The sequence below is a fragment of the Ostrinia furnacalis genome, unplaced genomic scaffold (assembly GCF_004193835.3).
Source record: "Ostrinia furnacalis isolate ACB-3 unplaced genomic scaffold, ASM419383v2 OfSCF7613, whole genome shotgun sequence".
NCBI classification, from domain to species: domain Eukaryota; kingdom Metazoa; phylum Arthropoda; class Insecta; order Lepidoptera; family Crambidae; genus Ostrinia; species Ostrinia furnacalis.
Genome location: NW_021137852.1, coordinates 353,498 through 425,586, shown reverse-complemented (window position 1 = coordinate 425,586; position 72,089 = coordinate 353,498). Strand labels below are relative to the sequence as shown.

Below are 72,089 nucleotides of genomic sequence, written 5' to 3'. Positions count from 1 at the left end.
GGTTCAGACAGAAATCTTATTCCGGAAAAGCAAAGCGTGAAAGGTACCTTATTGGAATCGAATGCATTCCGAGAAGTGCCACGCTGAGTCGAGAATCGAATCTTCCATGACCTCCTGGAATTTTCGACTGTAACTTTATTAGATCAAAACGTTTTGGGTATTCGTTTGAAACATGCTCGTCTTCCTTCTGTTGTTTTTATACTGTGCATAAGTAAATTTGATTTAAAATCTACTATCAACAACATTGGCGTTATAAAATTATAAACAAAGTTAACAGATTTATCGTTATAAAAGTTTTTGTTGCAAAAATCCCGTGAGAGTGATAATTTTACAGGAAAAAATGCAGCATAATAGTTTAAAAAATATTAAACATTGGTATTGCTGGTGGTTATCTCTAAAGGGCTTCCTTATACGTAATACGGGATCTAGCTAAATCTAAATATTTCACAAAAAAATATAGAATGCAAACAGTACTAGCAAACATCAAAAGGTGAATACAGAAAATATTTGTTTTTATTTATTTTTATAACGTATTTTCAAATTACAACCTTCAGCCATCACGATAACCCGCATTCGGCGGTTACACTCCACTTTGCATGCAGCATTGATTAATGATGCGAAGAAAAACAATAAAAAACAAAAGAAAACGAATAAGTATTGCAAGAAGGCCCACATGCACCATCACATTACCCGTCACGCGACCACGCGATCAGCTCGGCCGAAACAAAGCACGAACCAATCGGCTAATGTGCTGGAATATAGGTCACCTGTCCACCTTCGACGTGAGAAACAAAAGAGGGTGGCTAAAAAATCCGGAGAAAGCTGAAAATTCCTGCTTATTTCGGCTACGTAATGAGGAGTAGAACATGGAAATTGCTAGTGATCTGGTCTAATACTCATAAGCATATTTCCCTTTCAACTCATTTCATTTCGTTTAAATCAGCTAATCATAGCACTTTCTTCTCTCTACAATTAATATCATGTACCTAGTTACCTACCCTTGCGTAATAGCCGCAAGAAACTGCAGTGGCTATTTGCGGTAATTACCAAATCACATCGCGGCTCACAGCATGTGGGAGACAATCAAACAAATTGGTATAAGCAAAAATGATGAGTACTTTTTGCTTGGTGCAAGTAGTTATTTGCAAACTTAGTTTTCATTTAGGTAAGCGCAGTGTCTTGCAACTCGGGCTGTCAATCGTCATGAAGCCTACGAACCAAGTACGGAAGTCGCTTTTTTATTTCAAATTGTTGTAGGTCCATTTTCGCTTAATTTGTGCAGTTGAATACCCGCAGGCTCATCACTATACCAGCCTCTCTCCCAACAATAATCATTTAGCATTGCACAATCACAAGACTTCACAAGAGACAGGAGCGGCCATTTGCCGCGGCTATTTGCGGTAATTACCGAATCACATCGCGGCTCGCAGCGTGCGAGAGTATAAATAAAAATGCATAGTTTTTCCAGTATATTTTGTTTCCTAAAGATAAGTCAGGTACTTTTGAAGATTAGAATTCAAATTCAAATTCAAATTATTTATTATATTTAGAAGAGTTTCTAACTGATCCTTTTTCTTTGCATTCCAGTGTATTTCAAATTATTGTACACTTTAGCTTTCTACACAATTCGTGTAGTTGAATCCCCGCAGGCTAATCACTATACCAGCCTCTCTCCCAACAATAATCATTTAGCATTGCACAATCACAAGACTACACAAGAGACAGGAGCGGCCATTTGCCGCGGCTATTTGCGGTAATTACCGAATCACATCGCGGCTCGCAGCGTGCGAGAGACGGAGCAGCGTCAATCAAGAGATTGAAATCTATCTACTTATAAATAAAAATGCATAGATTTTCTAGTATGTTTTGTTTCATAAAGATAAATCTAAGATATGGTACTTTTGAACATTATAAGATTTTCTAACCGACCCTTTTTCTTTGCGGTCCAGTGTATTTCGAATTATTTTACACTTTAGCTTTCGACACAATTCGTGTAGTTGAATCCCCGCAGGCTAATCACTGTACCATCCTCTCTCCCAACAATAATCATTTAGCATTGCACAATCACAAGACTTCACAAGAGACAGGAGCGGCCATTTGCCGCGGCTATTTGCGGTAATTACCGAATCACATCGCGGCTCACAGCGTACGAGAGACGGAGCAGCGGCAATCAAGAGATTGAAATCTATATCTTGTTTGTTCGCAATGCTCCAGTACAATTAGTATGGACGTGGGAACTATATCGAGTTGATCTTACCCATGCGCCCATATTCACAAACGATGCTTGCTAAGTGAATCAGAAAATCGAACGCACGGCGTTGAATAGAGCTCTGTGATTAGTTCGTGTGTCGACCACTGTGAGACCTCATAGTTAGCACTTGCCCCACAATGGACATCGCACACGACAATAATGGCAATGTTCAAATAGGTTAAGAGTTTGGTTTCAATAGTTTGTTTGGTTTTAACCGTTCTGAAGCATTAAGGTATGATTGAAAGTGATCGTTTAATTGCAGGCGGGCCCTTCAAGAACCAGCGAACCGAGACATAACAGAAATCAATTGTTACCGCGGTCTCATGTGACCACTGCTTAGGGATCCAAGAAGAAACGTCTTAAGTGAATATAGTTCTGTTGTTAAGAGTTGATTTTTATGCGAATATTTTTTGGTACCTACTTTTGGATTGAAATTTTGCAAACGTTTATCGGCACTTACTGCGATCTGCGGTCATTTCAACTTGCACTAGTACAATAACTATATGTTTTACTATACTATGTATTCTAAGGCATAATAGGAGTAGATATAACCTAATTCATCCAGGAACAAATACTAGCTAGAAGTTTTACACTATGTCTACCTGTGATATAACTAAATAAGTAGACAAGTTGATAAAATAGCGCATGCTTAAATCAAACCTGGTAATTTTACTCTAGTAGTGTTAAGATAAATCTCTCATCCCTAACATTATCCTGGCATAACGAACTGGTTTTATCATCTCCATATTTATAAATTCATCACTAGGCAAATGCTCCACAGGCAATCAAGATATGTTAATGGCGCTCTTTGATATTCAAAGTCGTGTGCAGACTCCTTTACGACCTCGTCAGTTTATCTTGACCAGCTCGGCAATTAGCGGCGATCTTCGGATGGTACCTTTCAATTAAACAAAGATTACCAATTTGCACTTGCTAAACGTGTTAAGTTACACACGTATATGTATACAAACGATGCTCGCTTATGTGACGCAGTAAATCGAACTCACAGCGTTGAATAGACCTCTGTGATTGGTTAGTGTGTGACCCTGTGCGTCCACGCGCACTGTGAGACCTCATAGTAATGTTTGTGAATACGGGCGTTAGTGTTAAGAGCGCGTTAGACGGGGTTATTGTCCATTACTTAGACACAAAGCTGATTCGTAACTGTTGTAAGTTTAAAAGTAAACTCGTTAAAAACGGATACAAAATAATACTTCGATTTATGAGCAATATTTTAATATTCGTACCTATAATACACGCCTAAATGATTTTATTCATGCACCTACTCGTATACTGCGTTTTCCAAAAAATATCTTTATTATTAATTACCTACTTTATTTATTAACGTAAGACGTTTTCTTCTTTAACCCTAAGTGCTCGCATGAGACCGCGGTAACAATTTTCTCTTGAACTAAAATAGAGAAACACGGGTCTTAACGCGACATTTTTTATACAATACAATAATATTATTAACTCATACAAAAAATGTTGCGTTGAGACCCGTGTTTCTCTTTATCTTGACCCTTTATCACTTTCATCTGATACCTAAAATGGTCGTTACATTCCCTCTAATATGGTCGAGTGAAGCGATGGCTAGTTCACTCGTCATGTCTGTGAACAGGCGCTGCTTTCGGGGACTGGACAATCCAAGTTATTCAAATTTATGTATGCGAGTCATTTCTACTAGTATCTTAATATGTAAGTCTAGATATTAGCACGTCACTACCTTGTTTAATATACCACGCAATCTTATATACCCATTCTTATAAGATACACCATACACGAATGCATGGTACGAGTAAATTCACTACTAAGTATTTCTATTTATTTATATTAACCGGCAGACAGTGGTGACTGAGTTTGTTGCGGCGCTTCTTCTCAGCACTTGCCAAAATTAAATGTTGGTCTCGAAGCGCTGGTAGGGTAAAAAGATTATGGGACATGTAGACTAATGTAGAGCCTCCTTAAGAGCAAAATGGCGATTTGTAAGAACTATTTATTAGTCTAAACAAATAAAGAAATTTTGACTTTTGACTTTGACTACCGTAATGCTTCAGAATAGTTAAAACCAAACAAACCATTGAAACCAAACTCTTAACCCATTTGAACATAGCCATTATTGTCGTGTGCGATGTCCATTGTGGGGCAAGTGCTATTATTGCATATTGTGTGCGCCGGCCATTGTTTTGGACATTGATTAGAGACCGAGTAATTAGCACTCCACTGGATTCATATTCAGCAATAGCTACTTGAGTTTAATTGGCTTTGTACTAATTATTATTATTAGGATACTTAGTGCTTAATAGCTGGTTAAGGTGGGCTAATGCAATGCCTATATTAGGGTTAATTATTATTATTTCTATACGTATAGTCCTTTGTGTAATTTGCTGTCAACTTTACGTACGAGTAGGTCAGTAAGTAGGTAGAATTTTCTGATTCAATAAAAATAGTACCATTATCTTTTAACGTCTGTCGTATTAATAACTCTATCTTTTATCAATAGTATCTACGTACAACAAAGATAGACACTATTATGTTTTCTGTAAATATCCGCTTTTGATGTAAAAAGCTTTCCTGTATTTTTATGGCTGCTTATTGCCTTAAATCTATACTAATATTATAAAGCTGAAGTGTTTGTTTGTTTGTTTGATTGTTTGTTTGTTTACTTGAACGCGCTAATCTCCGGAACTACTGGTCCGATTTTTTAGTTAGGATTGTTTAGTTAGGTTAGATAGCCCATTTATCAAGAAAGGCTATACAACATCACGCTACGATCAATAGGAGCAGAGCAACAATGAAAAATGTTGCGGAAACGGGTTTTCACGCGTACGAAGTCGCGGGCACAGCTAGTTAATAAATAAAAACAGTCAGTACTTATAATCAGATTGAATATGTAAACATACGTCCTTTTTATTACGCAACAACAATCATTGAAAGTGTTGAACTCAGAATATAAAATATACGCAAGACACCAGACCCATGTATTGAGAAAAATTGAAGCTGCACAGAGCTCGATCCAGACACAAAGGGGCGTGCAAATTGAAAGCTGAGAATAGGAAATATCGAAGAAGATACATCCACAATAAAGTTAAGTCAGTAAGATCGTTAAAACCAAACTATTTTGACACAAGACAATTAAACCAACACAGGCTGAGTTGCACGTAACTTTGACCGTAACTTTCACGATAACCGGTGATTTTTATATGGAGTTTGACAGATTTTTACGTTTGTCAAAGTTAAAGAAGATGGTGCAACCCAGCCTAAAAGCAAGACAGAGAAGCTAATTTAAAGCTAGAGATTTTGGTTTTTTAGGCCATCAGATTGTCGTATCAAATATTATCTTTGTAAATATCATCCATTGACATCCTTAATCTCATAAAATGTTGCCTGCTCTATTAAAAAATATCGGTTTATATAAACATAGCGTCATTTTAGGAGTAGTGCGCAGTATGCTTTGTGCAAATGCGTTCGATGTACTTATTTTATGTTAAGACATTTAAAACGACATTCCCAACCTACCAACCAATGAGGTTTTTCTACTACTTTATGGTCCTACCAACAAATTGGCGCAAGGTGTCAATAATAAGTACATCTGTTTGCTGTTTGGACCTACTCAAACATGTTACACTGTGATATATCGAACGATATAATCCAGGATGGAGGTGTGGGACATGGATACGGTATGGCATGAATTGGTAAGAAATAGACGTCAGAGACTGGAATAAAGCATCAAAGCAATACTTCTGAAACCTACGCGTTGCTTTTTAAATAAAAATCATACTTTTGTACCTATTTATTGAGCAGTTTTTGTTATAGATACAAAAAGCTGTGTACTTAGCTGAAGATTTGATTATCAAAAATGAATTAAAATTTTGGGAACTGATTGCAGATTGCAGTTATGGTGCATTTGCAAGAATGAAATAAACATACAAACATAGGTACGTAATTGGTAAACTTGGTCCTATCAACAGCTTTTAGGTAGTGAACCAAAATGCAGCAACCCAAAGGATATCCACCTTCATCACAGGAGTACTGTTACCGTTACACTACGGCCTGCGGATAGTTGGCTTTGAAAGTAATTCCATTCAACTCTGCGAGGAGGTCTGCAGTAACAAAATTGATGCTTGTATCTTCAACGTATCTAGTAAATATACCTACCTAATCCAAATATTAGAAGTTATATCACGTAACTTTATCGATAGTTATTAACTCACAATTTGATAGCCCAATTTGGAGCTTTATCAGGCAATTAACGAGTCTGCGTAGTTCAGTCAGCCACAAATTTCCTAATACCAATTACCTAACTCTATTGTTTAAGTTTACAACGTAAAGCTCATAATATGAATTATTTCTGATAAATTGGAAATTACTGTTGTCATGTACACGTTGTCATGGTCCATTGGTATTCTTTGGTGACTAATATTTTAAACATTAACAATCCAACATTGCACTGGTAGTAAAGAAATAATAGGCTATAGTGGTAATAGGCTAAGAGTTGCATCACAATCAATGGTAGGTCATTTCTAAGGACACCTATTTAGTAGAAAAAGTTTAATATCTCTACAACTATGAAAAATAAAGGAAATTAAGATTAAATTATATGTATTTATAAAAGAATCGATCGCATAAAGTAAAGATGTTTCAATGTAACAAATCTCTAAAACATAATCGGATAAAGTGCGAAAACCATGGGATACCTTTTACACTCCTTTTACACTCATTCAATTGAGTATTGAGTCTATTCACAACTTGGAAAATCTGCCATGAAATGGCTTCGCTCAACCCTATGAATCTAAATGGAAACCAGCTTTCAAAACGTTATGAATGGACATGTTGAGGCAAGTGTGATTGTATAGTGACAGAAAAAAGATAGAAAATTATGTCAGAATCTCTTTAATAAGATTAGCGAAGCCTAAATTCTTCTTAAAGCTGATTTTTTAATCGTCAGATAAGTATATTTTAAACTTGACATTTTAACATCATTTGGACATATTTCCCATACTGAAACTATCAATGTGTCTTTGTTCTTCTGTTAAAAGTTATCCAACGATTGAAAAATAAGCTCTTATAGTTACGTAAAATCATTAAGACAATCAAGCAGTTTGTAGACGTCCAATAATTAAAGAGCAGTAAAAACGCTACACCGAAACGATAGGTAATTGTTGTAATTAAATTTTAAAATAAAACTGAGGTACTCGTATTTATACCAAAGGTACCTACATAAGCTTAGCCAGTCGTCACCCAACTGTAACTTCAGTTTACCTGTGTTCATGGCGCTCCGAAACGTTCTTGCAAGTGTTCTGAAATATCGGAGGCTTCCAATAGAAGAAAAAATTTCCGTGCTTTTAAGCGATTTTGTGAAAAATATTATTGGCAGGTATTGTTAATTGCTCATAAGATAGGCCCCTTTAATTGATATTTATTATCCGTGGTGCATAATCTTTTCTTAAAGGTTTTAAACCTTTGTTTGTCACCTGTCATCCGCTTTGCAATGGAGGGAAGTCGAACCTTAATTTCGAACTCCTCCTATGTTCTTCTGATTAATTTCGTTGCGAATTCCATGGTATCTACCATAATATTATTTACTTCAATCATGTTAACTCCCATTAACCACATATTATTATTACCACAGAAAACATAATAGTAGTAGATCGAGCGTGTATATGTCACGTGTACACACAGGCGCGTGGCGGCCGCCCCTACTTATTTGCAACTCGGAGTTGTCGCGCGCTGTAGGTACTTATTGTATCGCGGCAGGCATAGACGAGTGACGGAGGCCTGGTATTACCAAGCAATACGCCTGTAAAAAGGTTTGTATCCGAGCCGTAATAAATAACTCGCAATTTTAAATAACAAAAGAGACGGTGATTAACAAAAGCCCTCGCCCAAAAGGAATTAGAAAGTTAACATCCAAATCGAGGCGGCCTCCTTTAACTGAATCTAACCCAAGTGATGTTTTAATTATACACCCTGTTACACATCTCACAGAGAATACGTTTTATTTCTCCTTGTTTCGCATTAATTACGGAGCTTCCCTCACAAGGTAGGGTCCTATACTCGTGCCATGATATGTTTGCAGGCATTTGTAGAGATAAGGAATTTAGGGGAAAACTGGATGCCGCGTTTGTAATATATGTTATTGCTGGTTTATTTGCAAGGCATTTCGTTTGTATAGTTCTAGTGAATTCCCTAGGCTCATTTATTCTAAACCTGACGCATCAAGATGAATAGTATTTAAATAAATGTAGGTACATTTATTTATTTATTTCGCATTTATAATATTAGTAGGATTTCAATCTTATATGCACATAAAAACACTGTACATTTCTGGTTTGAAAAAGTGTAACAATGTACTTGCCCCTCTGAAGACTAAACTCGTTTTAAAAAATCACGAACCACGAAGACGTCCTCCAACATTCGTTTGTTTTAACTATTGCTGGACATAGACGGGAAGCCAAGGATTTCCACGAAGATTGGTCATGCGCTGCCCGCATCCAGATATTTCCTGCGACCTTTACCAGCTCGTCCAACAATGCCTTCCAATAAATAAACCTAATTAGTCCAGAACAGCAATTACCTTTGTTACCTTATACCTTGCTTGCCAATTAAGTGACTGTTCCCTTAGAAAATCTTTCAACTAATAACAACGGAGAAAAATAAATCCTTCCTCATAAAAGAGACAAGGAAGATTATTAAATGATAACTATGGTGGATAACGGTTATAACTCAATAAATAACAGTTAATTTGTATCGTCCTGTCGACCTTATTATCGACTCACTCCAGTGTGCTTACCATGAGTTTACGTTAGGTGTGCTCGCTAGCGACTGCGTAAAAAAATGACATTAATTGTATGACATATTGTGCAGCGCCCCTAGCGGCTACTTTCAAGAAACAAAATCTTCATAGAGATTTTTGACGTACTCGCTAGCGAGCACACCTAACGTAAACTCATGGTAGGTACACTGTTACTATCTTGACAGAACATTCGTTAATCAATATAAACAAAACAACATCAGTGTGCTTGCTTACCATGAGTTTACATTAGGTGTGCTCGATAGCGAGTACGTAAAAAAAATGTATGGCAGATTGTACAACGCCCCTAGTGACTACTTTCTAGAACTAAAATCTTCATAGATTTTTGTGACGTACTCGCTAGCGAACACACCTTACGTAATGCACATTGCACAGTGCACACATGTCTAGAATTGTACAATGAATAAAGGGGGATATCGAGCTTTGTAATGTTCCTTGAAGGTCTAAGTCCTATGACGGACTGCCATAGGCTGAATAATGGTACTAAATCCATAGGTAATTGCGCATTTAGAATACGCAAATGTTAGAACACACTAAAAAGGACTATCTATACTAAGGCTGACAAAGGTGACTGAGTTTCTTCCGCCACTTCTTCTCAGCACCAGCCCATAATATGTGGGACGTGTATAAGTGCCCTAAAAAGGGCCTATGTACTGAATAAACTATTTGAATTTGAATGGATTGGTGGTTTATGATACTAGAACTCCTAGCAACATCATATCGCTTACTAGCGCCCGTTTATTCGATTCCCAGTTCGAGCGCGTTCAATTTCACCGCGCCGATGATGCGGTATTTTCGCCGATACGCAAATGTTCAATATGCCGTAAGTATACGTGTGTCACAGAAATATTAGAAAAGCGTATTTGTTTTCATTTTAGGACAAAAACATTTCCTGAAAAGATGGGGTTAGGTACAAAAAAATCACACAGTAACTAAAGTTTTGGTAAAAATGTTTTGTCACTTATTGACAAAAGAAGTTTGTGATAAAGAGATACAAAATAGTGTAGGTATAGTGAAAACTAAATTATCAGATACAGTGGATATGAATATTCATAGTTCTGACAACATAAAGTAGATAAATATAAACCGCGAGATGTCACCAAGAACATAAAACAATATTGTCCTTAGCTATACAATGTCTAGGCTTTAGCAGCCGGATTTTTCCAGTTTCCCGCGACAGCTACGCGGCTTACGGAGGAATGTAATAACATAGATAGGGGCGTTCCGTGAGTATAATGCCTACAATTTGAAATCGCAAATGCCTCCGCGAGCAATTCGCGAGATATTCCGCGTAGGGCTGCGAGTGAGGTGTAGGCGAAGTGAAATGACGTGCTCAAGCAGACGAGAATAGCCGCTATTTCCCTCATCAGGCATATACGTTTTACGTATGCTTATAAAAACGGTCATTCCATGTAACTATGTACCTATGCTACGTAATTGCACTACTTTGCACAGTGGCTCCACATTAGGCTACACATAATGATAGTAATTTGAAAAATTATAAAGTTTGGCTGTTCATAACTTGGTAGGTAGCTACATTTCGTTATTACCTACTATGATTATTGGAAAGTACCAGATCCACTACGTCAATACGCTATGGCTGGTTCGAAACTGGTAAATTTTTCCAGTATTCCGCGACGCGACGCCGATACCTACGTAACGTGGCTTTATATTTTAGTTTTGAGCATCAAAACTTGCTCGATAATCTATTCATCAGATCCATAATTGATGTATTTACAATTAACAGTGCTCTTTGAGATCCTACTTACAGAAAATAATGAATTTTATGATTTTTTTACACGATACTACTAAACCATACTTTTACTTGCCAGCCCTACACAACCGCACCGTTCGCGAAATATAACGGATTTTTTATTATCTCAAGACGTCTTTAGTAATCGCAAAGTCTTCTAGACCCAGTCGCTTTGCTTCAAAGATCCAGACGATTCTTGTTATTTCTGCGTAACTTTTATGGGCCTACAAATACCTATTTAGTATTCGCTCCTTTGACTCACAGAATAGTCTTGAATGTTGCGAAGGAATGGAATAAAATAAAACGTTTTTTATCGGTGAAACTCCTTTTGGTAAGTTTGTTGCTATCTGCATATAAGGCGGAGGTTTGTAAAAGCTTTGTTTTTATAAGCTTGTGCTTAGAGGTAAGGACAGCAGCTTCACATCAACCTAGGATCTTCTGTACTTGTAATAGTTGCGATTTTTCAATAAAATGTGACTAGACTGAATTGCTGTGGACTGTTCGTAATCGAATGGCAAATACCTACGTTTCTGTACTTGGTAATTACCGAAATCGAGTCGAGTACGACGTAGTAGACTAAATGAGACATTTACCGAAATAACAACCGTCTTTCTAAGGCTGAGTTTCACCAACTAACTTTGACCATAACTTTAACGATAACCGGTGTTTTTTGTATGAAGTTTGACAGATTTTTGACGTTTTTCAAAGTTAAAATAAGATGGTGCAACCCAGCCTAAGCTTTTCAAGTGGGTGCTAAACTTATCACAATAGCTCTTATTTCAAAAACGGAAACAACACTTAACTACCTATCTAACTGCAAACGCAAGGCTGGAGAATTCAAATAATAATATTATGCAGGTTTGTATGGTTTGGTGGCTACGGCTAGCTTGCATTTTATGCAAACAAGAGGGTCGAAAAACCACTAAAAATGATTTTATGTAGATAGAAATTGCAGCTGCAAAAAACCTCAAAGTTAACAGAATGAATTTCATTTTGTATACGTAAACAAAACTTCAATTAAATCGACTAAATTGGATTCCCGGCGAAATGCAGGGCCGACGGGCGACAGGCCTAAATGAAATAGAAAGGTTGGGCTCTAATAGACGCCTCCATATATCTAAGGTGTGACGTCACGGGAAGCCGCAGAGATGCAGTCCAAAAAGGTGGGTAACAACAAATTAATTACGCTCTCAAAGCTGTAAAGATTTATTATAGCTAAGATGTATGAGAGAACTTCTCATAATTTACAGGAAATTCACTGAGAGATTCAAACAACAGATTCAGAAGTACAAACAGATTTTGGTTTGGACCATATTGCGAATCTTTTGAGTTAGCTAAAACAATTAGGCAAGGGTAGCCATGAAGCAAATACTCTATCATGACGGTAAAAGTCTAATAATATAATTAACAACATCTGGATGAGAGGCCTTGGATTGGAGACACCCACAGCAGAGGAAGACCGCCGAAAAGATGGATAAATGACATCTGGCAACAAGCTGGAATAGACTGGATGCAAGTGACCAGAGGCAGAAGTCGGGGGAAGGTTAAAGAGGAGACCTGTATTCGAAGACACACCCAAAGGCTGATCTAGATACTAGTAGATAGATGTATTTATTGGCTTATGTAAATGTTAAATAGGTAGAACAGCTGTTGGCAACGTTCCATCCCAATCTAGTTTTAAATTTTAAGGCTGAGTTGCACCACCTAACTTTGACAGTAGTAACTATAGCGATATCCGGCGTTTTTTGTATGGAATTTGACAGATTTTTGACGTTTGTCAAAGTTAAAGTAAGATGATGCAACCCAGCCTTAGTCATCTATGATCACGTACGAAGCTTGCTAAGTTTCCTAAATGTGACGTGCAGCTGTTCTTTCTAGGCTGTGACGTCACCTATCAATATTCGATGAGCCGTGGAATTGTTTTCTTTCTGAAAACCGCAATAAATACTGAGTCAGCTGAAGGTTGCAAGATTAAAAACATTAATCGGCTGAACTCAATGAGATTTGTAAAATCCTCGTGTTCACGAGAGATTTCATACGTCTTCTTATCAGGTTATGTCATGGGTATAAATTTTTGGCGGGGTTCCTCGATAGTTTGGTAGAATAAGAGCAATCCAAATTAAATTCAAAAATAAATTCAAAATCAAGCGACTGAATACTTCTAGGTTTATCCATCACTACTCGTAAGCTCTACATTATATGACTCTATCGCAAGCAAGACAGTGCGTGGTAAGATGAATATTAATTCTGGCTCTTAATGATTTCATCACAATATCACTTTGTAAGGAAAGACTTTACTAATATTATAAAGAGGAAAGATTTTATTGAAGCTCCGAAACTACTGGACCAATTTGAAAAAATATTTCAGAATTAGAATCCTACATTATGTTTGACTAACCTATATGGTACGATATTCGCGCTGAGGCGGCTAGTGAACGATAAAAAGGTAGTCTCTGACTGATATAACTTAGTATATTCAAAGTATGAATAAGTATTCCACCGCCACCCTGGATAGTAAAATTGAAACGATTTAAATGAATAACCCACTTCTGCGCTTCAGAATACAGAAGGCTGTGTGTAACAATGCTCAAAATCTACAAAATTATTCATACATTTTATTCAAGAGCAATACAAATTTGCAAAATTCGCATCCAAAGTATACTCGGCGTAATAAAATTTAGCTTCGCACACGTATTGACGTAGACGAACATTTTATGGGCACAATAAAATTTCACTCTGCCTGTTTTATTTCCGTACAATATGAAAATTTGATTGTGCAAAATATTGGATCGAATGATTTCGGCAAAGGTACAGTTTCGTGTTACCCTTTTGTCGCGGTATAATTCAATTGGAAAGTAATTTATTGTGTTTTTCGCTTCTATTATAACCGTATTTCACGGCTTTTAATGCTCCATTTGCTGATTCATGAGATGAGAGATACTTTATAAATCGTAGTTACCTTCTTTAAGGTGCGGAGAATAAGAGCTATTATAAGATTTAAAACTTTCGCGTTCCTTTTAGACTTAAATAGAAGTTAAGACCCGTGTCTATCTATTTAAATAAGAGCTACTTATTTTACAGAAAAAAATTGTCATTGTTTCTGATATATGACTGTTAGTTCGTTTATTATTTCTCAGATACTTAATTAGAACTAATTATAATTGTGTCCCACGTTCAACAACTCACTCGCATTGATATCCAGAGTGAGTTATTATTACCAATATAGTTATATTGGTAATAATAACTCACTCTGGATATCAATGCGAGTGAGTTATTATTACCAATATAGTTATATTACCAATATAGTTATATTGGTAATAATAACTCACTCTGGATATCAATGCGAGTGAGTTGTTGAACGTGGGACACAATTATAATTATCAGGCGAACACATCTATTAGATTATTTCCGTGTTAGTTAACCTTTTTGCTTTCAATAAAGACCTAATTATACAACATTATTTTAAATAATATTAATAAATTAGTTAGTACACACTTTACAGCAGCTGTCACCATTAATATTAATCGCATAATTAAGTGCTGAACATAAAACTTCCTAACATGATACAGCTCGATTAAACTTACAATACAGTCATAAAATATTACCAGAACTCAAAGTGTACAGTTACAGGGTTGTCATTATTTTGAATGTTTTTCCGTATTCAAAAAAACTAAAAAAAAATTTTTTTGTTTTAAGGTACTATCTATTAATAGGCCTTAATATTTCTTTTATTTTTGGTTGCGATAGTTGTAATGATAACTATACCATCAGCTTGACAAAGACTACGAAAATGTTTGTCTCGGTTTAACAAACTTACGATCGTTTTATTTGAAAAAAAAAACCCAAGTACTTATTGAAAAGCCGTGTGGTGACGGCAGAGTAGAATACATTTGTCACCAACCCCTACTCTTCCCGCGGGTGTCGTAAGAGGCGACTTAGGGACTACACATCAAACAGAGAATGGGCAGCAGCGCTTTCTGAAAAACATCAATCTTTTAAACTGCGATCTCCAACCCGCCTGCCAAGCGTGGAGATTATGGCAAAACCCTCCACTATAGTGGAGGAGGCTCATAGTCCAGCAGTGGACTGTAAAGGGCTGTTGATGATGATGACTTATTGAAAATCGAAGAATAAGGAAATTGATAGCAGTTTTCCAGAGTTTTTCCAGTCATTATAAAAAAAATCCACCTTCGGCCTGATCATCACTTAACATCAGGTGAGATACAGGTCAAGAGCTTCCTCGTTGTGGATATTTTTTTTTAATATTAGGCATATTGTTATAATAACGTAGGAAAAATTCCTATGCCGCCAACCCTTGTCCCCAACAGGCGAAGTTAGCTCATAAATCGGTTTGCTCGCGACGGACACTTTTCGCCAACGCATCTGCGGCACAACTTTTAACTACCGAGCTAAGTAATTTTTATGAGCCCCCCCAAACTTCGCTAATATATTCATAGAGAAATACATCAAAGTTAAGAACCTAAATGAACATGTTACGGAGTTTCTGTCATAAGAACTGGGGAACAAAGCTGCAAGTTTGTAACGAGTGGGATCTATTAATTTTGTTTCGTTCTTTCTTGCCGTGATAGGTAAGTTCTTTTACTAGGTAAAGCTACATGTTCTGTCTTTTATCCCCATGATCGTGAAATCATTCATTTTGCACATCATCATGCGCCGAAATAAAGACGCTTAGGTGGACAGGGGTGTAACTAGGCTGGATCATCCTACCAGTCCTACTAATATTATAACAGCGAAAGTTTGTATAGAGTTTAGATGTCTGGATGTTAACATATTTTGTAACTCTTTCACGCAAAAACTACTCAACGGATTTTGATGAAACTTTACGGTATTATTGTTTACAACCCAAAACATACAGGCTATAATTTATGACGATATGACAAATAAGAGGATAAAATTATCACTTCACGGGATTTATTGCAACAATATCTATTTTAACGGTAAATAATATTTACCCTCCCGACGTTTCGGCTCGGTTGCACGAGTCATGGTCGCGGGCAGACTGAAGAGATGCGGCGTCGTCTGCTCCGGCGCGATGAGTTTTCTTCACCCACCCGCATTTGCACAATATTTTCGTCAGTGGTACAGTCAGTCCGACAAACTACACTAACAGTGTCCGGGCAGGCCTGGCTCACTCCGCGCGGTACATCCGATAATTACCTACAGCGAAGCGCTCCGCCGGCGGGTATTATATCAGTCGAGTGTCACGCGCGCGCCCGTCAGGACGCTGGCGTGCGTTGTAGTATGATTATAATTCTATGATCGAGGTATTATTTAAAAATGGACATAAAGAGAAAGAAATATTGTGCGGCGTTCGGGTGTTTAAATTCGAAAAGAAATCTACCGGATTTATCTTTTTTTTTCGCTTCCCAAAGATGCTGAAAGGTATGTTGGCCATGTAGGTAATCAATAATTCTTAGGATAGTATAGGAACCTAACCTACTATGACTACTGCTCAGAATGCATTCGTTCGTTTCAGCCAAATGACGTCCACTGCTGGACAATGGCCTCTCCCAAGGTTTTCCATAATGAATGCATACATACGTACCTCATTACAAATAATAAGTAGATTAATTATTTTTTTCACTAAACAGCAACCCTAACAGCGTAAGAAGAGTTCAGAGGCACGCGATAGAAAGAGACAAAACTTGTAGGTGAATAAAATTGTAGGTACGTAGTACTGTGCGAGCTGAATTCCACTGTATCGCGTCGTAGCAAGACTCGCATTTATTTAAATCGTCTTGCGGAGTAATCCTTCTGTACCTGTACTATTACTTATTCTGTGGTCCGGGTTTCTCTGAGACGGCCTAGAACGCGATTTGTACTTCGTTATCACCGGATTCCACGCTGATGATAGGTTAAATCCATCTTCTCGATTGAAATTCTTATGCTTTTTAATTTCAATGGCTTCACGTATCAACCTAACAAAATAGATATTGTTGCAATAAATCCCGTGAAGTGATAATTTTATAGTAAAAAATGCAACATAATAGTTTAAAATTATTAAATAAGAGGATATTCAAAGTGAGACCTATCCCAGATAAACTGCAGGAGAGCCGTCTGCGGTGGTACGGACACGTTACGAGGCGACCATCAAATGACCAGAAAAGTGCTAGACATCGAAACTAAACCCCGAGGACAAGGAAGACCCCGAATCACATGGATGTCCATACTAAATAAGGACCTCAGAGTCAAGTCAACGAAGAGACGACTCAGGACTGAGCTGCCTGATACAGAGAGCCGACCCCAAATAAAATGTTAAAGAGCCAAGCAAAGAAGATCGTGAAATCAGTTTAAAGTACTTACAACTTTGTAGCGGAACCAGAGCGGCTGCGACGACTAGAGTTACAAAGATTTCTAAGAATCCAGCTACATATAATATTTAATGTCACAAACATTGTTTGACGTCTTTGTCATAAAATAATTACTATTTATGGGTGAATATCAACAAACTCGTTTTTTGCCTAATTCCGGTGGCGAATTTTAATTTCCACTTTCCAAAACTTTTTTGTGGCAGAAATAATAGTAAATAACTTGTATTATTCAATGATATGGTAGAGATCAAAATATTATTAATACTTCTCGAGACATGTCCATTTGAAATTATCAANCCAGTTCCGTGGTCATTTAGAGGGTAAGGCTAAATTAGCCTCGAAGAAGCTTGGTGTGCTCAATAGATCGAGACGGTATTTCACTCCAGCCCATCGTCTGCAACTTTACAAGGCGCAGGTTCGGCCTCATATGGAATACTGTTCTCATCTTTGGGCAGGTGCGCCCCAGTACCAGCTTCTCCCTCTGGACCGCATTGAACGGAGAGCAGCTCGAATCGTTGACTGCCAGGACATTTCGGATCGGCTTGACCCCTTGGCGCTGCGTAGAGATGTATCCTCACTGTGCATATTCTATCGCATGTATCACGGGGAGTGCTCCGAAGAATTATCCGGACTTATTCCTGCCGCCACTTTTCGCCACCGATCTACCCGACAGCACTTCCACCCCCATCACTTAGATGGTTGGCAGTCCACAACAGTACGTTTCTCTAGAAACTTTCTGCCCCGTACAACCAAACTGTGGAATGGACTGTCGTCTGCGGTGTTTCCGGACGGATACGACCTGCAAGCTTTCAAGAGGAGAGCGTATCTTTACCTTAAAGGCCGGCAACGCACCTGTAACGCCCCTGGGTCTGCGGGTGTCTATGGGCGACGGTAATCACTTACCATCAGGTGATCCGTTTGCTCGTTTGCCTCCTATCACATAAAAAAAAAAAAAAAAAAAAAAAAAACTTGTTCTAATACGCCTAATGACAATGTACCTACCTACCTACATAACATATCAATTGAAGGGTAGATAGATTAGTATTTAATAATGATGTTGGTAGTAATAACAAAACACTAACGACAATCAATTAAATCTTACTGGCGTTGTTGTTGTAAAAACTCTTCGAGCTGATAAATTAAAAATCTTTAAACCTACTAAACTATTGTCAAAATAGATATCAGTTTATAATGCCATGTTTGTGTACCTAGTCAGTCAGCCAGGAATTTTATTCATTAAATGCATTTTAAATGTTTCAATGTTCTCTACAATTTTGAAAAGCTCATATACCTAAATAGGTTTGAATCGCATAATAAATATTTTAACCTCATAGTAATTTGGTACTTATTGCCATTTTAATTGTGTCCAGGACAGGTCAGTATCCCCTGTACTCTTCTGTCGACCTCCGATCGCGCGCTGGACGCTTGCATTGCATTGTCGCACCGACGGGCATCGCGCTGCGTGCTTCGAATCAAAGCTCTACAATTAGCTCAATGCACTATTGCAATGGCGCCGCATTTTATTGCGAAACAGGCTTCATTAAACCGCTCGACTAAACGTTACATCATTAAAGAAATAGGCTTTGTCATTGAATCAAATTAAACTCGGTGCACAACCGCATGCCTTTACAATGTTAGTTTTATCAACTTATTATTCAATTTGCCAATTAATTAACTTAATCAACATTAAAAATATCAAATAAAATTTCCAGTAATCCAGATTTGTTTGGTGCGCTATTTGCCCACCCAATTTCAATGGAAGCATTATCTGTGGGAATACCGTGCATCGGTGGTTGTGTCGAGTGAATGATGACAAGTGGTCTGCAAATCAGGTTATCGATTCGTAATGTTAGCGACACAGGCCGGGCGTCGACCCTCCGAGCCTCGGTGCACCGGGCGACCGGAGCTCATCGTTGACCCTTTGGGAACCGGTGCAACTCAGGTAGGGCACTGCCACTAGAAGTCTACACGTTTTGTTGGCTCTTCGATAGTGAATATGGAGCTTAAGCTTTGTTAGTGAATTTAATAGTAATAATTATTACCTCCTAACTAAAGAACAAAAGCGTAGAGTGAGGATATTAATTTTAAATTAAAATTATTGGACGTAACTTTGACAGTTCTTTTGGGTAATTAATTATAACGATATAATCTGTTGCTTAATTATCTAGGTATCCTATTAATAATTTTACATTCCTATCAAAAAATTTAAAGTTCACTAAGCTCTACTTAAAGCTATTTTCGATACATTCTGGTAGCAATGATTTTCTATTTGCGCGAGTTAGCGCCCTGATCCTGTTCCCATTTAACATATTTTAACGATCGCACATCCAGCATCTTAGTTATTACTTTGTAGCCTAACTTTCCTTTCGTGACTCTTGGAGAGGGAAACCAGAACATTTTAATCAGCGACTTAGAGCCGTTCTATTGTTATTTAAACCTGCAATATGATATTTTCTAAAACGTATTGGATTCTGTAAAATTCAGTAGCAATGTTGAATCTGCTCTGAAACTTAGGAACATGGCACTTGTATTGAGCTCATCGTTGGTATTATTTTAAATATTATTTTAAAAACATCGCTGTCATCAGAAAGAAATAACTGAGGACAATATTTTAATTTTATTTATTTTTATTGTACGATAAACTAAAGCATTTTTGCAAACAATAAAGCATCAATTGCTCTCTAAGAGCAATATTTTTTGTGCATTGAGCTTTTAAAAAGCTTAACTTGAATATAACAGTTTTGTATGGTTGTTTATTTTGTAACTACTTTAGAAAATGCTTTCACTCCGTCAACCACGTGTTGAATGCTAGCTGGGACACTTTTCACCTGGGATGTGATACTATGATAGCGCTTATCTAACATTGTTATATGCGAGCCGATTAGATCCGCGAGCTGAGGTCACAGAGGGTAGAGAGGGGAGGGCTGGGTCACGAATTTACGGGTACGGGTGTTCTCGTCCCCAACTCGGTTGGAGTAAGTGTGCCACCGATGTATGTAGGTTAACATCGGACTGCGCTCGATACGCCACCGCTGCCGCCGATGTCGACCACCTAACCTAGATCAGGGTGTAGAGAGATCGCTTATGAAATCTGGCGCACGCTGACTGCATAAATGAAATGCCTTTTATATGCCCATGTTTGAAAGTATTTGAACCGATTTCGAATCTCCTCTCGGTCCCTTAATTGCATGAGATCTCACGCATTTGCGAGTTCATTCCAAATACCTGCTCTATGCTGTGTATGAAAGCAATAAATGAATATCTGTTTGAACCAACTTCCAGCTGGGCGATATTTTGTCACAGACCACAGTCACAGCACTCACAGCTGAAACTAAAGAGAGATTCTAACTAAAGAGCTTGTAAAATTTATTAATTATTTAAATCAGAAGACCAATACCTCTTCTAATATCTGAATTCTAATTATGAATATATTTAAAAAGCAGTCGTGTTTTCATTCAAGGAGTAGTGGAACAAAGAATGTAAGTCATCATCAACATACAACGACCACGCGGCTCCGTTGCCGTCGCATGAATGGTACGTCATAAGTGGTTAACAAAGAACGGCTGCTTGACCGCGTGTCATGCGAGTGGTGTTCTTTCAAAACCACAGATCTAGCGAAATTATGTCACATTCACCGTGTAGTGGTTAATGTAATACAAATTGCAACAACAGTGATGTTTCGCGCACTTCTTATTCAGGTTAACAGAAAATTTTAACTACGAGAGAGAGTCGCTTACAACAAAAGCTGTATAACGGATCTGAAATTGCAAATTCGAAAAGTTTGTTGAGGCAATACTGAATTGGGGCGCTTTGTCGTTGTTGATATGGCTTTAACATTTTCTTTGGAATAACGACTGCTTACAAATCATACAAAGGGGTGACGAAAAAGAAACTAAATTGAATGAAAAGAAAATCTTTTCAAGTTGTTACGTCATGAAAGAGGGTCAGGAAGCTCTACATTATAAAGTGGACGGTCGTGATAGTCTACTAGAAACGACAGCATTCATTGATTGCTAATATGATATGAACTGATGATGATACGTTGTATAATGTTCAATTAGTGCTTCAATACTTGGTATTTCTACACAAACGTTTGTTACGAAACGTAAAAGGCCTTAAGATAGAGCGAAAGATTGTGAATCTATGGAACTGACTTCCTGGAAGCTAATGGATGTTTTGCTTTACGATGCCTCGCTAGTTCCTCGATGATGTGGTTATCTAGACATCCGTTTAGCGTCGCGAAGGCAAGTCACTGAGAATCTAGATTATGCTTTAAGTTCCGCAGTTAAGTCTGTTTGCATTATTTCAGTCAAATTGACATACCTAGTTATGTAATATTTCTGTAGCATTTTGTTATACCTTTTATTTCAAGTAACTTTACGGATTTTTCAACATCCCTGTGAAATCTCCACGGATATGACTTCTTTCTAAAACCGTCTGAATGGTGAAACGTGAAACTTTTCAACGTGAAATTTTTGTTTTGTTTTCTTTACTGTTTCGAAATAGAGTAATTATAAAGTAAGATGAATAAATAATAAATCCAACTCACAATACTGAATCTTCAAATTGTTGCGTTGAATTTATTCGCACTACTTTTCAGTCTAGTAATTCATCTAAGAAAAGATTATTTTTCAAATGTGAATGCTCTTTGCATATTATATTACCTACATAATAAAGTATGATATGGTGTCGGCTATCACGTGAAGTAACAATTTCTGGCCTTCGAAATAATGCGATGAAAACGTAAGGCCGTAGAAGGGATCAACTTTCATGGGCTTTGAAAGTAACCGGGGCGTAATTAGCTTATACACACAGCGGATTTAGGCTGGCGGTAGGTGTTGTTCCGTCCAGAAGTGTATCGCCAGCAAGTCGAGTGGCTGCTTTAGAAACGCTGGAATGCGTTCCGCTACTGTTCGACTGCAGCTGGTTCGCTTCTGCCCCGATACGGCCAATTGTGCGCGCCGATTTCAAAACGAAAGTACCGCGCATCTAGGACGGTGAACGTATTTCTCGCTGAGATCTCTTGCAATTTACCAGCCAGTACTTTGTTAGAGAATGTGGCATAGTCAGATTGTTAGATATTCATAACTTGCAACAGCCAGTTTTGCAAGTTTCTAATGTTGTGGATTTATGTATTTATCCCTACCGCGTATCGCGATACTGTCACTCAGAGATCTAACTTGTGATTATGTTAAAATACTCGTGTGTCACTTTTCCAAAGGTTTCTATTGAAAAGTTCTCGATTTTCTTTTAATTTTATGGATAATCGATATCAGTTTTTCTGCGTATTAACTTTTACCTGTAAGCTTTTTTATCGAGATGTTGAGCTTTCAAGTTTTTTCCACATCATTAATTAATATTAAAATCCTCAAACTTTACAGCTTCATGCACTCATTTTGTTTAGAATTAATCCAAATATTGTTTATAAAATATTTTGACAAAGAAGACCTAAATGACAAAATTGGGGCCATGGCTCCTGAACCGTTTACTGGCTTAATTTCTTTACGCAATATTGTTTGTATGGTTGACAACTTGACAGTACGCAATATGGGCCGCGTAATAATTTGTTTTGGGATCCTATAAATAAACAAAACTCTTTTGAGTCCCTCAAACAGTTGAGTTAATTTAGAAGATTGTTTCGAAACATCGAATGAGGCATAAAATTGGACCGCTACAGTCGGACGCGATTTATATTGCATCGAGCGGCGCCCGCGGCTGTTATATCACACGAGATATCGTAACTTTTGCTCGTTACTTTTGTTCACTGTTCTAATAGAAAGTGCACCAACCACTCGCCTTTCTTAAACCGTTTATTACACGGTGAATCCGTTAAAAGGAGTGCCTCTACCATTTCCTTTTTCGTTATTCACCAAATTAACATTATTTTGAATTAAGGCATTGAATTTGAATCTATTCTGAGAATTTAATAAATATAAATTGTGTATGAATTTGGAATGTTCAATTTAAGTATTTGATTTAAATTGAGATTACTTCAATCTACAATTAAACTCAAACGCGACTATCGCATTGATTGCAAATTAAATACATGGCTAGTAAAAATAATTACTTTAATAAAATGAGATCAATACTAAATTAATGCACCCGTGTTGCACTCGATATTTAGTTTCCCTAGTGACGCAATGTTTATCAACAACATAAAAATTATCGATACAAGCGCAGTCACGGAGCTAACATTCTTCGGAGTCAGCATCTCACGTCGATGAGTTAATGAATCTTTGTGATATACGGGTCTATCTAGACGTGCGTTCTCTCAACCTACTTCTTGAATGCCGTAGCGCTTGTGAACAAAAATCAACGCTAACTGCAAATACTTAAAGATTAAATCGTTACTTATTCGCGGCCGTTCTCAATCTGACAATTAGGAACCACTTTTGTTGTACCACGGCATAATGCGCCTTAACGTTGTGGAAAACGGCATAGATTAAAACATAACGAAATGTTTGAACACTGTACATGTTCCATTCAACCATGAACTCCTTCGAGGAGCGTCCCGCGTTGAGACCTCAATTTTTTAAACTCTCTCACTTATTGGTCAATCGGCGTGACATTTGTATGGTAAACGTTATATTGTTATAATGCGCTCATTGCGAAAGCGCGTAACGTAATTATAATCCGTAATTTCTAAACTTATTAGCAAACATACATTAAAAAACATTAACAAATATTTAATTTTATGAATGCACCAAGTGAATATAAATTAAATTGATACATAATCCGTCTTCTTCATATTGTTATCATTGGGCCACATTTTATAAATACATCTGTCGGCCTGTAAAAGCAAACAGTGTCAAGGCAGCTTATATTGATTTCAAGTTGTAATGAGTACGAATGGATACACAATTGATTTTAATGTTAAATGGCATTCGGATTATTTATATTGTTGTTCTGGTACAATATTTTATGAATGAGAATTTTGGTGTGTTTTGCGTTAACTCACTCTACATTTATAATAAGTAATGACTAACCATACATTTTATTTATTCAATTTTGATTAAAATTTAATTTGCATAACATTTGAAAATCTAAACTTAGTTTTTGTTGTTGCAGGCATTTCCACCGGTTTTTCGAGCGTTACAAAAGTGTAAGTACCACAGTATTAATAAAATAGAAAGTCATTGCATGCAAGTGGTCGTTGATTCCCACGGCTGTAGCCATGGGTCCCGCGACAGCCGCATCGGTTGTGTAAGCGCAGCACCAGCGTCATTGCTCAATCAGATGCATCTCGCGCCGTGTCGCCGTGCGTGAGAGTCCAATTTCCTAATAGGAGACAAGTCGAGCGCTTACCGCCGCGGTTTCCCAATAGAAAGTCCTTTGATGCAGGAAGCGCAGTGGTTGCACCGCACGTGCACGGAGGGGCGGCGGCCGATGCACTTTCGTGCCGGTGACGTCACGTACCTTTCGTCAGCGTCAGCCCGTAAGAGCTGTTACGCAATGAACGCGCGCCGCTCAACTTTCCAATTTCGACAACGCGCTATTGTGTAGCGCTTTCAAATTTTACTATACCTTCGCCAGTCCGCGCTTTCTTACGTTTCTCCCTCTCTCCTCACGACTGAAAAATACTCTGAATGCGATGCGCAAGCGCAACGCGGAGATGCACTTTCACTATAAAGTTTCGCCACTCGGTTCGCGAGAAAAAATAAAAACACTCGTTACACAAGATTTGGACAAAAACTATAGATTAAGATTTTCACATTTTAAAAAGTTGACGAGGTTTCTTTCTAAACTTTCAAAAATTCGATATCGGAATCCACGTCTTTTAGAAGGTTTATTTTTTGTGCCTACACCGTTTCTAGAAAATTAAATAAGAGCTATATTAAAATGGAAGGTTCTTACTTCCGTCCTATAATTTATAATCAGATACTGGAAAATTAAGTTACAAAAAATTACTTTTAACAAACAAGGTAATAATTTATTGTTATACTAGTGCCGTTAATTAATTATCTCTACTAGTATAAAATGTTTTGACACTAAATTGTAAAACTAATTTGATGAAGATAAGTCACCACTTACCACCATCAAAGAAGTTAAATTGTGTTTGGTTTCTCTAATAAAATAGATATAGCTGTCGATATTTACTTCACCAAACCGTCTAAACGGGCAATAATAATTTCTGAGTGAGAGAAAACCCTTAAACCGTCAATACCGTCATGGTTTTATAGATATTAGATACTAAAAGTTATCATATAAAATCTCATAGAAATGTATTAAAATGTCCAAGTAGTTTTCTATCAAGTCCCTTAGTAGATGTTAATATCTAAAACATGTGCGTTCGCACCGACCCCGTAGGGTTTCACCGATCTCTACGTCTGGTTGCGAGCTTTCTCAGTCTCTCTAGCTGGGAGCTGAGAACTAGTGATGCCCAACTATCGATACTTTTGTTATCGATAGTTGAACTTCGAATAGGATACCGATAGGAGTATCGATAATGTAATATAAATTAAGTAGGTATACTACAGAAACTAAACCACTGATAATAGTCTGAAACTTTCCATCGCACCGAGAGTATTCGATAGTTGCTTTGCTTTTCAGGAAAGAAAATAATATCGATCGAAGTGGCTATCGTTACTCGACATTATGGGTGTCGATACTATTGTAAGATTTGCAAGTCATCAATAGTCTTAATAAAATTTTGCGCTATTTATAGTATTGAAAGTTCAATCGATAAACATAGAATCCTTGGCTAATCGACTATCAATAAAGAATCCTATCGATAGTAAACTATGAAACGGGCATCTCTATCGAGAGTAGCGTGTGCTCAACCCAGAGTTCACTTGCGGTCGAAAATCATAAAAGAAAGCCACAAGTGTCACGCATACACAATTAAATATTCAAACTATCTACAATCTATCTGTCATCTTGCACGTTACTGTATCACGATTTTGTTGCGAAAGAAATTAAGACTAATTTAATACGTAAATTAAAAGTCTCAATTAGAGCCTCATTTTATATAATTAATTGCAATAAATATCAATATAATAACGTGTAATAATTATTGCGTATAATATTATTAAGAGTCTGATTAATAAAGTTGGAAGAAAAGAAATCAAAATTCTCTGGCTGAAATAAACTTTCAATAAAATTATGTTATCATATTCTATCAATATTTCCATGGAATTTGTTTTTTACAAGTTTAAAAAAACTTATGTACTTACTTGTATTTTTATATTTTATGATATGTAAATATCATTATTAAAAATCGTATTATGTAATTCTATGATTTTTTTTATTTAAAAAAGATAAAAGAAATGAAATTTTAGTCGAAGGTGATTAGGTACTGTATTTGGAGATTATGTAAGTATCAGAAGACTTGAAAACAACATCCAAAATCCAAACAATTAATGGGAATACCTACTAGGTTACAGGATTATTGAGCTCTTGAATCTGTTGGAAAATTTCGTTAATTTTATTGGCAAACAGCTAATACGTCGATTTACCATCTTCGTTTTGTCCACAAACAAATTTTGAATACGAATGGACTGTGGTATAATGACGTCAGCGATCCTGCGGTCTGTGCCGTTTTCCTGTACGTTTGTGGAACAAAAAGGCAAACCACGAAAGACACTCCTTCGAAGACCTTCAAAATGCAAACGTGCAGCGAATCAAAATACGCGATTATTGGATACAACCCGGATTTACATGAATAACTGCAAACAGAAAACCAACGTATTTTCATAAAGGTGCCTTATGGAAATACGCATTTCAAATAATGATAAGGCTAATTTCAGTGACATTTGGGGCATTTCACGCGAAGCGGACAGCGAAAATCAAGTCAGGTTTTGGATTTTGTTCATATTTAGATTAAATGTATTGCTATATGACCTGAATGGATGTGCATCATTATAATTTTTTTATGAAGCTTAGGTATTTTTTATGAGCGTTCAAAAAATTGGTAAAATTTTAGGAACAGATTTTTCAGAAGCTATTACTGCTATTATTACATTTGATTAAAAATAATCTAAATATTGGGCTTTTGACAATAAATAACTGTGTTTGTTACTATTTACTACAAATTTGAAATTTCTTTTTTGTTCACATAGAAAACCGGAAGTAAAGTTTTAAAATCGAATTTTACAAAACTTCGGGATGTAAAATATTTTTTGTTCAACCAGTAACCTAACAGTAATCCACTAGTAACACATTTATAGTAATTAACCAAAAAAGGTAAATTGATGAAACACAAACGTTTTACGTTACTTGGTATGAAACTCAACGCTGTTAACTGAATTAATGAGTTATTTGTAACGTTTATTAGCGGTCGTGTTTAGTTGTTCCTACATACTGAAATTTCCATACCTACCAAAGTAACCCACAAAAACCCGATAAGACAAAACAGGGAAATTCAAATGTGTACTCAATTTCAGCTTTGGTAGGTAACGTTATCATAATCACTCAGAGTATTGATATCGTTTACATTAATTACAATAATAAGTCGTATTAAGGCAATATAGGGTCGATAATCAAGTGGCCTCAAAAGTTTCAGTTTCAAGTGTCATGAATTTGAATTGTCAATTGACCCTTTCGAAGTGAGCGCCATAGAAAGGAAAGGTCAACTCGAATTGTAAATGAGAAAGTTAATCGTGGAAAGTGCGCGCGAGCGGATCTGAAGCACTTGTTGCAGTTTCTAAAAAATAAATATGCTGATGATGGACATTCGTTATGTGGTTATTCTCATAAACATAATTCGAATTTTTCGTCGGGTTCTCACTTCACTTCTAACTTTTATTACTTTATTGATGAGTAACAAACAAACGTTTTATTGCTTTAGAAACCGAGGTTGGCCTGACTTGGATTTGACAGACAGAAATAATTGGATTACTGGTTTTTGTTTGCAAGTGTCAAGTTAATTAATTTTCTATTAAAGTTATGAAACTCCTAGCATCTGCGCCATTTATCATACAAAATGTATTTGATACATTTTTTATTATTCTATCTGAATTCCAAGGTCATGAAATTATTTAATTTAATTATTACATGTCGAGTTCTTTTCGATGTGAAACGCACATTTAATAAATAAATTCGCATTGTATTATTTAAAAAAATGTTCAAACAATGTTTTGAATGAGGAGAACCACAATATACGGTGTAAACAACACTGCGGTGATACGAAAAACGCGGTCGTCAGGTACGCTTACCTGAGTGATTATAAAAAGTCGCCCCGTGACTGTTTCAAACAAAAGCCAATTATAATAATAACGAAACATTGAGGTGTGTTGGGGTGTTGTGTAAATGGGGTGAGGGATGATCCGGCCCGGTGCCCTTGATGCAAGGATCCAGGTCATAGCGCAGCAGCGATGATGGCACGGGACCGCGCCCACGCGTCAACTCCGCCTAACACGAGTCAACTGCAAACAAACTAATGCAAATTGCATACTCGTGCGTGAAACACTTGTGTTCAGAATGCTCTGCACATAACTCCGCTGTGCAATTAAATTTTGCTCACACTGTAATATGTTTACGAGTTCAGAAGCTTCAGTTTACTACGTTAAAGCTCCCGTGGCTTGTAACATTGTAACATGAACTATTGATTTCGATTTGACTCAGTCGCAGACATCTATGTTTTGTACCGAATTTAGGGATGAAGCAATATCAAAACAGACAACAGGAGTCGTTAACCAAAAAACATTATGTTGAGTTCTGTTCTTCTTAAATTCTTTTAGAATCTTAGTATTTAATTAGATATCAATTAATGATCAAACAGTTTTGGTAAAAGTAGGTGTTAATTCGTTACTTTATTAGTGCGAATTTGACTTGAACATTACGTACAATTTGTACAGTGGATGTTCCAACGCAAACTCGAAAAGTATCTACGTAAAGTTAAAAACAAAAATGAGACTTTACGTGCCATAATTGATTATTCACTAAGAAATACAAAGCAGACACGTTCATTTAAATTTAGATGACTATTTCAATTGAATAAAACGTGGACCGGACGACCGCGGTACTGGCACAAAACGTGCCTAATAACGTTACAAAACGATGAATCATTTTCTTTTCTTCGAGAGTTTTGAAGTTTCAGATGAAGTCCTTTAAGCCATATTATTCATACCATTCGTTAACAATGATGTGTTATTCATACCGGGTCAACGTTAGCTAAGAACAATAAATGCTATTAAAGATTCGTTGCTGGGATATTTATCATTTGGTATATGCAGGATATAACCTACACTCATTTTTCTTTAAATCTCTACATTTGGTACTAATTTTTTCATCCCAGCTCCAAAATATTACTGCATTATCTTTATTTTCCAGGAACTTATGTCCTAAAGATTTTCATACAATAAAATTTTTTTAGAGAACATTTCTATTCATTTTACATTTCTTGCACACCGAGGCACAAAGTAATGCCACGACGAACAAAAGATCTAAACGCATTATTAGCAGGTAGGCTGGGTTAAGGAATTCCAGTCTGAAGGGCCTTTTCCCCTTGGGAGGTTAACCCTGAAGCCCGAACCAAGGTCGACGGGTGCTCGAGACGTCATTGGAGGGATTTGACTGGATGACTTTGGTGTACCCTCGTCGCATTCGCATTATTCCAACGTCGCAGCCGATGCACGCGTTACTGCGGCCACTCGTCTGCCTTCTATCACTGCTCATTATGAATCATATTCATTCCACGTTTTACATATCGTATCATCCTTTGTTCTCAAACTTAAAATTTGTACCCAACACACTTTCTGAACAAAACATTGCTAACGCGAATACAATCATCACAAATTGGAATGATAATAAATTGGGTTTTGTGTTTAATTGAACACTTTCCATTAGACGTTGTAACGGCAAAGTTTATTATTCTGTCGTTAAAATGCTGTATATTATCAATTTTAAAAATATTACTGCTAAACTCTGGATATTAAGACAAAGACGTGAGCGTTGCACGTATGTATGTCGATACTACAATTAGAAGACATAAAAACGAGTGGAATAGTTGTGTCATTCCATTTTGTCCCCGAACGGTTGAGGCAATTTGCTGCTCTTAATCTTTCGACGACCCTAATTCGCAGGCGTAGAGTTTAAAACGCGGTCGACTTGATGTATGCAGAGCTTCGTCGGCCAGGGCGGCTCAAGGCTCCACACGGGGGCAACAACTTCTCCCTTCGTGCACTGAACCAACTTGTACTTGCAATTGAATATTTTAGGTCTGCTACACTGTCTGAAATATTCGTAAATTGCAACCAGACGCCGCGCTCTGATTTCGGTTTTATTCGTCATTCTTAACGTAATAAATAATTTTAAACTATAATATTTTTGTAGCATTCTATTTTAATTAGTTTGCTAGTTCTCACTTTTAACGATTGTTTATCCAATTTTTCATTTTAGAAAACGAAAGTTATAGATTTGCGTGTGTATTGCATAAAATCACATCAAAATGCAGTTAATTCAGAAAAGTGTATCATCATGAATTCATAAATTTTAGATTAATTACGCAATAAATATGTTTGTCCCAAAAGCTCTACATCTTATTGTAGCTTTCAAATCCATTTAAATGTGGGTACTTCGAAAATTTCGAAATACTCAAGTATTTAATTTAATTTCATAAGAGGATATTCGACTTTCAGCATAGTCGGTTTTCGGTTAGCGTGAATTGTAATAGCGAAGCTTGTAAACAGGCTTAAGCTTTCACCATCACAATGGAGACGGAGCGGAGAAAGGGTCCGTGGTGCGCAGCTGTCCCGCGGGCGCCGGCTGCGGGCGCTCCGCCCTCGCAGGCCCCGCGCCTCCGCTCGGCTGAAACCCCCAATCGGCCGCACTTGACGAACAACACCACTCCAGTCGCCCGTCAGACGTCGAGCGTTGCGCGCGTCTGTCACGACATCGCCCGCAACTCGACAGCCATGTGGTGAAGTGAAACTGTCAAACGTGATATCGTGATACACTTTCGCATACCGGTGATTATCGGTACATGTGAACATTAACTATACATCTCCGCTTGTGATTTGTGTATTCGAAGTGGTGCCACTGTTTTGGAAAATTGGATTATACGAACGAATAATGGCCTTAGCCAGGTGAGCTATTTTGGTTGTTGGAGTCAACACGGAACTAGTTTATTTTATCATGTTCATCGAAGGACTTGCGGTCGTTATTTGATTTAGAACTTGAGAAGTTGGACAGGTACGGAAATAGTTTGTGGACAGACCTTCCCTCAGCGTTGTGGTTATGACCCTCTTGTACCCTTTGTATAATTTGGCACTAACTTCCTGTAATGGTTTTAATATGGTGTGTTGATTTCGTTTGTTACTTATCGCTACAATGGGCGAAAGTTGCTTTGCACCACGCGCATTTAACTTTCCTTGTTGTGTAAGCTAAACGATAAACGACAGGTAGTAGAGGGAGCCATTTAGAAATCGAGGCACTTTTACTACTACTATTATTGAGCTAATGAACAATAACAACACAACACAACACAATTTCATTTAACTAATAAGACTAAAAATATTATATTATTATCTTTGTCTGAATTTACCCCAAATGGATCACCAAAGCATGTCGTTGATGCTATTTCTATGTTTTCTGTTTATTCCTTCGCACCCTCGTTCGCTACGGGAACCCTAAGTATTAACGAAACCCCTGTTTCGTATTCCCTTATTTTTGATGGCGTGTTGGATTTGGAAATTGTTGATGCAGGAAATAAACTCTCTAAAACGAAATGTAATTCAACGGTCAAACTAACGATTTCTTTTACCTTAATGTTAATTGTACCAGTAATTTCATTATTGTTGTTAACGTGTTTACCAAATAATGACTGAGTTTCTACTTAATGTTCATGGCTAGTTTGTAGAAAACGTATATTAATTAGTTTACGCATTAACTAATGTAAAATGTAGAAATCTTTTACATTCTAGACAAACAAATTTCAATCTTCGACTCTAGAATGTAGAGTCGTTTTCTGTGTTATCAAACACTGTAACTTGGTAATACGTAAACTCTTAAATAACGCGGATGATTGATACTTCGAGCCGATCAAGAGCCGATTCACCCCAAGCAGGTAGCAAGTCAGTCCCGACCGGAAAACGGTTGCCACTTCCAATAATAATGTCTTTTTTCGTGCCACTTTTTATAGAGTTACACAAGCTTACCAGTTTTCTACATTGTTGTTATCCTCTGCGTATCTGTATCACGTTGTTTCTACAATTAATATCGCAAACATGACGTAAAAACTAACAATAACATTATTTGTATTATCATTAGCATTTCAAAGCAGTAAAATGTAAAATTCAGTAAGGTTTCAGCGAGACGTTTATACTTAGGTAGAGATATATTTGCACCGTCTTCGTTCTCCCCTAAGCATGCGACGTCGAACCGTCTGTAGCTAGATATATTGGTGTGGGTAGCAGTAAGGATTTGCGGAGATGCGCCTTCCCGAGGTCGTCGACCTGCACGGAGAATGCACGGAAGAGCAGCAACGTTGCGGGTAGGTGGCACCGCCTCTACTCGACCGTCCCCTGCGCGCCTTTTCCCTTCCTTAATGCTTCAGTTGCACCGCTCTTACAGGAACAGCTGAAGGATGTTAGTTATTATTTTGTTTCGTTTTCAATATTTATCAAGTTTGCATGTTGCAGCCGTGTGCAATGAACTGTTTCGATTTTCTGCATGGAGTACTATAAGATTATTCTTTTTTTCCGTAACAAATGGAATTGAAATTTCAAGAAATTTATGACTCTATTACTATTTTAATAGCGTCAGTAATTTAAATCTAATATATTTATTGCATCAATCCCTAATATGTAAGCTGTTGTAATGGTGTACAATTATGTACAGCATTTAATGGCCTTGTTGCAAGTAGTTTAACTGCTTCGCCATTCTCACCTTATGAATTGGTAACTTTTTGTCGCTTTGCGCTCTGCGAAATTTTACTCATTGTTCGTCAGTTTTCTGATACGAACACAACATATCGTGTGTAATTTCTCGCTTATCACCTTGCGGTTGTTTAAGTGAAGCCTTTCTATTTTTTTCGATTGTGTTTCAAATAAGTTGGGCGAGGTTATTTCGCAAGAATGTATCAATTTAGCCGAGGGCCGGTGCGCTCGCTCACAAGAGATTGTGCCGGGCCGGGCCCGCTCTCAACTCCGTGCTCCTGTTTTGCTGACAGCGGAATGCGATAACTAAAGTGGGTTTTGGCGGCACCGAAGTCGTATTTTGGTTACGATAAAGCCCAGTTAAACAGAACTGTCCGTTAGGCGAAACGAAACGGTGTTACGCTGAAATAATGAGAGTCAAATCTATAAAATTGCTGTCGAGCAAAAGATAACCACGTTTGCTATACACTGGCTTTGTTCCAAAATCTAACAGCATCATAGCTAATAGCTATTTTCTTTTTACATACTTTTTTAAATTGACGCCTCTTGAACAATTCTTTTTTAACAGTTATTATTTAGTTATTTATCGAATTAGTTTGAATGAGTTTACCTAACACAGTTACGTAATAATAACGCACATCAGTATAACTTTGTTTGAAGTCATTATGTATTTCCACCTGTGTTTTATTATCGCGTTGTGTACGTTTCACAAGGCCAAGGCTATTTAAAAACAGCTAATATTTGTTTGAGAAAATTCGTAAAAGAACGATTACGAGACGGAATTCGTAAAACTTGAGGAAGGTAATACTTTTATTTGATCGTTTCGATTATCGATTGTGAATGTTGTGATATTTTTTCTTGTTCTTGTTGTTGTTACGGTCGTTTGTTGTATCGTTGCATAAGGGAATCGAGAGAACGGCGGAGTCAAATTGTTTCTTTGGTGAAACTTCATAATTTGAATAACGCGTCTTTGTCGATGGAAAGTGCGTCGCTGTCGTCGTCGTCGTTTCTTCGGCGCGATGCGTGGCGCCTTCTCTTTTGTGCGATGATCTCGATTATAGTTTCACCAACTCGCGGCTCTGAACGACTCGCTTTTCTTTTCGCTAATAGCGCTCAACTCATTCTGACAGTGTAATGGCATAGCTTTTCAATAGAGATCTCTATTCAACTCACAATGTTACCTTGCAAAGAAATTAGAAAAGATAATTATGTTAAAAAGGTTACTGCGATATTGATGGCTCTACTATTTTAACAGAGAAATGAATCTGTTAAATAATACTTTTGTCAGATCAACAAGAAAGCACTTTTCTGTGATGATTTGTTGTTGCAAAAGTACACGTTATTAGGGTCAAGCTGAAAGTACCCCTGAAACCACGACCAAATTGTCACGTACGAGCAAATTATGAGCTCGTCTCGTGCACGCTTAAGAGTATTCAAGAGTCCTAGTTTTTATTGAAGCTAATGAGTGTGTCCCAGTGAAAAATAAACAAGATGAATAAGTATAACTAGCTTTATAAATTTATCCGTGGCCGATTTGGAGCACGGCAGCAGAGGCGTTAATTTGCCGAGGGAGCAATTCGGAACGGGGACATCGGGCGTACTCCACTAGCTCGGAGAGCGCGTTGACCCATTTTGTGCGTAACACGCCGTGGTGCGTCGAGGAATCGATGATTACATAGAAGCCGAATCTCGAGGCCTCCAGCGCTTCACTGATGAGTGCGGATCTGTGTCAGGGTCCTCCCCCGCGGGCCCTACGCCCTTCGAACCCCTCTGCCTCCCACCGGTAGCCCTGCCACAGTTGACCCGTAAACTTGAGTATTTGTGCTTACCTTACTTAGCTCTGTTTAATGCTTTAGGGTCACTGGTTTTCACCTTGTTATGTTGACGTTGTTTGGTAATATTACCAGCGTTAATTTAAACATAAAATATTTTGGTGCACTGAACCAGATTATTTTGAAATTGAGCTGGTAAAAAGATTTTTCGTGACTTGCTCACTGATCGTGTACTAGAGTCACATTAATCTCACTATCTTGCAATCTAACGCTGGACCACTTCCGTGAGATGCAAGCTTTAGAATCGTGTTGCCCTCCCGCAGATGATAAATAAAAGTTGTCTACGTTAGAGGTCGGGCCATTCGCATTCGACATTTACTTTCAAGGGTTTGTCCTGAATGCGTTTATGTTGTCCGCTTTTTGAAACATGATTTATTAATGGGATTTTATGATTGTGGGTGATAAGTAACAATCTTTTGAGGCTGCATAAACCAGCTTCAGGTTAGTGATCGAATGTTGACCGACCTTTGCAGCCTCACCTTCATGAGCCGACAGCGGCTGTGGCATTGTCGCCTCGTCGCCAATAGGAAGCAACACGCAGATCGCTATTGGGCTTAAGGCCATTTTCAATGCACCATCTTTTACCTTGTGCCCCTTCTGTGTGGCATGACCCGAAACTGGCGTGCTGTGGTTATGAGGTGAAGAGCGCACGCACAGTTCTTTATTACATGAACAAATACATCTTTATGTACCAAAAAAGATACCGCTTTAGCTTTCCATTCAGAAATGTTTGTCAAACTATGCCGATAAAAAATTTGAAAGAAAACTGGCTGCTTGCTTGTAGTCTTAATAAATAAAATAGACTAAGTATAAAAAGTGGATTGAGTTATTATAAAAAACTACACATGCAAATCAAAATGTAAATAGAGAGATGATGTTATGAAGTAATGAAAACGATAAATTGCTATTATCGTTGATTTTATTACCAATGCAAAAACTTCACACTAGTCTGATATTTGTTAACACTATTTATGTGTAGTAAATAATAAAATTTTTACACCAAACGTTTTTAAAGAACCCTGAACTCTCAGCACAACACCCAATACCTTGCCTAACTTTTTCAAATGCCACTCATTTGCCATGTAGGTCAAATGCATTACAATGCCAAATTTGACCCCGTTTTTCCTGCTTCAACAGTATAAACTGGGTAATGTAATGACTGATGGAAGCCACAGATTTTATGTCACTGATGCGCCGGTAATTTAATTTAAATTATTATTTATAATCCCTCTTTTATAATCCATGTTCTTTTATGATTATGAAATAGACAGTTAATAGAGTTAATGTGTATCCCACATTAGACTTCAAAAGTTCATTCATAAAGACTTCTCGTTGTTACGTAATATTCTCCTAACAATTCATTCTTCAATGGTCTAAAATGATTTTGTTTTTTACAATTCCATATATTTAGATCTATTGCGTATGGCAATTTATAACTCCTGACGGGTGGTGATTAACGCATTGTTGAGATGTAGGAAAGTAGAACGGGGGCGTCAAATCCAAGGTTCTACTTCGCAGTCGGTAGTTACGCATGATCTAATTTATTTTAACTGACAAATTCACCGCTAACTTGGCGGTTTTAATTTCATTTCCAAATAGGATCTAATGATGACAGCTTGAGCTCACATCGAGTTAGATGATTGATTGATAGCCATTGTAATGTCGGTCCCGTAGCGGTTTTTCTATATGCCTATTTGCTGCAATGTTAAGTGACTTGGATTTTTTCGTTTTGTCTCTCATCTGTGCTGAGATCGGTTCAAAATCAGGTTTTCGTTTTCGAGTTGTCTCTAACTCTATAACATTTCAATGGTTATTTAAACGATTGTATTGCAATTTAATAAATGTTGCTTTTAACACCCAGTTTTCCAAAAAAGTAGCATTTCTGCTGTTAGCATCGGACGTTTCCTATCGTTTTTTTTTATCTAGTATTTCTTAATATACACACGGTCCGCACACGAAGACTGAAAGTGTACGTCCGCCTGGTTTTGTGCGGCCTCAACCGAGTTTTGTCGATGCTTTCTCGAACAGCGAACCGGGTCGCGTTCTCGATGCCCGGTGCTGAGCTGGTACCGACTTCAGCTGAGTCTCGAGTTGACATACGCACACCACCAAGCGCGACCCCGCAACACTAGCACACGCCCACAAACAAATGACGTGTCAGGGCTACCAAACACATTTTAAAGTCAACAATTCAATTGCACCCTGACATTTCTGTTTTCCAACCTAGACTCTATCTGCTTTGACCATCATAAAATTTAACGTAATTGACAGCGACGACCCTCGCAACCGTACGAGGAAGTGGGGTCATACAATTTATATTAGGCTGAATTCAAGGTCTAGCCAATCATTTTAGTCATCTAGTAATTCGTAGGACAATAAAATTTGAGGCCGATGTTTGTCTTTTTGATTAACACATTTTCACAACAAGTGTTTGCTGTAAGGAGTGAAACTTAAAGGTATAACAGCAATTGTGAACGATATTTTCCTTTGATCTGAGAGAGATCGGTTTGCATATTCATGTTAAATTAAAGTAGGACGTGTGCAGTAGGGCCGAGGTGGCACAGTTTCTCGTTTGAATCGTAAATCAATCTATCCCAGTTAGATTAGCGTTTCCACGCCGTGTTTCACGGCTGTCGAAGCCTCAGCTTTCCAATGTGTTGCCAAATGTTGTTGCACGTAAGGCGGAGCGCGGGTTGTGGCGGTTTCGGTTCCCCGCGCTGGCCCACCTTGCATCGTGTGTCGCGGAATGTTGCATAACTTAATACGCCCGTTTACTCTTGCTCACATCACTCTTTGTATTTAAAACACCAAGTGTCATCATAATAAATTGACACTCGACCCATTCAGCGCTGATCCGGTTTACTTGGGGTTCCTGGGAAAAAGATGCCATTCTCTTTTAATTGTATGCTCGGTTTCGGTATCGATATGCAAACTTTTTATTTCTTTGATAATTTGTGGGTAAATTGATAAAAACTTGCCAAGTGAAATGCGATGCACGATATTTTCAATAAGCAAAGTACTAACTCACCTACGAGTTTTATCACCTACCTGTTTAATAAGTGCCTCAGTAATCTGCTGAATATCTAGCTCTAGATAATTGTAGAGTTTATCGATTTCCTGAATATTATCGTAACGCGAACGCAACGCGTTGAAGTATGGTATATCTCGCGTCGGAATGTTTACCGCTTCAGCTGTACGTAGTTTGTGAATTGGTCGTTCGTCCTCGTCCTCGCCCGTTCGCTTCCGCCTCGCAGCTTATCCTCGCCTCGCGGTGCCAATGATAATCTTTTGTGCTACAAGCCTTGATCCTAGTAGACCTTACTGCCGTCTATTGAATTTCTGTTATATGAATTTTCATTTCCTTTCTAGGTATAATCAGCAAACCGCGCGCTCTCCTTGGTTAAAGTACGTAATACTTTTTAATTCTTTATTTTTACTTAGTTGTTACTTTTAATTTAATTTCTCTTTGGGAGCGTTAGTGATGCTAGGTAATGCGTAATTATTAAGTAGCATAATAGGCCACGTGCAAACAGGTAGGCATGCATGCGGCCAGCGGCTACGTCACAGCGCCGCCCATGAAGGCCATGACGTAACGCCCAGTCTCACCATTATTTAGTTGGTCGATCCATCGCTCGGGTTTCTTCACGAGGCCATACCACTTTGCCAAGCGACAGCAGAGGTTGTGCTCATTATACTGTTTCCTTTACGCCACTTACACGGCTGTGGAAAGACAATGACAACAAAGCATTTACTTTGTTTGAACAAGGAAACTAACGTTCCGTTAATATTTTTTATTTTATTTATTAATACATTGACGTGACATCATACATTATTACGGTAACCTTCAAAGTATCATTGTTATCGAGTTGGGGCCTTGTATTTCCCATAGATAGAAAGCTAGTTACACAATGTATAGGCAGCCGTCGCTTATCCCTACGACTTTGGATTGAAGCCAAGACTCAAGTGGAACTTCAGTGGTATTCAGAAGCCGTGTCTTGAATATTGTTGGTATATAAAACAGTTGCTCGCCATTTGCCAATATTTCTCGTGATTACTTAGTATCACATTTACTCTATAAGTGATCTTTAATATATTTGTTACTTGTGAATTGTGAGCCGCTGATATAAATAGCCGGGCTTGTTATGTAACAAATATGGTAATTTCCGTGATTTCCTATACAAACGAAACCTTTAAAAAATTCGCTCACGTGTGCTAGGCATTGGTTATAAACTGTATCCGCAGCAATCATTCATATTTTCGTCATTGAATATTTATCTTTCAATGTCAAAACGATAACAATTTATTAATATTTTATATCGTACCCTATCGATTCCAATAACTTCTCGATCGATTATGTCACCCGATAAATAGTAATAGGCTCTGTAGGTAGTAAATAATATATTTTTTCTAATTGTATTCTTTTTTCTTTTCGTGTGCGTCATTCCAGCCTGTATTTATGCGGCATAGTGCGACAGCGTGCGCTTGACGCTAGTCGCGGTCACCTTGCGCGTCCCCGAGCATCTCGGACGAATAGAGGTGGTGCTCATCAGTTCCGCGTAGGGATGTGCGATGTTTGCATTACAACTGATATCTGACATTCGTACCGATTCAAATTCAATTGGAAACAAATGCTGGGACTATATCGATGTCTCTGACACTATTGAAGCAAGAATGTAGTTTTTGGAGCTGTTTGAAACTAGATACAAAATCTAACAATTAAAAATATATAATACATGCGCTGAACTAATCGCTACGGATGATCTCTTCCAGAACACACAAGACATAAACTAAATTGATTTAAAGACAGTAATTTGGCAGACGTTCATATTTTCTAATTTTGCCAACCGCGCGATATAATAGTTGCTATACCAATCGATTTACTGATAGCTATCTCTGAATAATCGAATATCGATTGTAGGACCTCTAGTTCTAAGTAGGCTCTCGCAGTCGTCATGTACTGGAATGTTTATTTATGTAACTGCTTTGCATATTGCGCTGCATGTTCTATAACCTCCTATGATGCGTCCATCGATATCGTATGTGTAAATCGATTTACATGCAAATTATGAACGTGCTTAGCTGGGAATAATTGTGCCAATAGTTTTGTGAAAACCATCCGCATCGAGATTCAAGAATTTTATCAATTCGCAGATAATGTATATCCAAATGTCACGCTTTGCAAAACATAAACTGACACGTAGGTGGGTGCTGTGTATCAGAATAGATAAAAACACACACAGCACGGATTAGATACGTGATCGTTGGAAATACTTAGTGGTAAAATAAGAATCTATTAAAAAACAAAATTGCTAAATTAATATAATAATTTATCCAAAATGAAATTCAAATTAACTTGTCTCTTTTAAAAATTGAAAAATTTTTGTAGGTAGGTATCATTCGTTAACTGTGCCTCCTAGTTCACAATACAATTTTATTTCGATACACTCAATAAGTAAATAATGTTATGAAACATGAGGAAATACCTACACTAATAAATTCTCAAGCCCGTGAGCAATGTTTAAATAAAATTAAAGACATGACTCTACATGTCCAAAAACAAAGCAAAAGTCGAGAAATCAATAGAAATTGTAAACATTATTCTATATTATTGAGATACGCATGCTGCGGTTATATTGTATTCTGAAAAAGAGCATTTGATCTTTGTCCATTTTTTCTTTTCTTTCTCAATTATCCGGCTTTGACATTGAGCATTTATCGTTACACTTGCGTCGGCCTGAGACGGTGACGACTACCGCAGCCTTGAGAATGTCGTGTGTTTGATTATTCCGCACATCGTAGGTACCTATTGTTTGCACTGCTGAAGCCATCTATTTAAACATATTTATGAAAAAATATCACGGCTCTTTACGTAATAAGTCATTAGCAAGTTAGGTGTGAAGTACCTAAATGAAATAAAGAAGAACTTCCGCTCTTTCCCCTACAATTTTAAAATAAGATATCTCCAAATTATGACTTCTTTTATAAAAAAAAAAACAAATTAATTTATTAGGTAAGTATCGCCTACTTCATTTCGTTTGAAATTGCTAAACAAATTATCCATTCTTTAAGTAATTTGATAGAAGCCCTGCTAGTTACGATCGCACTGCGGTATTACTCTGTCGAAAAACAACTGCTAGCCTCTGAAACGTCTGGAGGTCGTAGGTACCGCTCAGTGACACGACGCCAAGCCGGTCTGTGAAATTAAATTCACCCCGAACCCGCGTTTTCAGACACTCGAACTTCAAAGGCACCAACTTCATAAAATAATATCTTTAGTAATTTGGTTCAGCTAACTAACTTCTCCGAAAATGTTTTAGCATAAACTAAACCGTTTCAGCATTCAAGATCGCTTTACAAAGGTTATTAACAATTTAAAGATACCACCTCGGTAGTTTGAGGTTGCGGTCACAGCGTAAACACGATACTTTATGAACAATTTTATTGTGTGAACAGTTTTATACATTGCCTCCGGTCAATCTCGCTCTATCAATGCCTCCGTTTATCTCTTTTTAGTGGACAAAAGCAAAATTACTTATTTTTATGAGCATGAAAGGTATTACCAAGCGCAATATCCATGAACACAATACATCTGTTATTAAAGTGTTATAACATTTATTTATTTATTTATTTAAAATCTTTATTGCACACATAAAAACAGTGGTACAACAGGCGAGCTTAACATACGCTAGAGATGTGCAATAATACGATTTCTTAATGGAATTAGTTCTCAAATCTAGGTATTTAGAATCAACCTTAAAAGTTAATGTTTTCTAACTACGCATAGAAGTAAAGATGACTCTACATGCTCTTTATCTGGTTTGGATATAGAAAAAAAACTAACAGCAACAACTTTCAAATACTGTAATTCTCTGTGCCCTATGATATCATGTAAGTTATCAAAGTTGAAAAGCCATATTTCAGTACCTAACTTATATCAAACTGAAATCCGAGCTAACGTTACGGTGCATCACTAAAAATGCTGTCGAGACCACGTTAACCTCGTTACTTCAAACGTCTTCTGTTATACAGCACACACTGAAAATATCTATTTCAAGCAGTAACATCTTTTATTCACAGTCACAAGATCACCTTGCGGCTCGAGATATGTTAGGATTAACTTGTAAAATCAAACTACGTTTTTCTAACACCGGCGACCGATATGCTACTTTTATTATTCCTGAAACTCGTGTTTATTAATATTGACTGTACTGCTCAAGTATGTATGCACATTTATTGTATGCTATTCTGAATCTCAGATTCTCAGTTGCCATTGCTGTAATAAAATTGCAAATGAATGCGAATACTATGTACAAGGTACATTTATTAATAAATTACATCTGAGCCTTAGATTTTTCCTGTTACAGGATTGTAATGGCGGCAATTAACAATTGAATACGTAGTATCTTTGTTATTTTTTATGTTATTGTCGAGTTTGCGTTGTCGGTGTTTACAGAATTGAACCGATAGCGTTGGACATTTGTTCGCGGTAAACACCCCGTCCTTCAGATGAGCTCAGTCGAGGACCCTATAATGCCGGGTCGTCCTGAGGGCGTCTGAGTCACAGTATGCAGTTGTCGTAAAGAGGGCATTGCTCACTTGCTTCGCCCCCCTTGGCTCGCCCGCTGCATCAATGAGCGATTGAAAATAAAACCACTCATATGCGTATCAGGACACTATTGTTCTACACGTCCTTATTCTAATTCTATTGTCTCGCCAAGTGTCCGCCATTTTTGTTATTCACTGCTAAATTATGGTGGCACATTGGCTATTGTCAACCTTTAAAAGTTTATCGAATGATCGTATTATAATTTTTAATCAATTGTATTTTCAAGCTTTGGCCTCCTAACTATGATATTATACAAGCGGAGCTGCGGAGTTACCGTTCATCCTTTCAGGTCCGATCATTCTCATTTAGTTTACAATCTTTTCTGAAAGCTCTAGACTTTGGAGTATTATAAAATTGGACCAATTAAATCTTGATTTATCACAAACATTGCGAAACGGCCGATAATAATCGTTTGAAGACTTAGTTTATAATGTTGATCTCAAAAATGTTGTGAAACGACAACGTGAGGACTTAAATATAGAAGAGGATGCGAGCAGGTCGGGTGACATCTATAATAAGACGGCGGGAGACCGATGATATGTACTACGTAGATTGCCCAAGCTTTCACGGGTTGTTGACTTCAAAGTCCACATAAACGCATTTATATTTGTAGTTAAATAAAATAACTTAGAAAAGTAAGCGGAAAGTTGGTGGAAATTACGGTTTTTGGCAGGCGACGACAATAGGTAAATTGAAATAATATTTATTTTCATTCAATCTACCTATTTCAATAGTAGCATATTTACCACAAATCATTTTATTTTTGGTTGAAAACATTAAATAAGTTTTCAGGCGTATTTGCACTGCCTATAAAATAAATTCAATGTAATTAGTTTGTCCTTATACGTTATTTATATTAATAAATCTAACATTGTTTCAACAATAAAAATAAATATGTACTGAAATCCTAATGTATCATAGAGCCGTAACTCCAATGTTTAATAATGAGTGTTTTTTGTGCCCAAACGCTAGTCCCGTTCGTGGGTGGTCCGCCCGCCTTAGTTGTCCCTTTACCTACCCTCTCACTATGTTAGCCTTAATAACCACGGCTGTTGCTTTTATCAGAAAATGAATTTTTGTGCTGACCTGTTTTTGGGCTTAAAGATGCGTGATAAGATGATTCATCTATTGTTAATCATTATAGGAGCGGTTTACTGTATAGCTGTATGTAGGTCGGGCCGCTCTATTTGTCACAGTGGCAAATTGTTGATCGACCTCGGACGAACCGTTGCGAGTGCGATATCTTATCAGCATTTGCACTACTAAAAGTTGATCACGTAGTACATATTTGTATCAGTACCTACTGCAGGTAAATGACTCTCAATCTGTAAAGCAACTCTTAGATGGACCTAGTTTTTCCACAGACTAGAGCGCATTTTTGCAATTTTCTGCAGAAGTGTTATTCGATAAGATTTTCCATTTCCAGATTTCCCGGATGTCCCAATTAATTGTGCGAAATATCACAGCCTCAAAGGACCTGTATTCATCTATTTATTTACTCACAGTTAGTTACATTTGGTGTGAAAATACTGAAAGTTTTTCTTTTCAGTCAGCTAGTCATTCTAATTGGCCGAGTTTTCCGCCATAGAAAGAAACACTCAATTAGAATACTGAGTTAATGTCTTCTCACAAAACAAGTTTTCAGTTCGCCAGATTTCAGAATCTGAAAAACTCAATTTCATAAACAAAAAGTTATTATTAAAGTTCCCTCATTAAAACTTCCCATTAAGCATCAACTAGTTACTTCAGGGTGATTGTAAACGGCTGTGCTGAAAAAATGACCCATAATATTGTCTATTACATTACTATAATATACAAATTAGAATGGTTGCTCAGTCCCATCTGAGAATCATGGCTCTCCGTCCACGCGACTTGTTTCTGGGTCGCGCCGATTAAATTCACTTAGCCTAGTTTTGTTTTGTGTTGTGTCATTTTTTATGTTCAACATTACTTCGGGGCTCTAATTATACCACCAATTTGATTTCATAACACACATCCCTCATAGATCTTCCCTGCTGTGTTCAAATCGCTATGTTCCAAGCAAAGTAACATAAAATCTCAAAGCATCTTATGATGCCTCGGCCTTGTAGTCGCGTAATGAGGAAGATGAGTGTAATTATTTTATAATGTAAAAAGATGAAACATAAAATATAAAAAATATTAGTGAAAGAATTTTTTTGATATCTCAAAAACTGAATTTTCTATGGGCATTCAAAGTTGGATGTTTTAAAAATCAACTCGCACTTGACCGTTTAGCGCGTGACGTCACACCGCCCGNGCTATACTATTTTTAAATTACTAGAATCCCCGAGAAAGAAGGAATAACACAATTTATGAGTAGAAATAGAGTTAGGACGCGCCACCGCTATTAGATTTTGGGTCTTTGAAAATTTTTTTAGTACATAAAATAACTACCTATTGTCCTGAAGACTTTGCTATCGTGTAAAACGCTGTATAAACTATATACAGAAAAAAAATCATCGGTCTAGTTACATTTCTCCCATCGATTCTCAGCTCCGCCGCGTAAAAAACGTGTTTGGGATATTCACCCTAATAAAACAATAAAGAGTATTTAGGACGTTTAGGACGTGTTTATAAAGACTTAAGTCGAATTCCAGGAATATTTCTCGGATGGAAACTAACTACATTGTTTCCAAAAACTTTTTCATGTTCCAGTAAAATTATTTCGTACTCGTCACCAGTTTGTTACACCTTTTGTGTCGTCACGATTTTGGCAGAAAAAATACAAATCTATTCTTAATTTTATCCTTAAATTATAAGCGTGAAATGGAGCGTTATTTTTATAAACGGTACGAACATGACGCCCAAAGTGCTATATCGGAAAAAGGGGGAAAATTCCCACTCTTGAAATGGAGGGAAAGGTGATCTCCGTTTATAATAGGTATTGAGAGCTCATCAATTTTTCCTACCTTTATTCCATAGCCTTGGAATAGGCGCGTGCAAACGGTTAATGCAAATTGAGTGTATGATCAATTCTAATCGTTTTATAATAACATATTGAATTTTAATTATAGAATGTTAATTTTTTTGTCTTTATAGTGCCAAAGACATAATAGAACATGGTTTTTGACTTTTTTTAAATATGCTGCTGTTAGCAATTGAAGCTACGACCTTTCGTTTATCATGTGACTGATCTGACCACTGATCTACTAGATATTGATGATTAATCTTTCAAAGATAATGTAAAAAAAAAACTAAATACCGTCAATATGAAATTATACATAATGTAAGTGATTAAGTAACTGAATTATCAGGTTTTAATGACTAAAGTATAAAGCAATCTGTGCCGGTATGCACAATACTAAATCTCTTCATATCTTATCTTGATCACGTTCACAGTGTCAGCACATTTATCACGTATAGTGCTGATGCTGTGACGTCATTTACCTTTAATCTATATCGTATAAATAGTCACGCAGTTCGTGTTAATAAACAGATTAATATCAGAGACTAACTACAACCCGTGTCTCATTCATACGGTCCCCCAACATGGCACAAATTGGTGACCCCGACGAAGTTGACACAAATTGGTGACCCCGACGAAGAAGACGATCCTGACGAAGCCGATGAAGATGCCACAAATTGGTAACCCAGAAGAAGAATCCGACGTAACCGAAGCCGACGTAGCCGACGAAGCCGACAAACAACGACGAAGATAAACGTACCAAGCCAACGTGATGTGAGACGTAACTTCCATCACCCACCACCATCTTCAGCATCAGCCTCCGCCAGCTTTCACCATCTGACATGGAATCAAATTGGTTACTCCGATTGAGCAGAGAAAATTTCGCTACCGCGTCATCAACATCAATTATTGTGAAATCAACATCAATCAGCGAAAATGAAGTCTCAGCAGTCAGCAGTCAACGACAACAGCAAAAATTCAAGACCAAACAATGGAAAATATGCTAACTCTGCTACAACAAGTGCAATTGAAATAATAATTGTGCCATGACCGTGAAAATTTGCGACGCAGCAGTTACAGGCCAAGGCCGCCTAGTAAGTAAGAAGATTTTGTTATTATAATATGTACCAACGTATGCAGAAAAATGTGAAAAACCATGTGATTGGAAACAAACTAACCAAGGAAACTAAAAATCGCACAGCCAGCACGGCTTCTGTGCTATCTACCCGTCTAACCGCCTTATTTTTACCGACTGAAAAAGTGGTATGAGGTTTTTAATCGTTACGGGAGCAACATATGATGTGATAAGCAACAATGCCAAATGAGCAATATGTTATAATATACCACGAATGGTTCAAAGATAAAACACTTATGGTGAGAAAACGCGGTGTAATTTGTATTATGTAATTAGCACATTATTTTTATTTGTTGTATGTAAGTATGTAGAGATTGAACATTGAACCTGTATTAACGTAGATAATTTATGTATGTTATTGTAATTAGCGCATTATTTTATTTTTTCTTATTTAAAGGGGGGGAGTACTGTGCCGGTATGCACAATACTAAATCTCTTCATATCTTATCTTGATCACGTTCACAGTGTCAGCACATTTATCACGTATAGTGCTGATGCTGTGACGTCATTTACCTTTAATCTATATCGTATAAATAGTCACGCAGTTCGTGTTAATAAACAGATTAATATCAGAGACTAACTACAACCCGTGTCTCATTCATACGGTCCCCCAACATGGCACAAATTGTGACCCCGACGAAGAAGACGATCCCGACGAAGTTGACACACAATCCAAGAATATCAAACTTAAAACAAACTTAAAAGTAAACAGTTTCAAATTGCGAAGAATTTTATGTTCACTGTCCGTCAGTTTTCCTAGACTTTTTCCAGCTAAAGAACACCTGAATAAGCAACCCTGCAAAAACCCACTAAAATGAAACTTTAAAATTGGCAAGATTCCCCTTAGGCGAAAGGGAAGTTCTTTCATAATTAAGTTTACTCGGTTAGATTAGTTCCAGGAAAGGTCTAAAAGTTGTAAATCTTGAAATTTTAACGCTGGCATTGACGCCAGGCCTATAATAACAAGAAAATTTGGATTGTAGAAAATGCGAACAGCTAGGGACTGGTAGGTATTCAGTTCCTCCTCTGTCGTGCTAGCAATATCAGCAGTAACTCCATTTTTTGGCAAAACTAAATGAGCATCGCAGCCGAAACTTCAAGCCGTGAGTACTATCGCCAACAGTGTTAACTGCCCATTAAAAGTCATGTCATCTCGTTTTATCGCAAAGAATCGCCATTTGATTAGAGCGAGAGCAAAAACGGAAATGGATAGTTAACAGTATGGGCGTGTGTACATAATATAACTCATTAATGACGTCGCGTTAAGACCCGTGTCCTATTTTAATTAAAACTAAATGAGTTCTATTTCAGATGAGCCGACAGGAGTTTTTTTTTTAATATTGGAGTTACTGCTTATATCGCTAGCATGGCAGTCATCATCATCATCATTTCAGCCATAGGACGTCCACTGCTGAACATAGGCCTCCCCCAATGTTTTCCATGTTGATCGATTGGTAGCGGCCTGCGTCCAGCGCTTCCCTCCTTTATGATGCATGGCAGTGCTCCTATCTTTTCCGAACACTATAATGAGGAATATGGACAGGTGTGTATCATCCTAGACTATGTGTCATTTAACATCAGGTGTGATTGTATTCAAATGCCGGCTTTGTTCTGCATAACAACATGCTAACTCGTTTTTCGACTATGAAATGAATTACCACTTTGTCACATCGATGTTTCCTTCCGAATACAAAGAACAAACTTTGGGTATTTGAGAAAAAGCTTAAAAAGTTCTTAAAAAACAGACAATACTCTTCTGGAGTTTGAAGATCCGCGTTTGGAGCTCCCCTCTTGTATAAAATTTTTAAAACACTTTAGTAAGAAAGGGTCTGAGTCAAGAAGTCAAAGGGTTAAGCTGTTGGTCAAGTGAGCCAGAAAAAACAACATTGGCTCATTAAGGCTGACGGCAAAGGATAATTTTTAAAATGAGAGGATCCCGCAGTGTTTTATGCGTTTATGATTTTTACATTTAGTTGTTTAAGTAGCTACTTAGGTATATTTTTAAGATTAATCATTAATATTATTTTCAAAGTAATATTTAAAAAAAACTCCTTTTAGTGTCTTCACACGCCAACGAAAATTAAAGTTGCCTAGGTTATGTCACTGACTGGCTTGATCTGAAAGTTCATTTACACAGGGTTTTGAGCGAGAAGTGTAAATAATCAACGTCAAAGGTCACTTTCTTAGAAATCCTATCACACTAACGCCATCTATTATCAAGAACATAGCACTTCGTACTCCGTTAGTTGTTCCGTTATTACCGTACAAGAATGGTTTTAATTTTAACTTTTTCGCCGATTCTCGTTTAAGAGTTCTTGTTTAACAAGATCCGTTGCTCTTTTGTTCGCTCCAACTTCAGCGGCGAGCCAATTTTAACTTGTTTTACTTGAAAGAATCGCCTCTTGTTGCAAATCAGGAGCTTGATAGCAAAAAAAAATAGTTGAGATCGACTGCTATGAAAATTCAAATTCATTTTTATTCAGTCTAAGATGTTGGAAACTTTGTATTTGTAGAATTGTACGTAACTGAAATTCTATCATCTGCTGCTTTTGAGAGTTTTTCTTATTTAAGCTGTGGTGGAGTTTTAAAAATATAATTATTGGCAAAATACGCCATGTATAATAATGTTAAAAAAGGCCGGATGGGGCGGAAAAACAACATAGGATGAAGAAGAAAAAAGGGACTGCACTTACCTTTAAGCTCCGAGCTGCAGATGATGCAGATTGCAAAGGTCAAGCCATTTTTTCTTTCAGGACCAAACTGCTTTCTGTAACACTTTTTACACATTAACACACACACAGTAAAAAAGTACACAAGTTCGATATTATACCGATAGCAAAAGTTTAAGATAACGCGAGAACGAGTTCACTTCCCGGGCGGCTATATATCGAAAAACTTTTAATTTTTCTTCCAAAACCAAACTAAGTAGCACATTTTATACACATACAGTGTCATACAGTATACAGTGATCAAATAGTACTTGAGTTTGATATTATACCGAAAACAAAAGTTTTAAAATAACGCGAGAAACAATAATTGGCGCGAGAGCACTTCCCGGGCGGCCATGTTTCGGAAAACTAAACGGAAGTACAGCGACATCTGTGGTCGTTGCGGAAACCTTAAGCCATATTAAACAGTACTGNGCGCAGCTAGCATCCGCGCCGCCCGTCCGTCGTTGCCCAACGAGCGGTGTGACGTCATCGCCCGTATTCCAGGGGTGCTATCAGTTTTCGCGCGTTCCCATATTGAATTGCTTATAAAATATTCAATTTTCGTGATATCAACAAATTTTTTTCACAGTTAGTCTTATTTTAGCTTAAAGTTTTTGTTAGGGCTGAAAAAGGGGAATAAATTTTGATTTACATCTTCCTCATTTGTTTATGGTCTACAGTTTGCAATGTGCAACTGCCCTCGTCACACATATTGCTCAAGTAGCAACTGGGCTACCTAAATATCTAGATTTTTAATGGGCACACGGACACGGATATTGAGGTCTTTAATAATCGTATTATTGTGTAACAATGAGGATGAAAAGGCAGAATTAAACAGTTTAATTTTATCAACGCTCCAGTATTCAACGATGGCTGCGGCTGACACAATAACAACGCTTGTCAGCGAGCTGCGACCGCAGGCCCGCTGCGTAAGGCGACGCGATAAGCTGCCTTTGACCAGTTTACTGAAATAGCTGTAATTAGTCATTAACACAGCGCAAGTATAATCATTTAACCGCGAATATTATTCTGCATTTAACAGTGGATTAATATTTTAACTAATGAATGATCTGCATTTTGAAATTGTAAAATTATGCAATTTTCAATTTTGCGACAACAGTTACCGAACCGCAATACAACAAAACGTTTCGTAATATTTGTTGTGCCTATGTATCGGTTTTGGATCTATTCACTGGTACATAATATGTTTCATACACCCACGGCAGAAGGCGTGAAATGTAAATCCGATTTCCCTTCACGTGCATGCACAAGCTGCGTTTGTCGTGAATACTCTTTAATTTATTGTATCTGATTAACACGTGTCAATGTCGCAGGGACATAAATAATTACGCGAACACGTCACAGGGGCTTTAAATTTTATGTGTGTTAAATATTGAGTTGGATCAACTGGGTCGGAAAAATGAGGACTTTGGTGGCTTCTCGGAGGTGTAGGATTGCAGGATGCTCATTGTAGTGAATGACCGGCCAGTGGTCAGCGACGGCGCGGGAGTGCGTTTAAACGACTACACATCACATCGACGGCGCGCTTGCCGTGAGCGGATGCAGTGCGGTGATGAAACTGACACAGATTCTAACGCGTATTTGGTAATCGAACTACAGCTCGTGAAAGTCTCGCAGGACGGCCATATCTCACGCATTGTACTTGTCCCACTTAGAGATACTCTCGACATTTTGACGGCACCGAAACCCAAAATCTAAATGATACTTGCAACTCTTCTTTCGTCCGGTCTTTATTGTTCATAAACGGCAGCCCCGTACGCACGTACTGCCACGCAAATGTGTTGTATGTATTGTGTTCGCGTCCCAGATTTGGGAAGCGAAACTGCAATCGTTGATTGGTGTATTACGACGTTGCTACATTTTCGCCTTGCATTCAATTCCATGAGAAGTATTGCCTTTTGGCTAGTAGGTCACCTACAAATGCACAGTACCTAACAATGCTGAGCTTGTTTACAAATGTAATGTGTAGTGTTTTAATTGATTTATGCTTTGTTCGATTTTAAATCACGTATGGATTGAAACAACTATTTACGAACGTGTTAAGTGTAATAAATCAGGTACTGGTTATGATTGGTGAAATGGTGAGAGAACTACGTGATTCCATCTATAATCATGGTTTCTTGACGTTCTCTCCGTATAATCTACTTTCAATTGAAAGCGTACGATTGACGCATAGTAAGTGGTGTGCGTCATTTATAACACGTCCTACATTTTATATATCAAAGATTTCACATAGTTTATATGTATTACTAGCTTTCCACCCGCGGCTTCGCCCGCGTGGAATTTTGTCTGTCACAGAAAAACTTTATCGCGCGCGTCCCTGTTTCAAAAACCGGGATAAAAACTATCCTATGTTCTTTCCCGGGACTCAAACTATCTCTATGCCAAATTTCATCAAAATCGGTTGCGAGGTTTAAGCGGGAAAGCGTAACAGACAGACAGACAGACAGACAGAGTTACTTTCGCATTTATAATATTAGTTGGGATGTTGGAATAATTTGATTTTCAGACAAATATTTCATGCTTTCATTATTTTGTGACTACAGTCTACAGTTTTAAATTTTTACAAAACGTAGAGTTTTTATGTTCTACGTAGGTATGCGTTGAATCATATCGTTCCCTATTTTTGAGTCATGTGTCGTAGGTACCGGAATAGCAAGCTTGAGTGTGTAATGATTCATTTGTCAAGCTGAAAATATTCTAAAAAAATTATAATAAAAAAATCTTTTTTAAAAAACAAGCTTTATTAAGAAATGCAGTTGTACTAAAACGCAACAAATAATTGTATGCAAGGTTCAAATAATTTCGAAAGCTTGTATCGCTCATGGAATTTATTCCTCTTTTTTGTTTGCGCTACAAGCTTTCGAAATTATTTGAACCTTGCATACAATTATTTGTTGCGTTTTAGTACAACTGCATTTCTTAATAAAGCTTGTTTTTTTTATTATAATTTTATTTTACACTTTTTAGTTGTTTATCAATCTCAGGGCCCTGGTAATCATCTAGCACTAAAGTGCTCAAAAAGACAAATCCAACGAACCCAAATTCTACGCGATTCCGCCGTTTCGTTTAGGAGTTCCTATGGCCACCTCCTGACTCCATCATCAGACCAGCTCAATGGTACCATAATATTGCATTGTCATCGTACTTACATAAGTATACCAAATTTCAGCTCAATCGGTTGAGGAGAAGTGGTCTTAAATTCAGTTGCAAGATTTGTCCCACACATACTAACAAGTGAAGTCAATATAAAGCTTGTAATAATAATAAAAATAGAGTGTTTCAGATTAAATTACAGAGAACAATAAACTTACAAAATAAAAGGAAACCACGAGATTATCCAATGTCCCGGTATCGGAGTCGGACAGTCCACCCACTTACAATTAAAGCTAAATGCCTGTCTGGCAAAATAAGACGCATTGTTATTGTTGCAAATATTGCTATTAAACTTATAGTATAAACAATTTGTAATCATTTGTTTTTATTCTACTGCCATAAAAATGATTTATTGCTTGTAAAATGGGATCTTAAAGCACTCGGAGTTAAGATAAAACATGATACCCAGATTTCTCTGCACTTAACTACTGTTGAAAGTTTTAAAACTATGCCCATAAAATCTCTGGGGCCAATGTCGGACGCTATTAAACGTATCTCCGAGTGAACCAACAACATTAAGCGACTAAATAAACTGACAGCAAAACTATTACCTGCTGCTAAAGATCCCAAACAATGTAGCTTCATCCAACTCCCCCGAGTTCAGGTACCGGAGAAGCCTTTGTTTGAATTTGTTTGTGTGGAATACATCGAGTGAGACCGCCAACTATTTTACGCGGAAAATCTATTCAATTACAACTTCAAAAAAGTCATATCCCGTTACAAAATCGTATTACTAAAATGTATTTATGGTGTGGAGCGTCGCTTCGTGCCATCGAGTGCATTTATTAATATTCACCAACAAAAGGTGTTCTAGGGCGTAAACACGCTGCCAGTTAAACTTATTACTAGGTAAAATCGATAAACTAGCTTGGGAGTTGCACTGGATGGATCAATGCTGCGGAAATAGGTTTATGTCACTCCTTTGTTTGTATTTTCCTGTTACCAGCAATATTGTATTTTTCTAGCGATCGATTATACAGACAGTAGTTGCAGCTAATACTAGTTGTAATGGCTAGATATTCAGGGCGTATTTGTTCTTTAGACGCGGTGGTGGAAAATTTCATGATACATAGTAGTAGAGTTCATAAAGATGGTAGTCCTATACACACGCTGAGGGAGCAGGTTCTAATGATGATGATGAATTGTTCACTCGATTTTGAAACTATGAACAAAAAGCTTGATTGACAAAAAGCTTATATCAATGTGCCTGTCAATTTCACAACTCTGAAATTTTCATTTCCATGATCTTTAGATGTCCATCCATTCATCCATCCAACGCTGGATCTTCCGCTTTACACCGCGTCCAGCTTGCAGTGAACAACAAACAGTATCCATGTGTTGTGTTCTCGCAGGCTCGGGTCAGGCAGCGAGTGCGGTGGAGGGTCGGGCGGCGGCGCGCCCGCTCCTCAGTCGGCGCGCGTCTCATCGAACGGCGCCGGAGGGATGGCGGTGAGCCGCGTGCCCAGCCCGCTGCACGACGGGAATACGCCCGTCGCAGAGAACTGGTGCTTTACACAGGTAATGCAGGCAATTATTATACCATTAAAGTGGTTGCGATGGGCATGCCCACAACAACCCTAATAGACTTGTGACATCACACTTTCACGGTGTGCACAAGCTTTTTGTGTGTGCTGGATACGCACCTGTTTTGGTAGTAGGTATAGGGCTCTAAGAACCAGTGCGTGCATGGCTGCACTAGAGGCCCAAAATAATGGCTGTAGTTTCGACTCTACATCCTAGGATACTGTAATTGAAAGCAGCTTCGTAAGTCCACACCAAATATGGGGGGCGTAGCTCTAAGGCAAGTGCGTGTGAGTATGGCTGAACTAAAGACTCAAAACATTGGTCGTGGTTTTGGCTCTACGTCACAGGATTCTAACATAGAGCCGAAAGTTTTACGCTATATATCGGGGCTAATGCTTTCTTCATGCATACCCTACGCCGCGCCGATGTGTCTAATTGTCATGCATTGCGGCACCAACCAAGCGTTGGTATGACTATCGCAATATGTATAAAATGTACGGTGGTCCGCTACAACATGTTTAGTTGTATAAGTTCTAAGCGCAAAGCTGCTGTTATTGTCTATGTGGCATAGACAATTCCACTGCGTTTACAAATCTGACAGTGGGATAATTTCTACCTCTTATGGATTGGTATAACCGCCACTCCAAGGGAATTTTACAACCATTGTCAATTCTCTACTACACATTTTAAAAGTTTTGGCTATTCGTCTGTGAATTGTGCTCTGGATCATGGGCAACTGCCTTCGATTGCGGAACTAACGAGTATTGTATAACATCTAAATAAATTAGTTGTTGTACTATCAAAGAACCTTGGTTAAATACCACCAAAATCCTTGTTCTTTTAGACGATGTTGTTTTTGCCTACCGGAAAGATAAAGGTCATGACTAGACGATGTTTGCAGTTAAGATGGCACCCTTCAGTACCGGTTAGTCGTTTTAAGCTAATGGCTCCTCGTAAAACTTAACCATGGCCGGTGTCATAAATTATCGACTCCTCGTCAGATGTACAACAACGAACATACGATAAGACTCCGTTATCGGTGAACTTGAAACGTTACGCGTACGCATGTGTTAACTTGTGATTATGAACCAACAAGGAAGTAGCTATACACACATACGTGGTCGCTTCGAGTGTGGAGGTGAACCGTGCGTCACGTGTGGAGAAGCTAGCTATCGAGCAATTGCAATGCGCGGACATCGGATGGCAACGTGACGGACATCATTGCGAACCCCTTAAACTTATGATAATGATAAGTTAAACGATTTTAATTAAATAAGTAATAATTTATGCCGTATATTATTTCAATGATACGACAGATGACGCTTGAGGATATAGGAACACATTAAAATCTTAACTAATGTAACATAGCTCGTTAACTCTTAATGCAACAGTCGTTTGATGGTCACTGCTCAGAACAATTGGGTCGACCGTTGGACGACTTAGCCGCTGACCCGGTATTACCTTTTTTGATGTTTTTTGCCAAAAATCTATTTAGTTCGCGAACAGTAACGGTATATTATTTCGCTTGGTGTACGCCGACGCTTCGGCTCGGCACGTATACTTATTAAGGTCTGTGCCTCAGCTTTTTCAATTTTAACGCGTCCGTTGATGATGGTTCGCCGACCGTTAATAACGGCTCGTATACCTTAATGTTCACTTAGGTATAACATAGTGCGTTGCGGGGTGTGCACAATAGATTTTGTCGTGGGTCGCGTTGGCTTTTCCGCGTGTGCATAACCCTGAATCTAAGCTGCTGCGAGCACGTGCCCTCGGCGCCTCTGTGCCCATACACGTGCCGGGCGATAACCACTCTCTTCATTACTTGGAAACGCGTCAACAATAAACCGCGTGTTATCGTCAGAATTAACGCTCTCCTCAAATGTACCACCTCAAGCTTTCAGAAACAACAACGTTATTGCTTTACGAAAAGGTAATCACAACACTACATTGGGTTAATGAAGCAGACATTTTACGACCGTTATTTGATGGTTGATGACGTGACATAAGATAGACTTGTTGTTAACTTGTTAAGTTGTTATTATGATGACAAGTTATTACAAACGGGTACAGACACGACTCGTATTATGACTTCTATTTATTCGACTTCGAGCGTTTATAGTTATTGATTATCTACTGGTTTCTAAGTATGAGTTGTTACTATGAGACAAAGGAACACTTCGCAACAGAAACAAGTTGATATTTTATGCAAATTATTTAGGTTCCATTCTTATACTTACTGAACAAATAAGACCTGACTAGTTAGGCATTCTGCGTACATAACAAACATAATCGTATCATCTCCACGTATGGTAGTTAGTACGCATTGAAATCTGCAAACGGACGTTATCTCAACGTGCGGGGATGATGCGGGCGGCCTTGGATCGGGTCGGCGACCGGGCGAAGACCCCAGCAGCACCGCAAGCCCGAGCCCGCAAGCCAAGCAACGGTCGGGGGCAACGACCACCAGCCTGCGCCCGCGCCTCGACCACCTCCTCCTGACCTTCACTGGCCAAGCGTCCACCCTGACACACCAGGGCCCCATAGGCTACATACCACACAACTAACTCTCACGCACGCCACTTTTTAAACTATCGTTGCGCAACCATTATCTTTGACAAAAGCAAACAAAACTTTGTTGGAAGACAGGACCTACAAAACGCTTGTTGGCATTCATTCCTCGAGTTAACGAGACCGCCGTTAATAAAACAAGAGATACCGCAAACAAGGGAGACGTAACCTTCTCAGTAGTTCGTTTACTAAAGTTCCATTCGCCATAAATAAGTCGTAAAGCGTGGGCCCGTGCCGGCGTGTGTTTTACTGGATACCTGTCAGCAAAGCAATTAGTGACCGAACACAATGGAATTTGTTAGGAACCATAGAATAAATGGATAATAGACCCTAGATTCGTTCCGAACGATTTATGGGCCTCAGAGAAACTGCCCTTTGGAGGACATCTTGAGAAAGTCATGACATTAAATTCTTATTTTTACTTTTATTGCGAGAACATTAATGCTATGTGCATATTAATAAAGACGCCATTTAATAATTCAACATTAAAAAATACAGTAAAAAATGATATTACCGATTTAATAATTGTCCAACATTTTCCTTGTCCACTGAATATTTTTATTAATGTCGTGTTTTCTTTTGTTTCAGGTCAAAGTGGTGAAATTCAGTTACATGTGGACAATTAATAATTTTAGTTTTTGTAGAGAAGAGATGGGTGAAGTGTTAAAATCATCGACTTTCTCAGCCGGTGCTAGTGACAAATTAAAATGGTGTCTGCGCGTAAATCCCAAAGGACTCGATGAAGAGAGCAAAGACTATTTATCATTATATCTATTATTAGTGTCGTGTAATAAATCAGAAGTGCGTGCAAAGTTCAAATTCTCAATATTGAACGCGAAACGGGAAGAAACAAAAGCGATGGAGTCACAGCGAGCATACAGATTTGTACAAGGCAAAGACTGGGGATTCAAAAAGTTTATCCGAAGGTGAGCATATTTTTATTATTATTTCATACAAACCAGACGTAAGTCTGTCCGAACCGTCATTTTTAACCATCATGTTTTCCCGCTCTCAGACTTTGATTGAACTAGCAAGGGCCAGACCCCATTTAATGACAATGGGGAGTATGCCCTTCGTATGATAATATCGTGGGCTCGCTCCACGGGGCATTATTGATATCGCCGTGTCGACGTCATCAGTCTCCTGCTAAACAAGTCAAATGTTGCTTGTTATAACTTTAAATTTCCGTTGCGTGGTTACAGTACTCTAAAATGCTGTTTACAGTTTATATTAAAGCATTCAGACGTCAAGTTTTTATGAGTTGTTTTGACTATAACACGGCGTCGACAGTATCTTAATGTCCACCCACTTTTCCGTTAATTGCATTACGTTCTTAGAAAAAAAAGTAATAAAGAAATTCAGATTGGCTATCAGTAGTTGATGCGCATTCGACGCGACCTTGTTATATCTCTTGAATATGTAGAGCTCATTGTTACTGAACTACGTTAATCGAAGAACCGCATCGAACGGACTAGTTTTTTAAGCTTGTTTTTCTGCCAGTCCTCAAGCTAGTTTCCAGTATTAGATACATTTTTTACTAGAAAAACAACATCTCAAAGTGTTACACTACAGTTACCTTCTTCGCTCGTGATCGCCTTTGAGCTAAATCGGCTCCCATAGTAACAAACGAGAACGACTGACGAAAACTCGAGGTCGGTCCTAAATAACACAGAAGGTTATGATAATATCTAGAATGTATCTTTCCGTCTGTTAGCCATTGGCTTTGGAGCGACATATGTTTACAATTACCGGTGGCCCTACACCGTAACATCAAAGCCATCCATGTAGTGACATGCAGCAGCAAGGCACAGTAAAGATTTAATGTTTATAGGCCGTAGACTGGTGACGTTGATACCACGTGGATCGTTGCAGATCATTATCTAATGTTTGCCTTGAAAACTATAAATAGAGACCGCTAAAAGGAAGCGCTGAAGAATGTCAGATGTTATAGTTGTTAGGTACCTATGATAATTTCCTGGGTAAACAGTTATCTTAACATTGTCCATCTTACAATTTAATCTTTACAAGCTTACGACGGATATTCGCATCATCGTTCCTCGGCACATCAATTAAGCTAAATACTGTTGCTTATGTAGTTCTAATATGTGCCAATTTGCAACAAAAATATTCTGATGTGCTGATGACTGTACCCTTAGCGAGACGGGTTTCGATTTGGTTACGATGCGGCGAACGTGGCCAAGAATGTCTGATACTGATAAAAAAAAAAAGAATCTGTAAATCAACAGTAACTTTTGACAGATTTGTAAGACTTTCTGAGCTCCTTTATAAGAGACTAGCTTTCCGCCCGCGGCTTCGCCCGCGTGGAATTTTGTCTGTCACAGAAAAACTTTATCGCGCGCGTCCCTGTTTCAAAAACCGGGATAAAAACTATCCTATGTTCTTTCCCGGGACTCAAACTATCTCTATGCCAAATTTCATCAAAATCGGTTGCGAGGTTTAAGCGGGAAAGCGTAACAGACAGACAGACAGACAGACAGACAGACAGAGTTACTTTCGCATTTATAATATTAGTTGGGATGGGATAGAATCGGATTTTTATTACTGTTGTATTTAATAACATGGATGGCGACTTACGCTATGTAAGATAGGTATTGTGTTAATTACGTTGTGTTTACGATTTAACAATAAAACAGATAATAATTTCTATGAGTTCTCTGCAAAATAATGTTCTTACCTAGACCTCCAGGAATCGCAATATTAACTGCGCACCTAATTATAATTTCTGCAGTAAAGATAAACTCATTATTAAGTGCCCATTATTAATAAAATTCTGCGTACTTATTTTATTGTTCCAATGTGCAACTTGATATCTATGTTGTTAATAAAAACTATATTTTCTCCTTTTTCCAGAGACTTCTTGTTAGATGAGGCAAATGGTCTGTTACCAGAGGACAAACTGACGATATTTTGTGAAGTGTCAGTAGTCGCAGATAGCATAAACATAAGTGGACAGAGCAATGTGATGCAGTTCAAAGTGCCAGAATGCAGACTCTCGGATGATTTGGGCGCGCTGTTCGACAACGAAAGGTTCTCTGACGTCACGTTAGCGGTCGGGGGCAGGGAGTTCCAGGCGCATAAAGCTATATTAGCAGGTAAATATAAACTGTTGTTACAGACGACAAACTGAGCTAAACAATACGGCATCTTATGTAGGTAGTTGTTATGGGGGCTGTTATTACACCAAAATATGTCTGATGTGAACTGTACAATGTCTGCCCCCAGCCAAAATGCCAAATGTGACAGTTTTTATGTCGAAAGATGGTATAGTTCCAAAATACTGAACTGTCCTATCCATGACATTGACAGTGGGGAGCCACCGTCAATACCGGATCGCTTTTTGCCATGTTGGAGACCATATAGTTGAACGATGGTAGCGCTCCCCTGTCATTGAGTTTGGTGGGACAGTTCAGCGTGGGTCATCTATAGAAAAGTTTTATTTATGTATGGAGTTTCAACGGATTCGATTTTCGATTCAATCAAAAAGTGCCACTTGCCTAGACCCATAGGTACATTTCCAATACCAAGAGTTTAATAAAACCCTGTTACTGCTCGATATAAAGAAAGAAAGAAAGAATTTGGGCTGATATTAAACCTTTTAAAAGAAATCGTTTTCCTACGTTTGCTTCGAAGGAAGGAGGATTACAATATTACTTCCAGATAATTTCATTAACATCTCTACTTTCTGGCTCATAGTTAATAAAACTTGTTTAATAGTAACTAAACAGATTTAATGTGATGTAGGCTATGCAAATGACTATAAATTAACCATAGATCATTATAAAAGTATCACAAGCGTAGTCCTTGTTACGTCGCAAACATTAATTGAAGCATTGGGAGCAACAAGGGCGTTCGGTACCGAAAGTCCGTTTTGATGTTATTATATCAAAACATGCACTGTACCATCTGGTTTAACATCCCAAAAACTGGTTTCGATCAGACGCTCCCTGATGGCGTGAGAATAATTTATGTCACAAGTGGCGCTACGCCCTTGTTGCACACAGTAACAAAAGTGCACTTAAAATTCGACCTGTATGCAGTTTTTAAAAACTTATTAAAGTAAAAAATGACTGAAGACTAATTTTGAGTCTTCCAGTGACTTGGCCCCCTTTTAGATTGGTCCACGGATCAAGTCGCCAGACTGAATTTTCAATTATTTATTCCTCCGGCAAATGGACTCACTCTAAGATTTTAGAGTAGATTTGTGTTGATTTGGTGTTTAATTTATTAACGAAAATATTGAAGGTTCACCTTTTTAGCTCTGGAAACTGCGACAACCAGTTTAAAAAAGAAGAAAATATTTAAAAACTCAATCCGGCGACTTGGTCCGTGGACCTAGCTAAAAGTGAGCCAAATGAGTGGTTGAAACTGGTCCTGACCTTCCATGCAGGCCTGGAGGATCAGGCTGGACCTTCCAGGCCAGTTGCAGCTGATTCTAAAGATTCCCTTCAGTCTAGTGAATATTTTGATAAATCTGATTAAAACACGAAAGTCGGAAAAAATATTAAGAAAGTTTAATATTTTAACGGTGATTGTAATAAATACACATGTTTGACTTACATTTTAATTAAAATTAATAAAATAAGTATTCAAATTGTTATTTATTTTCCATAAAAAATAATAATTTAACTAACGCCCTATCTGTTTACCAGTTTGGTGCAACAAGGGCGGATAACACAAGTAAAAAAAATCGCATATTAAGATGTTTCCGATTGATTTAAAATAGTTATAATACCTTAATCTTATTGCTAAATCATGGGACTAACAAATAGTAAAGTAAGTGTAAGTCAAATTATAAACATTAAAAAAATATAAGACATTGAAACTTTCATCGTCAATTTTCTCGAAACTCAATTTTACGAGATACGCCCTTGTTGCACCCAATGCTTCAATTTATTATTGTAAAACCTTGTTTTAATGAACAAATGAAATTAATTATATCTGACACTATTCCATATTTAGATAACCTTAATTTACGTACAATGTAACTGAGGAAATTCCGATCCATGTTTTGTTTTCCTCATTAAATATTGGCCAGATTAAAAAGTCCCGAGTGTGAATAATATCAAAATACTGTTTAAAAAGTGTAGATAATTATTTAGTAATCTGTCATGAAACCAGGATAAAATATAATAAGAACTAAGGGTTTCCCCACATTTTCGTACGAAATGTTGTACGTCACGAAGCAATGCGAAAATTTGCTCTATATCATGCGTTTCATAAAGGTCTAAACTGCAAGAGCTAATTTACTAAAGGCAAATAGAGGATTTAGTTTTTCCCACGTTGGCCAGACGGCATGGGAAGGCCTGATGTTCAGAGATTTGTCCCTTTCTTCTTTTACAAGAACACAAGAAGTGTGAGGGTGTACTCACATTCTACTCTACTGGAACCACTCTTATCAACAAGGCACCGGGACTACTCAACCTTCACTGATTGGGTTTCATTTGTGGCCAAGCTTAGGTCTTGGCTATACAGGAGTTGCAGTTAGATTAGTCCCGTACTAGAATCACATCTTTACTCTTTACTAATATTATAAATGCGAAAGTAACTCTTATACGTCTGTCTCGCTTTCACGCCTAAACCACTGAACCGATTTTTATGAAATTTGGCACAGAGATAGTTTTTATCCCGGTTTTTTAAACAACAACGAGCGCGATAAAGTTTTTCTGTGACAGACAAAATTCCACGCGGGCGGAAAGCTAGTCCGATAATATTTATTTATTTTATTCATAACGTAACTCAATTCTTTTTTATTTTCTTCCAGCGCGGAGCCCCGTCTTTGCAGCGATGTTTGAACACGAAATGGAAGAAAGAAAAAGAAATCGTGTGGACATCACAGACGTAGACCACGAAGTGTTAAGAGAAATGCTTCGGTTCATATACACGGGGCGCGCGCCCAATCTTGACAAAATGGCAGACGACCTACTGGCCGCCGCTGATAAGGTAAATAAATAAGTTATTACATTAAACAAGGGCGTCCATACACAAGGTGGACCGACGACCTCATAAAGGTATCAGTAAGGCGCTGGAAGCAGGCCACCACCAACCGATCATTGGGAGAGGTCTATGTTCAGCAGTGGATGTCCTAATGGCTGATATGATGATGATAAAACAAGGGCACATGCAACATGCAATTATTATACAAAATACGTAAGTAATACAATAGGCTTGTATCCATAGTGAATAAATCTGCAGTATAAAATTTTATAACTATTAAGATAGTCGTATAATTAATGAAAAACGAAACTACATAAAATAATAATTAAAGATTATTTATATTTTTAGCAAATAAATTCGGAAAAAATGGCCCATAAGTCACGTGACAGCAAACACCAATCAGAAAGCGTTACGTCATTTTTTCTATCTTTTTAAATATAGTTTTTTACGGCTCTGGGTGCGAGCCCTTTTAGGCCAGATTGTCATTGCCAACATTTGAGTGTTGCTAGAAGGTTATTTTTGTAACCGTTTAGGTGATTTTTCGAAATTTGTAGATATTTTTTCTTTATAGGGCTCAACAAATAATTTTACATAATGTCTCGAGTTTTGGCAAATAATGTTAGATATAGGTACTGTACAGTAGAACTAAGTGATATAAATAGTATAATAATACTATAGTTTCCCATTTATGAATAAGATGAGAGAGTACATTTTAAAAATAGGTTACATTTTTTTACATTTCTGGTAATTTCTGACAAGACCCGACTGGCAACACTTTTCTTCATGTGAAGTCTTGACCCAGAGCCGTGAATTTCTATAAAAAAAAAAAGTAAAAAAGTGAAGTTTGTTGGTAAATATGTCATGAATAGTTCCTAACCTCATTTTGTTGTTATCACTATTCTTAAACAAAGTTCAACAATTTCATTATAATATGTAGGTACATGATATCAGATTATGTTGTGTGAAATATCTAACTTACATTGAAATGATCTTCACAAAAATACATCCTTGATTTTGTTGATAAACAATGGACATCATATTTTACGTATCTGCTGATTGTTTGGTACGTATACCTATAAATAACTTATTTGGCGTTTTTATTCTTGTGCATGTACATTGGGGCACTATACAGGACTTGAAATACGATGGATCCATTTGTAATTAATTTAACTTTACAATTTCCGTACTAAAACAGCTGTGTTTTGCAAGGCGTGACGTCATTCAAGACGCCATGACGGTCGTGAGCGTTTTTGAGGGCTATATGTCAAATATTATTGAAAATGCAAAATAATCCTTGGAGATGAGATTTTTTTCCAAAATAAGAGCGCATTTGTATAAAATAGGCATCAAGGTATATTATTAACTAATTATTGAAATTTGGGCGAAAAGCCTATTTTTGACAACTTTGAACAAGGTCGTAAAAAATAGATTTGAATTTAAAAAAAAATATGCATATGTGTAAGTAAGTCAGAACATCTGTTATAATGTCATGAAGTTAATAGAGTTGCTACTATCTTCTCTTTATTCTAGTATTAGACTAAAAGATTTCCGCTGAAGACTTCCCTAACTCTTTATTCTGAAATAAAAAGTGAATAGTACAAACAGAAATACCGTTTAGTGCAATTAAAATTCTAGTTGAGATGTAGACATAGTTTTTCTAAAACAACGGAAAGCATAAAAAACGTTACCGATACCTTCGCACTTCCCACCTTGTATTAATATTAATGTAGCAAATTGCAATAAATCTACATATTATTTGAGAAGAATCTGGGGCAAGGTGTTGTTGTACATGTTTTATTGGTCTGTTATGCAACAGCTGATAACTATAAACATTGTTATCGTTACGTAAACAGATATCATTTTTATACAAAGCAATGACATAATGGAATAATGACAAAAATAATTCGAATTACGTTGTTGTTTAATCAAAAATATTCTTATATCTATCTAAGAGACACAAACATTTTATGTGGCTTACTGAAATGTTAAAATATTATTTGTTTTACCGATTTTTTATTGTACTCGGTAATTTTACGTCAAAGTGGCGTCTCAAAACGACGGCTAAGGAAGTACAAAGATCACTTTTAGAGGTTCACAAACACCAGTAAATAATCCAATACATAATAACAAGTCAAATAGTCCTTGAATTTGTCAAACCACTAGATTGAAGAATTTTGCTAGATACATCACAACGGTGGGATTTCGATCAAATACTGGCCTTGTTATGCATTAAAAAACCACATAATACATTTGGATTAGTTCTGTAGTTTTTTATGTAACCTACAATATCCAGCCGGGCTAGGATGGACGCCGCGATAAAATGTTAACGATACTTTTGAAAATTAAACGACAAATGTATGGGCTTATCGTCTAAAATCGATAGAGTGCCTCGATAAGATTATATCGGGGCGCGCATCCCAAACCTACAGATATTTATTTAGTTTATAATGATCCAAGTATTGACCATCTTCTTTTTTTTATTTCAGTACGCTTTGGACAGGCTAAAAGTGATGTGCGAAGAGGCGTTATGCCTTAGCCTGTCCGTGGAGACGGCGGCCGACACACTCATTCTGGCCGACCTGCATTCCGCCGACCAGCTCAAAGCGCAGACCATCGATTTCATAAACACGTGAGTAATTACTCATTATTTAATGTCTGTAAATGTAGTCTCCATCTGAAAACAACTAATTATAAGTTTGGGAATCCCATAAATAGGCAGATATGTACTATCCTAGACTGCATCTCACTTAACACCAGGTGCGATTGCGGTGAAATACCTGCCTTGTTATGCATTAAAAAATGTAGTATGCTATTCCAAAACTAACTCTGGAACATGTCCAGAGCTAAAAAATGTGGGTATTTGCAATATTTATAAACTTTTTAATCTCTGGTTTATTACAAATACAATGTGAAATAGTAGTTCGTTTTCAATGTAATTGGCCCAGCTTTAACTAAATAACTGCCTGAACTGCAGACTCTGTTCTACTAAAGAATATTCTGCATTTTAGCTATTATAGCTAAGATAACATTTAATGCATTATGAATGCGTCGCATTTATGCTTATTATCTTCTTTTATGTATAAAATAAGATTGTGCGATAAGATTTGTCCATTGGGATCTTTCTCAAACACGTGCCAAGGATTAGTTGAATATTTGAATTTATTATTATACGAGATCTATTTAAATATTATGATAGCCCCAACAGTCAAACTAGAACAGACACAGATTCAAAGTGTGCGTAAGCGGACGTTTTAAACGCACTTGTTTGATTTTCTAGTGCCATATTAAAACATAAACAGTACCACTTACATTACAAAGTAAATGTTATCTCTACTGATTAGGGCATAGCGATTACTAATGCTTAACTTATTTAGATAACCGTGTCGAGTAACGAGGCGTGATGTTAGGAAAATATGGCCTGCTGACTTTATTCATAAACGGAATTTTAAGTGTTTGTTTAGTTCGATTTTATTAACCTAGAACTACAAATAATGATAGAGACATTAAACATTTGTATCGCAAGTAAATGAGAGTAACGATGACAGATTTGAGGGTAAACTAGATTTTAAATTAAAATGGCTGTATCCGGGTCACGAAGATGGTTATTGTATAACTATCGATAGATACTAACTATAGATAGATGAAAATAGTTGCCAACCGTAATTAATGATATACACCGACTGATAAGTCGGTGTATATCATTAATTACGGTTGGCAACTATTTTCAAAAAGGAACGTTAACGTATTTTAGATATTCAATGTTCACAAGACTATCAAAACCTACACTTCACACTGGGGACTGTTAGTTTGTGCCTAATCCAAATACAATCATCATTTAAGTAAATAGAATTCCGTCCTTAATGGCATTCGGGAATATGGTCGATCTTAATTATATTAAAAAAAAAAATAGTGACTCTATGGGTCATTAGGAAGCTTCGTTCCGTGAAAGAAGACATACGAAACATATAAATGCTAACTGCTACCGTCACGTATAGGGGCCCATAATCATAATTCAAATTCAAAATTTATTTATTGGAAACAAGAAAATTTGTACATGAAAAAGCGTGTACGATAATAGCCGCAATAGTTTCAGAGAACTGTGGCCGTCTTTAAACTACTAGCCCTGGGCCCATAAGGATCAAGGGATGCCCTTCTCATCTGGAGAAAGATCTTTTATAAGAACAGACGGGGGTCTTCTCGATCGCAGAGAGTCCACGTGCCCAGAATGCCCAGTGGGAAAGAGGGGTCTGCTCATAAGGTCTAAAATTAACATTAACTAGCGGCCGCCCGCGACTTCGTACGCGTGGATCCCGTTTTACCCCCTTCATCTATCTTACGCGGTTTAGATTTTTTCATACAAATGTTTTTTCCCGCTAACTCCCGTTCCCGTGGGAATTTTGCAATATCCTGTTGTAACTAAGCTTTAAGTTTACTAAGGTACCTGCATGCCAAATTTCAAGCGTCTAACTTAAGCGGTTTAGATTTTTCATACAAAAGGATTTTCCCGCTAATTCCCGTTCCCATGGGAATTCCTAAGTATACTATAACCTGCCCAGGAGTATGAAGAATAATTGTACCAAGTTTCGTTAAAATCCGTCGAGTAGTTTTTGTTTCTATAACCTCGTAAGCCCGGATGTGCCTCAGAAGGAACTAAAACTTTGTAGTCAGTAACGCCGAGACATTTTCGGAGGTGAATTCTAAGTATCGCCGGATGTGCCTTCAGAGGAACTAAAACTTTAGCGATAATTTTAAGTTCAAAAATTCGCGCCTATCGAACAAAAAGAGTGATAGTCTTTGGCTTAAAGTATTCAAAATCAGGTATCCGAACTTATTAATGTAAAAAAAACAAAATGTCACTGTCAAATTATCATTTTTCTTTGACAAGGTGGTTCTTCCGAGAGGACGTGATGTACGATCAATTTTTTTTCTTCACGAAAGTGTTGTTTAATTGAAAAACTAACCAGTATAATTTAAGTTTAAATACTGCTAAACAAGCAAAAAAAATATTTTTACCAATTCGAAGAAGTTATGTAAGATTTTTTTTTCGTTTGAAAATAATAGTTCTTTGCATTCGGTCTTGATGGTGAAAGTTTTATTTTTGTACATTTTTTTCTATTGAGATGGATTGAGTATTGGACTTTTAAAATTATTATATGATTGAGAAAAATTACCATGAGAACGTTCTGACTTTTAGTTTAATAAATATTATAATTAACATGAATATTCACTTTACTTCCTATACATTCTAACCTATCATTATTGTATGTTATAAAACCGATAGTACTTTTAAAAGTACTAATTATGAAACATTAAATAAAATTAAAACACTTGTACCTTTTCACTTACATTTTTTATATCATTATTGTATCTTTATGTAGTATTCATTTATTAAAAAGTTTACATTTATGTTTTACTTTAAAGTATAAAACACAATTTATTTACTTTTCCTTTTTAAAGTCTGTAATACCGAATGTTCTTTTAAGAGAAAACATTTTTTTATTATTTTTCTCCTAAAATAAGCTCTATGCACTATTAAATAGGGCCCCTGAAAATATGAATGCAAAAGAAAATCTCTAACATAGAAATTTTTTTACTCGAAGTGCTCGGCGTTTACTACTACAAATTATTCGTTCTTCTGAAAGCACATTCGGCGATACTTAGAAGTCGACAAAATTTACTCTTCGGTCTTACGAGGATAAGGAACATACAGACAGACAGACAGACAAAAATTTTACTGATTGCATTTTTGGCATCAGTATCGATCACTAATCACCCCCTGATAGTTATTTTGAAAATATATTTCATGTACAGAATTGACCTCTCTACAGATTTATTATAAGTATAGATTAATAAAATTCCTTTTTTTTTCTTCCAGGAGTCACGCAACGGACGTGATGGACACAGCCGGGTGGAAGAACATGATATCGTCGCACCCGCACCTCATCGCCGAGGCCTTCCGAGCGCTCGCCACGCAGCAGCAGCAGATACCGCCTATCGGGCCGCCGCGCAAGCGCGTCAAGCAGGCCTAGTGCGCGCCACCCACGCCCGCGCGCGCCGAGACCTCGGCCTCTCGCGCCCACCGCGCCGAATAGCGCCGAGCGCGCCCGAGCGAGGCCTAGCGTTGGTCCTTGCCAGAGTACCGAACATAAATCTATACAGTACCGTAACGTTTTTTGAAATTGGAACGCACGGCTAGGGTTGGGCGTGGGCGGGCGAGTTCACGTCAAACGCATTCGATGTCGACTGCATGATTGCGATGATTGTACAACGCCCCTAGCGGAAACTTTCAACAACTGAAATCTTCATATAAGTATTTATAACGCGCTCGCTGGTGATGACGTTTGATGTAAACTCACACTAAACTCTCTGTAGGTCAAAACGTCATGTTAAAATACTTGGCTGTATGGAGTATGCCTATGCCTTTTCCTGCAAAAAAGTTGCAATTTCCGAAGCGTGACACTTCATTGATTATGACTGTGCATGCAAATTCGGGCACTAGCACATGCAACTACATAGTTGCGAGTACTGTATGATTCATGTAAAGCCTGGTCCGTGAGCACGTAGAATTTTGTCTAATGACCCCAAGCTACCCATCCTTATCGCTCGCGCGTAATTATGTTGCTGTCGCGCTCGCACACTCACTGCGGGCGCCCGTCGCACAGTCGCGACAGCAATATAATTACGCGCGAGCGATAAGGATGGGTAGCTTGGGGTCATTGGACGGGATTCTACGTGCTCACGGACCAGGCTTTAGAGGTACTGGATTGGGCGAGCCGGCGCAAGAGAGCCCCGGTTGGGCTCGGGACGCGGGCGGCGCTCGGAAGCGCTCGCGGCCGCTGCGCGAACTCGCGAGCCCGCGGGCCCGGCGCTCCGGCCCACGGGCCCGGCGATCCGGCCCACGGGCCCAGCGCTCCGGCCCGCGGGACCCTCCTTGTTTACTATGATTGATCTCAAGACGATATTCGATCCTAATGTTTTTTTCTCTCGCGGTCGATTAGTGAACCGCTTTTAATGGTTAAAGTAATGTATGACGATGCTGGACGCTTTTTGCGCGTTGATGTAGTTACGGAAGTAGGCTTGGATTTTAATATTTTATGTAATGTCGTCTCCGTGGACGTTCCCTCGGTTATGTTCAATGTACATTTTACTGTGTATCGAATACGAAGCTCGCGTGTGAAAGGTTATCCGTGTCATGAATTGAATCACTTGTAACGTTCGTTGGCTAACATGATCATATTATCATATGAGGTGAATTCCGAAAGGGAACTGTAGGTTATTGGAGTCATTTAAATTAAAATCATTATACCCCTGTCCTAATGCAGTTTTGTATTATGATATTACTCTCGGTGTTTATATTGTTTCCATAGAAATTGATCAGATACATTTTATGAAAGATTTCTTGTTAGGAGTTTAAAAGTAGCACTTTTGAACATTTTGAAGTAGTGTGGTAATTGAATGCAATAAAACTGTAAAGTATGTATCATAGTTTTGTACAAAATTTACAGACAAAGTGAGTACAGGTATCCATAGATGCCACAAATCCTCAAGCCTGATTGTATTGATTGAGTGCATTCTGTACAAAACTGTGTTACATTTAGAAGAAGTAGGTGACTCGAGTGATTGTAATAAGTCTATTGAACTTGTCGGTATTGTATATAGATGAGCTACGATCCCACCATAAAATATTTCTAAGTACTAACTTGTAAGTGGTATCACAACTGACACCATTCGATGTTTATTGTATCTGTAGGTTTTAATTCCAATGGCATATTGTGATTTTCTTTTAAATTTCCATAGTTCTAAAAACACATGCTTTTGTTTTGTTATCGTATGTAGATCACCATAATAATTTAATAAAATTGAAGTGTATTGTTGTCGTTGATTTCGCTTAATCAAATTGTACATTGCGTGTCAAGTAAGTCAACTTTCTACCTTTCATTTATGCTCACTTTCGAAGAACCTCGGTCATTTATTTCGAAATCTTAAATTTTATTTTTGAACTCTATTCTACTTTTAGGTATTACTTTTATGTATTTTACTTTAAATTTTCATTGAAATATTATTATATACGCTTCTCTATATCACTGAAATATACCTAATGAATGATGTAATATCCATTTGTAGGTATTTTATGAATACCCAATGTTAATTAATTAATATACTGTGGCCAATAAATAATATTTAATACCATTTTGTACCCATTTCCCATTTACATAGAGGACAGCTGTTTTGGTGTATTATAGTTACAAAACAATTGTCAAAAATAACTGTGATTTTCGAAATTGTCAGTAAGTTGAGCAAATAAATGAAATGATGTATTATAAGTTTTTTTTTCTATTATCCCAAATGCAGTAAGTATGTAAGATTTCAGGATTACTCAATGCAAGTCGCACGCTTAGTTTTCCATTTTCTTTAACATCGGGGAATTTCTAGAGTAGAGGTAGAGGGCTACATATTATTATAGTTTTCTAGGAGTCCACACCGCCGTTATGTATGACGTCACCATTATATTACGTGCTCCATAACATAGTGTGAAGGCAATTTTTTTAACTGGTCGTACATCCTGTATAACAGTCTAATAAATACCTAACCTATTTATTAATCTTTTTTGGTCTCAACAAAGCCGTGACCACCAAAGAATATATTATGTGACCACTAGTAACGAGTGGGAAAATGACCCGTATTATGCAACCATACTGAGTGACCGTTATGAAACCGTTACATCGCTTTTTTAGAAGCTTTTATATAGGTATTTAAAACTAGCTTTTGCCCGCGGCTTCACCCGCGTGAAATTTAGTTTATCACAGATCGTCATAAATTATAGCCTATATGTTATTCTGGGTTATAAACAATAATACTGTAGTTTCATCAAAATCCGTTCAGTAGTAGTTTTTGCAAGAGTAACAAACATCTAGACATCCAAACTTTCGCATTTATAATTATCCGGATATTAGTAGGTTATCACTAAAGAGTGATTATATTATAGCCTGACCAGGAACATAAAAACCCTCGCCATGTTGCGGAAAATTAATGGTACTAATTTCTTTTAATGGCAACAGTAACTGAAAACTTCATTGACATGTCCCTATGTATTACTTTTCTCTATGGACATGTCACCTTACATGTCAGTCTATTGTTGTCAAAGTGTAAACAAACTTTATATTAAATGTGCGCAATTGATTTTGTGAATTAAATTGCTAAAATATTTTTATAGTCGTGAAAGAAAAGTGGTTCACAATGTGTTAAAGTATTTGTCGAAGAGAAATACTAAGGGTTCGGACAATATTTTCATTGAATAATGTTTCCGACAAAGGTTGTCAAATTGACTGACATGTTTATCGTATAGTACAGTCAACTATGAAAATTAGCTGTGGTTTGTTTTAACTACCTATTTTAAAGTTTTTTGTCACTTTGTAAGTGTTGAATTTTATGGAATTGGGAAAGAAGTACCGAGTTTGAAGCGTTCATGAGCAGACATTGACACTTTTGGGAGTTTACAGATCACTTGATATGACAAAAGAATATAATGCTTTAAAAGGTGGTATGTAAATTTTAAGGATTAAAGAATAAAGATAAAAAAGGCACAAAGGTTTTAAACTTTGTGCCTTTTTCTATTTTGTCATTTTTGTCATTTCTTCAATAATAGATTTTTTTCCAACCGTTCTTGTGATAATATCTTTCTCTAAACTC

At 37.5% G+C, this 72,089-nt stretch overlaps 1 protein-coding gene across 4 annotated transcripts; it reads left to right on the top strand.

Moving 5' to 3' along the window:
• Positions 1–24,222: 24,222 nt before the first annotated feature.
• rdx (BTB/POZ and MATH domain-containing protein rdx) lies at positions 24,223–68,653 on the top strand. Of its 4 annotated transcripts, none has more exons than XM_028322304.1 (8): positions 24,223–24,252; positions 38,167–38,202; positions 53,705–53,870; positions 57,033–57,370; positions 59,316–59,557; positions 62,227–62,405; positions 64,886–65,028; positions 68,275–68,496. In XM_028322304.1, exons 3-8 carry the CDS (start codon positions 53,796–53,798, stop codon positions 68,426–68,428), a joined length of 1,131 nt encoding a protein of 376 aa, XP_028178105.1. In that variant the 5' UTR covers positions 24,223–24,252; positions 38,167–38,202; positions 53,705–53,795; the 3' UTR covers positions 68,429–68,496. The 4 variants fall into 4 exon arrangements, with proteins under 4 accessions (XP_028178105.1, XP_028178104.1, XP_028178103.1 ...); XM_028322301.1 differs by lacking the exon at positions 24,223–24,252 and adding an exon at positions 30,926–31,174 and having other exon boundaries at positions 68,275–68,653; XM_028322303.1 differs by lacking the exon at positions 38,167–38,202 and having other exon boundaries at positions 24,225–24,252.
• Positions 68,654–72,089: the final 3,436 nt, after the last annotated feature.

What these genes read in the sequence shown, in the direction of transcription:
- rdx (XM_028322301.1), top strand. An exon ending in TTCAAAAAGTTTATCCGAAG is followed by an intron (nt 57,371 to 59,315) that starts GTGAGCATATTT and finishes TCCTTTTTCCAG; the next exon opens with AGACTTCTTGTTAGATGAGG. An exon ending in GCATAAAGCTATATTAGCAG is followed by an intron (nt 59,558 to 62,226) that starts GTAAATATAAAC and finishes ATTTTCTTCCAG; the next exon opens with CGCGGAGCCCCGTCTTTGCA.